Source organism: Lissotriton vulgaris, chromosome 7 (genome assembly GCF_964263255.1).
Source record: "Lissotriton vulgaris chromosome 7, aLisVul1.2, whole genome shotgun sequence".
NCBI lineage: Eukaryota > Metazoa > Chordata > Amphibia > Caudata > Salamandridae > Lissotriton > Lissotriton vulgaris.
The window spans coordinates 442,977,883-443,049,971 of record NC_141695.1 but is presented as its reverse complement, the minus strand read 5'-3'; positions in this window follow the sequence as shown (position 1 = coordinate 443,049,971).

Genomic DNA, 72,089 nt, shown 5'->3' with positions numbered 1-72,089 from the left:
CCCCAGCAACCTGGGAAAGCCCTGCTTGCTTTGTTTTGATTAGTAATAGAACTCCTGCGAGCACTGTAAGAACGACCAGTTCTTAGAGACATCTCTATTGACGTCTTATGTCCAAAAACTTACGTCAAACTCTGCACCTTTCAGGTATAAATATACCAACGTTGCCTTAAGCAAACACACGGTGGTGGTGAATACTGGAGCAGAACAGCTGTCCCCTTGCAGAAAGCCCAGCAGACGCGAGAAGCCCATGGACGCTGCCCCTCCTCTTTGAAGCGCTGAGAAAGACGCTGTCTTTTCTCCTGCCGAGAAAATCCAGCTCCGGCGTTTCCAGCCTACCCTTGCGGGTGACTGGGATATCGGGTCCTGAGAGGGAGATACCAGACCTCCTACATTCTATTCCAGAGGTACGGTGCTGACTAAACCCTTAGAGAAAATTCTTGAGTCAAACTCTTGGCAAAACCAACTTAACTTAAACTGCTACTTACTTACTCCCTCCCACGTAGTAGGCTTAGGTCAGGTAGGCGTACTTGGAAGCACCAGTTGAGGTCGTTAGCCAATGTATATATGAATGTATATATTTTATTCATTTTAACTATCTTATGGCTAAGAAACCATATCAATGCTTTTACAGTATTATTTCGTAATACTCCTTTTACTGTACGCACTTTTCATTATAACAAGTCTTGCAATTGTGGCAATTCATTTCTCTTGCATGAGAAAGAAGACTGCTCAATAAATAATATCTTTTATTGAAAACGCCCGTCTCTCTATTCTCTGCACCCTGGTGAAACTAAGAACGCACGTCTGACTGAGTGAAATAGCTGTCTATTGTTTCACACGACTCTAGAGATTGACTCTTATTCTGGGGAGCAAAGTTGTCATGTTTATGCGGTTGTCGGAAGCTGAATCCCTTCTTGCCTGAGCCAGGGAAGCTGATCACTTCCCATTCAGTCAAGAAAGTTTCCGGTGACCTCTGAGCTAGCTGGCGCAAACCTAAATTAAGTCTAACATAGTCAGTAGAGACCTAGAAGACCACAGTCCTACATCTACACTGCTGTTTATGTTATTCCAATGCGCAGGGCCTATAGGGAAAATAGGAACTACACTACAATACATCAGAACAACTAGAACAGTGACCAGCTGGTCACTACACTGTGAAGGTATGAGATAGTGTGACGTTTGAGTCAAGTCTTTACTTACATGGTATGTCCAAGAAAAGGAGACTGGAATTACATACATTGTCATGCCTTGTGGTTAGCATGCACTGAAATGAGGAAAGGAGTCAAAAAGGACAAAGGTGTCTCGCACTGTATCAATATTGTGTAATGAAACATCCAATCTGTGAACATCTCTTGAATGTCTCTTGGCCAGGGGTCGCCAGGGGTCGTCTTGTGAAGGACCATTGATGTAGGCAGACAATCAGAGGTGTCCATTGTCTGCCAATCAGACATACTTGTAATCCCTAACACTCCCAACACACATACTGGTTTGGCGTGCAGTGTGTTTAGCTGCCATTGCCTGTAAATGTTCCCGCACACGTTATAGGAGTGCACATGTGGAACAAAAAAACATAGCCCTGACTGACATCATCAGCCATCGTCAGCCATGTGGGCATGTATATACAATACATGTGCATTTGTGCCTCATTTAGGTGAACATTGCAATGTCTGTTACGCAAATTCCTCACACACTCACGCAGGACTGACCCCATATTGTCCACGTGTCTGTCCACCGTGCTGTATATCCATGTTGCGTTGTCCAGATGACACCTGCCCTCATCCCGTAATGTTGTTGTGTATTGTGGGACTAAAGCTTGTGGTCGTGCAGTGACAGCAGCTACTTGCAACTTAGCACTGATGCTGGGAAACAAAAATGCTGTGCCATCTAACCACAGGGCAGCTAGTCCTTGATGTAACAGTGTACTATATGCCATACACATCGACCTCTTTGGATGTCGTAGTGTCAGTATGTCGAGTGAGTGAAGAAAAACATCGTCTGAATTCAGGTCACTTGTGCATTTGACTTGACCATGAGTCCTGTCAATGTTGTGGTTGTGTGAGTCTCAGGGTAAGTTGTTCACCACATCTCATTAGTAATGATTAGCGATGTGTATCACCCATCAGGCATTCTGGGACTCGGGTCCGATGATCACCCGCGACTTAATCACCCATTATCAGCCCAGCAGAAACCTCCGCTCTAGCCAGGCCTTTATGGCCTTGACCCCTAGAATAAAAAAAGCTAGGTCTGGCGGAAGGACGTTCGCCTATAATGCCGCCAGGACTTGGAACACCCTCCCCTTTCATCTCAGAGCTGACCCCAACCTTTCATCTTTCCGCAAGCAGTTAAAAACATTCTTATTTCACTCCCCTCAGTAATTTTCCTGTGGACTAGCCTTCCTCTCAGGCTACCCTAGCCTGTTCCTTAGCGCTTGGACGCCCCTGGGCAACAATTCGCGCTCTACAAATCTACCAAATACAAATACAAATACAAATACTCAATCCATGCTTGTGTACCCTGACATACGTAGGAGAAGACCACCGGTCTTTCGCCCTATCTCCGACCTGACGACGATAGAGGACATCAAAATCATCCGTAAATTCTGTTTGGATCGCCACACACTACGGAATCTATGTGCCCAGTTGGAGCCCTATTTGAAGCCCAAAAGAATATATCCGGCAGTAGTATCTGCTACTGCAAAGGATATGGCTACACTGCATTTCTTCACTCCTTGGTATTTCCAGTACACTGTGGCCAGCACCGGTTGGATGTCATAGTCCATGTTCAGCATGGGGTTGTGTGACGTCTTGTCAGCACTGATGCTGTACAAGGACAGACATGTCCACTTACAGAGGAGGGATTAATTGGCAGCTGTGAAGGGGGAGTTCTACGACTTGGGAGGCATTCCAACTGTTGTGGGAGCCATTGATGGCACACACATTGCCCTCGTTCTGCCCAGGCAAGTGAACACATCTATAGGAACCACAAACACTACGTGCAAGTGGTATGCCAGGCGGATCAGATCATCTCACATGTGTTTGCAAAGTATCCTGGGTTGGGACATGACTCCCACATCTTGCGGAACAGCACCATACCCCAATTGATGGCCAATGTGCACCCCGAGCGGGCCAGGCTTGTTGGTGAGTGGGCTGTGTCAATGACTGTGATGTATGTGTGACATGCTGCTCTCCTCACATATTCAGATCACACTGTTTGCCTGTTTGTCTCACAATGAGGTGACTCTGGTTATTCCCAATCGTCCGTGGTTGCTGTCCCCACTGCAGAATCCAACAAAGCCGGGGGAAGTCCAATACAATGATGCACATGGGAGGAAACGTCGTGTGGTGGAGCAAAGTTCTGGACTCCTGAAGTCAAGATTTAGGTGCCTGGACAAGACTGGTGGTGCACTTATGTACTGACCACAGAAGGTATGCCAGATGGTAGTCACCTGCTACATGCTATACAACCTGGCCTTGCGCAGAAGAATCCCCCTGATTCTGGACGACGATGAACAGGAGCAGCTCCCGCTCACAACCCACAAATGCCCAGTGACGATGACAGTGGTGAGGAAGATGGCCTTTACCAGCGTCAACAGCTCATCATAAACTACTTCAGTTGAGCGTAAGTTAACAATGAGCGACTATGACTGTGTCTGTGTGCCTTGCTGTTGTCTCACAGACTTTGAGATTTGTTGCTGGCATTGTGTACACATACAGGACTATGCGCAGAATTAGACAATTTGGGAAGGCAGGGACTGAGCACCCAGAAGCCCCCAGAAACATAGGACCCAACTGTTATAGTGCCTCACTAGCTCTCCTACTCACTCAGACTTTTTCAAGCACGTGTACACAAGTAGATAAGTTGAACACAAGAAACGCTTTGAAATGTGCATTTCTTACTACAGTGTCAGAACATGCAACATACTTGCCACAACAAGTTGAGAATGCATGAATACAAAAACAGTTACTATAGTGACACATCCTTATCACATGAAGTAAGATGTCATATCAATAATCCCTCTGGACGAAGAACCATGAGCATATCCCCCAAACCTTGCTGGGAGGAGTTGTATGAGATGTGTAACAACAATGGAGGAGTACCCCCTAGAAGGAAAGTACAGAAAAGGACTTTTTCTGTATCTAGAGCGCGAGGCTCAGGTTAGCACAGTGTGCCCCAACCCAGTTACCAGACAGTTACCTTGAAGAAGACCCCTCACTCACCAACCTAGTTGGTGACATGCTTCATCATCGGGGTCCCACCCCATAGGCCGAGTGCCCATAGGGTGTGCTGCGACACCTGACTACAGTGGAGCGGGTTTCTTATTTTTTTATATGTGCAAAAAATTACTGTGATACGTGTATTAAAAAGGGCCAAGACTACTCACTTCAAGACTTTATTCTTGAGTGCTTGAACCCTAATAAAATCAGTGTGGCACCTGTGCCTAACTAGGAAGGCTTTGGTGTCTCAAGAAGTGTGATAAGTTAAAAATAGCGAAGTGTGCTATGTGATTAAGGAAAATTAGGTCTACATGTTTCAACCATTTAAAAAAAAATTGGGTTTTCGTCAGGACCGTGAGGATTGAGCGGGGTGGTCCGCACACGCTAAGGTGCGTCCTGCCCTCGTTCAATTAAAGACCACAAATATGGTCTGGTGTAAAAATGTGTCTTTTCCTGGTTCAGGAGAAAACCTGTAAGAAAAAATATGTACAGGGTTGGGATTACGTACTGGGGAAGACAGAACAAGGGTACGCACTTAACAGATATTGTGCTTAGTGGGTTCACCAGAGTAAGGTGACAGGAGAACACCTTATTTATCAGGTCGTACCCGTGGTCTATCTGAGATGATAGACAGCAGTGCTCACGGGGTAATTACCGGAACGTGGATGTGGCTTAATAAAAACAACCCAGCGCCTTGAAAATATGGTAGTTTTGCAAGGAAACTGGAATAGTGAGAGGGAGGAGGAGGTGTAGGAGAGTGATCGCCAATGCAATGCGGCATCAGGCGCGCTCAGGCATTACTGGATGTGATCGGCGGCTAAGCGATCGTGCCACGGTTAAGTGGGTTACTTTGCTGTTGTAATAAAGAAAAACGTGGTGTTTCGCTCTGCTTACACTTGAAGCGGTAACTATCGCTTCATGGGCATCGGATTAACCAAGACGGCAAGTATCCGTCACCTACGGAGTTTGAAAATGAAGGGCAAACATACAATTAATATACCGCCCGTGTTCGATGCATATGGTACAGCACCGGCATGTTTTGTGGCGCAGTCCGCGTCGTGCATCTGTACAAAAAAGCACTTACTTGCGGCTTCTGCTCGTCTTGAGTTCAAACCTACTTGGTTGCTACTCACGAATGCCCCGTGGAGTGTTCTGATGGATCAGCGACGCCGAGAAGTAAACTGTGCGTTACTTCCTGGATGAGCGTGGCGCCGGTCCGGGGCCGTCGGCGGGCCAATCCGAACGTGACAGGGGGGCGGTGCCCGCTGAGGTTCCGATCACGCGGAAGTTGGTGTGGTGGTAACTACAGCAACCGCGTTGGTGGAAACCGGGGCTATTAAAGGAACCGGGTCTAATAATTCATTAGTCACAAATAGGAATACCTTGAACAGAAATGGAACAAATCCGCTATGAGAGGACTTAAAGTCACGGAGATTGGTGATTGTAGACCATTCTAACGTCCGAGTTTGGGCATGGACGTCAACATAAAGTGACCGCTGCTAGATCACGAGTAATGTTATTTCACATAAAAGTTCATTCCACTACAAAGGTGGCAGTTCAATGGCCTCAGAGAAATGTTAGAGAGGGGGGTTATCCCATTGCTGTATTCCACAGAATATTGTCATTTAGGCCAGTTTTATGAGTGGAAAGTCAATAAACCCACCTTTGTTCCTTTTCAAAAAGGCGTTGATTCAGATTGGCTCCTGGTTTGACTTGCTCGATGATGGTCCATTGTATTTCATCAGAATTATGCCCTACCGACAAATAGTGTTCGGTAAGTTTGGTGTTGGCCTTTTTACACCTAATAGTGCTCCTGTGCTCTCCAATACGTGTTTTTATCTTTCTGCTGGTCATACCCACATAGTGTAGGTTACAGGGACATGTCAATCTGTACACGACGTTCTCGCTGTTGCAATTAGTATGTCCTCTGATCATCCAGGTTTTGTTAGATTCCAGTTGTAGAGTCTTGGTATTGTAAGTGAAGGGGCATACACTACAACTGCCGCATTTATAGTGGCCTGTAACCCCCATGTGTTGAGTACTGTTTCATTTTCCACCAAGTTTTTTTTGGGTCTGGTGTTCACTACTGCATCTCGGATACTCCGTGCCCTTCTATATGATTTATTTATTTATACGATTTGTAGAGCGCATACGTTTGCCCTTGGGCGTCTTGGCGCTAAGATTACTAAAAGGATCTCTGAGTAATGGCAGCATTTAGGCGGAAGATTCATTACTGGTTGAATAACCAAGTCTTCACCAGCTTCCTAAACTGGAGGAGAGACTGTGCCGATCTGATAGTCAGCGGAAGCGAATTCCAGAGTCTGGCTGCAGACACTGTAAAGCGCCTGTCTCCCCAAGTAACCGTTCTGGTACGGGGTACTGCTAACTGATGTAACTGCATTGATCTCAGTTGTCTTGATGGGCAGTAGATGGAAAGCTGCTCTTGCAGAAACCTTGGGACTTGGTTGTGAGTAGCTTTGAAAGTTAGACACGGTGATTTGAATTTAATGCGGTTTTTAATTGTTAGCCAGTGGTAACTCTTATTTATGTGACTGACTGATTTGAATTTAGGAGTTCTTGATAATAATCTGGCTGCGACATTTTGGATCACTTGAAGTTTGGAGATTACCCGGGATTGTGCATTGGCAAATAAGCCATTACAGTAGTCCAAGGAGGAGAGCACAAGTGTGCTCACCACTGTTTTACCCGCGCTGTCAGAGAGAAATCGGAGAATTTTCCTTATCAATTTAAGTTTGTGATGAGCATTTGCTACTGTCTGGTTGGCGTGTGGTGCAAAATTAAGTTTCTCATCAAAAACTATACCCAAGTTTCTGACCTTAGCTGACGGTGTTGGTAGAGTTCCCAAAGACGGAGGCCACCACTCAGGAGACCATTGTGGGACAATCTTACCAAAGATAACTACCTCCGTCTTTTCAGAGTTCAACCTCAAGCAGTTGGCCTGCATCCAGTCTTTAATAGCCAGCCTACCCTCTTGAAACAGTGCCGCTACCTGCTCCCCATCATTATTGATAGCGAGCACCAGCTGGGTGTCATCAGCGTAGGAGGTAAGGCTCATATGGTAGGTTTTAATCACTCTCGCCAAGTCCAACACATAGATATTAAACAGTGTTGGACTTAGCGATGAGCCCTGAGGAACTCCACAAGGTAAGACAAGCTCTGGTGATTTGAAAGGACCCAGCGTGACTGCTTGAGTTCTGCTGGAAAGAAACGAGGTGAGTAGTTCTTTAGCGCTGGATCGAATGCCCAAATTTCCGACACGGTCAATCAAGATGGAGTGATTGACCGTGTTGAAGGCGGCCGACAAATACAGCATAATAAGCACTGCTGTCCCTCCATGATCTCTGATTGTTCTAATGTCGTCTGCGGCTTTAATGAGAGCCGTCTCAGTGCCATGGAGCTTTTGAAACCCGAACTACGTATCATCCAGCAGTTTGTTTTGCTCGAGATAATCAGCCAGCTGAGAGTTCATTACCTTTTCAAGCACTTTGGCAAGAAATGGGAGGCTGGCGATAGGTCTATAGTTTTTTAACAGCTCCTTATCTAAAGATGGTTTTTGTAGGAGCGGTTTTAGCAGAGTATTTTTTAGCATGTTCGGGTATATCCCTGACCTGAGGATCATGTTACAAACTTGTGTGATGGTGGTGCTGATGACGTCAATCACAGGTAGGTAGACTTTAGGAGGACATGGGTCTAGAGCCGAACCTGTTTTTATGGACATCATAATGGCCCTAATTTGATCCTCCTCCAATCCTTCAAATTGGGTCAGTACGCAAGTGGGAGGGTTAATTTGAGTAGCTGGAGGAACATGAGTATCTTTAATTGAGAACTCAGAATAGATGTTGTTAACTTTGGTGAAAAAGAAGTTGGCCAAGGAATTACAAAGGGCCTGTGAAGGAAAAGGGGCTGTATCTGTAAGCTTCCCAGCTAGTTGCTTCACTACTTCGAATAGCTGTTTGCTGGAGTTTTTAGAGGAATCAATTTGATTCTCGAAAAACTTCTTCTTAGTTTCAATGATCAGTTTTTTGTAGATAAGTTGGGTATCTTTATATCGTCGTTTACTGTTTTGATCATAAGACTTTCGCCAGAGCCTTTCATGCCTTCGGCATTCTTGTTTTTGTTTTCTGAGTTCTTCTGTGAACCAAGGAGAGGATGGTGTCTTTCTATTGCTGGATATGGTCTTAAGAGGAACTAGTAGATTAGTAGCATTCCCTATCCACTCAGTGAATTGTTTGGCAGCTAGGTTGGGGTCCATAGATATAATAGGGCGGGACTTAATCAGCAACTCAGCAAAGGCTACATTGTCTATATCTTTCCATACTCTAAAAGGCTCTTGAGTCTTATAGGCCTGTTTCATAGGGGGAGTATCAGTGATAGGCAGGGCACACAGAATGACAAAGTGATTGGACCATGTTAAAGGTAAAATGTCCTGAACGGTGATGCCATTTATATTGGAAAAAATACAATCCAACGTGTGGCCAGCCTCATGTGTCGGGGCATTGACGAGCTGAACCAACCCCAAGCTCTCGAGGTCTCCAATTAGTGCTTGGGAGTCAGCATCCTCCTGTTTCTCTAAATGAAAATTCAGATCTCCCAGCACTATAAAGGAATCCTCAGTCACCAAGGATTCGATCAGTGAGTTAAGATTGGCCAGGAAAGCGGAGCGGGGACCAGGAGGTCTGTACATAAGTACTCCTTTAAGGCTGTATGAGGGCGTCATCTTAATGGCGAATTGAAATGCTTCACAGCATTTAGACAGAATAGGGAATATTCTGACTGAGAAGCAGTGTTGTGTAATGACCGCTAATCCTCCTCCTTTCTTTCCCTGTCTATCAAGTCGATGTGTTGTATATCCCTGTGGGATAGCAACTACCAAGTCTGGGTCTGATTCGGCATCCATCCATGTTTCAGTAATGAATAGCGTATCTATATTGTTGTCTACAATCAGATCGTGTATTTCCTGCCTATGCTTTCCCAGAGATCTTGCATTAAAAAGGTTTTTCCCATCTCAGGTTGCCTGTGTTGAGTATGCTTCAATGTTTACCTATTATCTTGGTTACCTCGTAGGAGATGGTATTGTACGTGGTGACACATGTTAAGGGGGTTTCCTCCACAGTTTTTGTCGGGTCCTCCAGAAGAGCAGCTCTATGTTGATTTCGAGCTCGTTTCTGACTTTTGTGTAAAATCTTTTCGGGGTATCCCCGGTTTTTTAGCCTGAGAGTAAGATCTTGGGCCTGTTGTTTGTAGTCGTCAAGCTCAATACAATTTCTGTGAAGCCGTAGATATTGTCCGTACGGTAGATTTTCGCGCAGTGGTCTCGGGTGAAATCTTTCAAACCGAAGTAGATTGTTTTTAGCGGTAGGTTTATAGTGGGTGACCGTTGACAACTTCCCGTTTGCTTTTGTTTTGGTGAGATCCAGAAAGACCAATGAATTCAGGTCCTTCACGTAAGGGAACTTCAAATGGTCGTCAAGTGTGTTGATCCAGTTGAAGAAGGATAATAGGGTGTCTTCAGTGCCTTTCCAAATGGTGAGCACGCCGTCTATATATCTTCTCCAAAGTAAGATATTAGAACTGTAGGGGTTTTCGTTGCGGAGGATATGTTTCTCCTCGAAATCGTGTACATACAGGCCTGCTACACTCGGAGCAAAAGTACTGCCCATAGATGTACCCCCAGTTTGGAGAAAAATCTTGTCCTCGTATTGAAAATAATTCCTTTTGAGGGCCAGTCTTGCACACTCCAAGATGAACTCTCTTGGGGTTCTGGATGTCCATTCTTCTTTATCAAGAGCCCTTTTGAGCACCTCCAAAGTGGCATCCTGAGGGATGCTCGTATATAAGCTCTCAATATCAAAACTCACCAGGATGGTGTCATCATCTATGGTGAGCTGGTCCAGGAGTCGTAGCACACTTTTGGTGTCCTGTAGATAGGTACTTGTTTTCTGTACCATGGTTTTAAAGAATACATCGCAAAAACAGGACAAGGGTTCCAAGAGGGAACCTAACCCAGAAACAATGGGCCTGCCAGGTGGTGGTATTTTGTTTTTATGCATTTTAGGGAGCGTGTAAAAGTAGGGGATCCTCCCCTGACTTTTACATAAGTAATCCGCCTCTTGTTTGGAAAGGTATCCTTCTGCTTCTCCGTGTTCCACAAGTGAAGTGATCTCATTTCTAAGATCTTCTGTAGGATCCACTGGTAGTCTCAGATAGTTCCTGTGATCAGCTAGTAGTCTGAGACATTCAGTCTGGTATGCTGATTTGTCAAGTATGACTATCCCTCCGCCCTTGTCCGCGGGTTTAATAATGATGGTGTCCAAATTCTGTAGATTATCCAGTGCAGTTCTCTCCCGTTTTGTAAGGTTCCTGAACGTTTTTTTTGGGGAGGCGTTTTCCACCTCATTGAAGACCGCTTGCTCGAATGTAGAGATTTCAACTATGACCGTATGCGATGGTGGCATAAATGTGGATTTATTCCGGAATCCTGTCTCATTGGTATCAGCACTGTCTTCCATGTTGGTTCTCTTCTCAAAAAAGGCTTTTAATCTCAATTTCCTGAAGAAGGATGCTAGTTCGCAGTGGAGCTTTAACTTATCCAAGTTTGCTGTTGGCACAAAGCCTAACCCTTTGTTGAGGACTGATTCCTCATCCTTGCTGAGGGGTCTGGTAGATAGATTAGTTATTAGGTTTTCCAATTGCTCGGTCCTGCCTTTTGGGGTTTGTTCTTGTTCTGGTTGGTGCTCGGGTCTTCCGATGCCCAGTGAACTTGGTTGCCATGGTTGACGTTTTTTCTCCTTCCCCGTCCTCTCCCGCACCGGTTTAAAAAAGGGGGCCTGTAGGGATTATGTGGAAAAATAGGTTGTTGAAAGAGTGGTTGCCACCCATACATTGGAAAGTTAGGTGGATGATTGTATACATCCTGGAAGGCTGGCATGGGCATTGGGTTATTGGTCGGCCAGTTACCCTTCCCCCTGCCTCGTCCTCTGCCTCTTTGTTTCATGCTTCCACTGCTAGAGTTACCACTGGAATTGGAGGTATTACTCGATGCATTGCTCGAAGCATCAGAGTTATCATCACCTTTGGATGGCGGTACATATTCCGGATCCGAGTAAGGGTATGCCTTCACCATTGAGAACCTCTTTAAATCTTTCTGAAATTTCTGCACTTTTTGTTGTGTCAAATTGTCTTTATAATCCGTCATTTCTTTGTAAAGCTCGTCTAGCTTTTTTTTAAAACCCGTGATGGTGGTTTTCATATTGCCTTCCGCCACTTGAATTTCCACTTGGATTTTTTCTGATAGTCTTAAGGCGGTCTTTAAAAAAATTAGGACTATCCAATCATGTGTGCAGTGCCACGCTATGGCAGCCCAATTTTTTCGAAAGAGTTCGTCTTCTAGGAAGATGCAGGGAGCATTGGAGACTAGTAGCCCTTTCGGCGCCATGTTGTTGCTCAGATATTGTTTAAGGATCGTCCCATGTAGGATCGTCCTGATTCTGTTCCTTTTAAGTTCTGTCAGGTTTTCCCAGTCTTTTGCCGCAGAAATGCTTTGAGCTCCGGTAATTACCGCCTGAGCACTGCTGTCTATCATCTCAGATAGACCACGGGTACGACCTGATAAATAAGGTGTTCTCCTGTCACCTTACTCTGGTGAACCCACTAAGCACAATATCTGTTAAGTGTGTACCCTTGTTCTGTCTTCCCCAGTATGTAATCCCAACTCTGTGCATATTTTTTCTAACTGGTTTTCTCCTGAACCAGGAAAAGACACATTTTTACACCAGACCATAATTTGTGGTCTTTATTTAAACGAGGGCAGGACGCACCTTAGCGTGTGCGGACCACCCCGCTCAATCCTCACGGTCCTGACGAAAACCACATTTTTTTTAAATGGTTGAAACATGTAGACCTAATTTTCCTTAATCACATAGCACACTTCGCTATTTTTAACTTATCACACTTCTTGAGACACCAAAGCCTTCCTAGTTAGGCACAGGTGCCACACTGATTTTATTAGGGTTCAAGCACTCAAGAATAAAGTCTTGAAGTGAGTAGTCTTGGCCCTTTTTAATACACGTATCACAGTAATTTTTTGCACATATAAAAAAATAAGAAACCCGTTCCACTGTAGTCAGGGGTCGCAGCACACCCTATGGGCACTTGGCCTATGGGGTGGGACCCTGATGATGAAGCATGTCACCAACTAGGTTGGTGAGTGAGGGGTCTTCTTCAAGGACATGCACTATCCGGTAACTGGGTTGGGGCACACTGTGCTAACCTGAGCCTCGCGCTCTAGATACAGAAAAAGTCCTTTTCTGTACTTTCCTTCTAGGGGGTACTCCTCCATTGTTGTTACACTTAATCCCGGGGACCAGGAGTTCCCACCACACATAGTCTGTGCAATTTCCCTTACTCTCTCCTTTGTTATATACACGTTGTATGAGATGTCCCAGGTCTATGGGCTTTGTCAGCAGACCCCATTCCTCAGCCAATACATGGTGAAATGTACATCCCATGTGCCCGGTCGCTCTCATCATTGGATGGATCACTCTCAAAGTGTGGGGCAACTAGCCCGCCTACCCATGCCATCTAAAAGGCACCCATGTCCTCTAGCAGTTGTGACATTTTGGTGAGTCGGGGTGCTAGGGCCTGACCAGAACAGAATGACAAGGGACAATGTCCTCCGACCACGGACAGAATGTTCAGCCAGCACTCCTGGACCGCGCAGAGAACAAGCTCTGCGGACACTTCTCAAGTGACAGACAAATACTAATGTACTTGCAAAACGACTCCGCAAAATAAATTTCATGGGTTACAGCTGCATGATGGAAGCCGGGCTCATGCCAGTTGACAATGTCCATGATGGTCAGATGACAGCCTCCCCTTGCTCAGGTCTGTGGTACCAAGTGAAACAGACCACAGAGGTCAGCAGAGTCAAAGATAATGCAGTCAGAGAGCTGAATGACAATTCCTGTCAGTAGGAGTGAAAAAGGTAAAAGGATATTGAATTAGTCACACACAGTTCCTGTTGCTGTTAAGTAGTTACGAATCCAAGAAGGCACAGGCAGCTTCGAAGGCAATCAGTTCCAAAAGACGATCGAAATCATCTTTAGCAAAAAGCACCACAATCTAATCCAGCAGTATGAAGGAACTGATGTGCTCCTTGCACCACGAGGATGAAAGGAGCATTCCATGGCAACCTGGGAGAGGTATGATTTAGGCATGGCACCGGAGCCATTGTGCAAATGCACAGGCGCAGCTGGCAGCCTGTCTGACACATTGAAAGGCATCCCACAAACCTGTATCACCGAAACAGTCCTGGTCGTGGACCAACAAAGGACTCCCCCACAGCTCATGATCCAGGGCAGCAAGGGATGTTTTGGAAAGGCAGACATCCATGGCCCAGTGAAAGGGGCATCTGCGACAGTAGAACACAGGTTGCACGCAGGTGACATAGGCATAGCGGAAGGTTAGCCTATACCTGATGCATAGCATAGCTAATGGGACACATCCAAAGAGAAGCTGCATGCGGTCACACTACAGTTGAAACTGATCGGTCGGCCTGGACCACAGAACGGTCAGACATGGTGTGAGAGCAATCTCAGAACCAGCTCTCAGCTGTACAGCCAAAGTAATGATCTGAAACCTCTAAATGCAGTATGAAAATTGGAGGAATGACACCCTGTAGTACTCCAAATACAGCATTAAACGAAGGGACAAGGCCAGAGCCCACAAGTCTGAAAAAAGTGTGCAATGGCCTTCAGTATAAGAGGCTTTTGATAATTGTTGTGTGTCAGTCCCCCGGAAAAAATTGGGAGTGACTGAATCACGCGGGACGGTCAAGGCATCTGGAATTCGAAGGTCTCAGTGCTGGTGTGTAAGCGACTACTTGTTGAAACAGAAGCCCATTGTGACCACACACTCATTGAAGTATGCTTTTGCTGTTGGAATGTGAGGCCACAAATTAATATCCACAATCACATATGGGGGATTAAGGAGAACATTGCTATAGCAAGGAACTCGGCGTGCAACAGTTCCTATATATGCAATGCCTGCCCTGTGACCGCAGCAGTTGTGCTCATTCAGGAGAAGATAACTTTGGTTGTAAAATATATTTAGCGTGGGAATGATGTCAGGGACTGGTGTTCATGTGGGTAACATTAATAGATTGTACATGTCACATGAAAGTCCCTGGGCAACAGTACTTGAGTGTGTGAATGCGACAATGTCACCATCGTCCACATGACAGGATGTGTTGTGATGCTGGCTCTTGTGGGCACACTGCTAAGAATTTCATTGTTCTGCGCTGTGTGATCTGTGACAACTTCCATCATGTCCATGATGATGTTATTAGGGGGATGGGAGCACACTGCTTCATCTCCCTGCACAGTTCACCCCTAGGCATTCTGGTAACTGCAGTTCAGTCATGATGCTTACTTGTCAAGTGACTGAGGTGTTTCACCTGAGTTGGGCAGGTAGAGGTACAGAGACCCGAGTAGATTGTGGCAGCTTCCTCAGCAGACACCGATCACCTGGTCCCTACAGATGTGGGAGGTTAACGCGACACACATGTGTCTAGAGATTGACAGCACTGACCTTCACCAACCTTGGTGACACACTACAACAGTAAGTAAGCTTTTCAACTGAACTGCATTTACCAGGATGCCAAGGGCTAACCTGTGTTGAGAAGTGGAAGTGTGTGCTCCAGTCCCCCCATTGTCCATGTTCATGGTGTTGGCCAGTGTTATCTGTAATACATATTGCACAGTGTTGCCTAATGGTGTGCCTTTGCAGTTATTCCATAGTATGTCAACACACTGTTATTTCCTAGTGTCTGCCAGGTTCCCCCACTCTCTTAATTGATTTTCGCTTTTACATGTTCGGATACATTGCAATGTGAGTTAACATGCTACTTACTGTCATAAAAATGCTCTTGACACAAAGGCATACTGTTGTGAGTTGTATTTATTTTGCAATGAATGACAGGTGAGGGGTGAAGCAGAAAGTGATGGTACACGGATAGTTAGGATAGAACACACAATGGTAGAGTACCAAAGTCCAACCAAATACTCCCATACTTGTAACAATGTGGTTTTGAATGTACAACAAAGTCAATGCTCGGTGTTACAGTGGTGACATCAGCAGTTGTTCCGAGAACTGGTACGGCATGGTGCTGTGCCACATGATCCTCCCAGGGTCTTTTTTGGACGCCCCCTCTGCTGTTTGGCCGGGGGTAACTTGCGGCATGCTCAGAGGTGTCTGAGGATTCGCCGTGATGTGACTCATCCCTCCCTGTGGCCGCTGCTGAGGTGTTGTGACTATCATCCGATTGGCCTGGGGAGGGGGAGGCAGCTATTTGTGCTGCATGCATGTCCCTCAGGACACCCACAAGCTGGCCAATATACTCAGCAATTTGTCCCAAGCAAGTGTCCATGGAGCTCTGCAGCCTGCGGAGTTCCCACAGTTCTTCAAAGACCTGGGCCATCTGTCCCTCGTTCTGCTTGTATGCACCAAGGACAGTTAGTACGGTGTCCAGGGCCTTAGTGTCATTGTCCTCCTGTGTCTGTCCCCCAGTTAGCCTCCCACCCGCTCTGCTGCCACGGACCTGTGGCGGTGCCAGGCGCTGCTGCTGCACACCTTCCCCAGCATCCCTGGTCTGCCTGGTGGTATTTACTACTGCTGGCAAAGGGACAGTGCTGGAGGCAGCGGTGGTGATGGTGCAGGTGGTTGCCACACAGGTCATTGCTGCAGGGCTCTGCATTGGCTGTGCAGCTGTTGTGGGAGTCATGGTGTTGGTGGTGGTGGTGGGAACAGTGAAGGCCAGATACTGAGCTGTCCTGAACACGCCGGAGGGGCCAGGTCAGTCCTCCTCATCCGAAAAGACCAGGAAGTCTGCATCTGAGGGTTCACCTTTCTGGGGGGGAGACTGACTGGGCTTGTCCATAGCACGGGCGCCTGCTATTGCTGACGAGTCACCTGTTGAAGAGGTTATATTGTCAGCATGTTCAGTACAGAGCACAACTTTAATGTTTATGTTTAGCACATTTCATTTGAGATGGTCTTACTTTTTACCTTGGAATTACTATGCATTCATAACAGTTTGGTAGCAGTCGAACGTGATGTGGAGGTTAGTGATGTGTCATGCCTGAAGAAACAAAATCAGGACGCCCCTTTGCTGGGGCATCTGTGTGCTCTACAAATCTGGATAACATAACATATGTACAGATATTGTATTTCCAAGGACATGTCCTCTGGTACCAACTTGTTGCTCATCCGATTCAGTTCATGCTTGGACATTTGAGTCTTTTCTATGAGTATCTGATTTCTATGCCACAACTACATGATTTGTGTTATGCTTTTTGTACTTACCTCCTGTGGTTTGTGATGTTTGACAGAGTTTCCATGCATGTGTTGTGTTGACCTGAGTCTTTCTGGTTTAAAGCAATGGGACTTGCACATTAGCTTTTTGTGATCGCAATATTGTATTTTGCTTTGCAGTTACATGTGACTTCAACACTGACACTGTGAATCATGTGGCCTCTCAATGGTCTTAGCTGTATGAGCACTGCCTACAACTTAGAGAGGGTTCCAGAGTCGGCTACCTATTGCGGGATGTCGGGGTCATTTGACTCCATGCTGTCTGTGAGGGAAGACAGAGGGCCTTGTGGGAGTTGTGGTCTTCCTTTCAGGGCTCAACATCCCCCTCCCCAGTGAAATGGCTACCTACCTGTTAGGAGGCACTGTCGACGGAGCTAGCTGACACATAGTTGTGGGGTGGGGAGGGTGGGCCATGTTGTTTGGAAGGGAAGGCAGAGGGCCTAGTGGGAGTTGTGGTCTTGCTGTCAGGGTTCAAAAAAACCTCCCATGTGAGATGGCTACCTACCTGTTAGGAGGCACTGTCGACAGAGTTAGCTGACATGGCTGTGGGGTTTGGAGGGTGGGCCATGCAGTTTGGGAGGGAAGACAGAGGCCCTGTGGGAGTTGTGGTCTCACTGTCAGGGCTCAACATGCCCCTCCCCAGTGAGATGGCTACCTACCGGTTAGGAGGCACTGTCGACTGAGTTAGCTGACACATGACTGTGGGGTGGGGAGGGTGGGACATGCTGTTTGGGAGGGAGGCGAGGGTGCATGAGCTGACTACCTACCTGTGAGGTTGAGCCGAGTAAGGAAATGCTAGTCTTGTGATCCATTCATATTGAAAGCATGCATTCCACATGAGGTTAATGTGGGCTGGAGATTGAGGCTCACTTGTTGAACACAGAAATACATTGCAGTGTGATGGAAGACATTTGTTAGTACTTACCAGCCTCCACTCCCCCCCTCAATTCCTGTGAGATTCTCTGGATGCTGTATGGCAAGCACCTTCCCCTCCCATTGGGTGAAGGTTAGTGGTGGAATGGGAGGCCTGCCTAGTTCTCTGGGCCACCGTGTGGTTCCTCTGGGCCCCATGCTTCACCCGGCCCTTGAGGTCACCACACCGCTTCCTGATGTCACGCACAGTGTGTAGGGTGGTCCCTATGGCATTGACTTTACTGTGGATCCTTGCCCACATCTGATTCTTGCACGCAAGTGGGGTGTGTTGGACCAGGTGCCTAAACAAATGTGGTTCTACCCTGATTATATTGTCTACCATCACTTTAAACTCTGAGTCGGTAAATTAGGGCATTTTTGGGGGGGGGCATGGTGAAAATGAATGAGGGGTGCAGGGTGCAAGGTAGTGGTGGAGATATGTGTAGTGTGTGAGGTGTGTGGGTGAAAGTGGTGTTGTGCGGAGATAGGTGGGTGTGATGTTGTGCAGTGTAAGTCAATGGTGTCCTGTCTGTCTTTCTCGGCTTGTGGTGTGTAAAGGATGTTGGTCCAGGAAGGGGTATGGATTTATACTGTGGTATGTGGGTGTGTCCATATGAGTGATGGCCTCCAGATGTCTCCTTCATGCTGCCCATGGCTTTCCTTACCATGAGCGAGTTGGGGTGTATCATTGTGGCATGTTTCTTGTGATTCAGGGCGGCAGAGTGTACAGGCACACTTCGGGCATTGTTGTGAAGTTGGTTCCGTCCGCCATTCATTTCGCCTATGTGCGTGCACGCCGATCGGACGCAGTGCTCGGTCCGACAGCACCGCATTCTCATCGAAATTAGCTGTGCAGTCATGCTGCGACAGGAGCGGCCTTTTCATGCCATTGAACAGCTTTCCCCGTCCTCGGCGGTCGGATTTGCAGCTTTTCTGACCGTGGTGGACGGTCTTTTGTGACATCCATCCAACGCAGTCTGATTTTGCGTACATTGCATCATAATTTGACCAACGGAAATGCCGCGGGTCATGCGGGGGGATTTGGCAGTCGGAGGGTTTTTCCGTACTCCATCGTAATTGGGCCGTAAGTGTTTAAAAAATGTGTTATTTATAATGTCATGTGCTAATTGTGTTATGCGTTTTACTTGATAAGACGGAGCCTGTGGGCCTATTTTATGTCAACTTTTCTTCATTTGTTGTCAGCCTTGGTTGTTGCTTGCATCCAGGTTGGTCTTTAACTACTCATACTTCTAGTACTGATGAAGACCCACGTTTGAGGCATTAAGTGGCTCCTTCCATTGTGTCGGTATATTTAACATCCGCATGTTGGCATTTGTTACCTATCTGCTGTGCCCTTACAGGATGGATTCAATGCTATATTTATAGAACTGACAGGAATTTAGATGAAGAAATCAAATTAAGAAAAGGGTCAAAAACCCTTCAATTTCCCTTCCTTTCTACAGTCTCACAAGCAACTTCTCTGAGCACCTTCTGTATTCTTTAATTCCCTTTATAACTTGGAGTACAATATTTTCAATTAGAGTGGTTATGTGTGATGTGCATACATTTTTATGATTTCTAGAAATTTCAATGAAAATCAAATGAAGTGCGTATATGTGTATTCATCTCTGGTTTCTTCCTCCGATCAGACCATTGTGTGTTTGTATCATCCATTACCCAGGTTCTTCTGTTTAAATATGGGTCACCCCATTGTTTGTAATTTCAATTGTAAATAACATTATATTTGTTGGTTGTTATAGTTGTGAAAATATGGGATGGTATTTTAAATATACTATTATTATTTGTTTTAATTTAAATATTAATATTTGTTCTTAAAATATTTTATTTTTTAGAAATGAACTACTCTCTCTCTACTGTTGCACAGAGTGGAGTGGGAATTGTAAAGTTTACGACTCATGAGTCCAACCCTTTCCTTACTGTTGCATAGACTGGAGTGAGTATAGTAAATTGTATCCCTTTGCAATCCAAAACTTTCCCTACTCTTGTTCTGACCGGGGTGGGAATAGTAAATTGTTACCCCTCCTGAGTCCAACCCTTTCCCTACTGTTGCGCTGACTGGAGTGGGAATAGTACTTTTTACCCCTCCGCAATCCAACACTTTCCCTACTGTTGCAGTGACTGGGGTGTGAATAGTAATTTGTACCCCTCCTGAGTCCATTGCTTTCCCTACTGTTGCACAAACTGGAGAAGGAATAATACATTTTACCCCTCCAGATTCCAACGATTTCCCTGCTGTTATACAGATTGGAGTTGGAATAGTATATGTATTATTCCTACAATTTTTAAATTTTGTTTAAATTGTTTAAATTCATATTATTACGATGTTTCTGTGTATTTAAAATTATAGTATTTTTATTTATTGCTGTTTGTAATGGGTAATATATTTTTAGTAAAGTTATTTTTTATTTTGCTTGTTTTTTGTGTGTAATGAAATTGGTATGTTTGTTAGATTTTTTCAATTTAATTTGTCACACCTTGTTATTTATTGTGTGTGTATATATATATATATATATATATATATATATATATATATATATATATATATATATATATATATATATATATATATATATATATATATATATATATATATATATATATATTCACTGAAAAAACCATAGGTTATAGGCCATATATAGATAGGAATTAGCATTTACAAAACCTTATTTTACTCACACAAAACCATTGAAATTCGCATATATAGTTAGTTGCACTAACTATATATCGCGCACCCGCAATCCACTGCTGATCATGTCACATATTACATCATTCATGACATGGTCAGTGACATCACTGATGACATCACTGATGACATCTCAAATGACATCACTGATGACATCTCAAATGACATCACTGATGACATCACTGATGACATCTCAAATGACATCACTGATGACATCACTGATGACATCTCATTTGACATTACTGATCACATCACTGATGACATCATTCATGTGATTATACGATGAACCTCTTCAGACTCTAATATAACCTTAGATACACTCAGTGTAAACAGACACTCACAGACTGTCACTCATCCATGGAGTTACTCACACACCTAGTCAGTCATGCAAAGAATCAATCACACCTCCATTTCCTCAACTATACAGTTATACACACCTTACTTATTCAAACATATACTAACACATATTTACTCTCTTATACAATTCCTGATACAAGTTCACAATGATCCATACAGGCACTCACACATTCACTGGCTCTTATGCACAGTTATTTATATATGTCAACTCTCACATGTACTGTGTTTTACATATGTACTTACTTTGACATATAGCACTGAGATATCCATTCACTCACCAATACACTCATGCACACAGTCAACCGCCCATACAGCTGTTTCCACATGCACTTTTAAACCCATACATCTAGTGAATCAACTGCTCACACATCTATGCACAGAGTCATACACCTCCCAGCCACCCACACACACTCAGTCTCCCATACAAATACTTGGGCAACCAATCAATAACCCATAATGTTACTCATATAGCTACTGATCAACACATGCAGCAGTTTACAGAACAACAGACATAATGATGCACAAATTAAGACAGTTTAGTCACTAACCCATGCACTCGGTGAGACACATTTAATCACTCACTCATACAGTCAGTCATGCACCTACTAAATCCTTCATCCAGACACTTATACATCCACTCATTCTTCAATATGTAAGACATATTTTAACTTTACAGAAACATACAGTTACTGGATGTTGTCATCAGTGATGTCATCAGTGATGTCATTTGAGATGTCATCAGTGATGTCATCAGTGATGTCACTGACCATGTCATGAATGATGTAATATGTGACATGATCAGCAGTGGATTGCGGGTGCGCGATATATAGTTAGTGCAACTAACTATATATGCAAATTTCAATGGTTTTGTGTGAGTAAAATAAGGTTTTGTAAATGCTAATTCCTAACTATATATGGTCTATAACCTATGGTTTTTTGAATTTTCAAGGTTTTGTAAATGCTAATTCCTAACTATATATTGTCTATAACCTATGGTTCTTTCAGTGAATTTCAATGGTTTTTTATTAGCAAATATCAAAAGCTGTAAAATGTATTCTTCTTTGAAAGGAAAAATATATTTTATATGTATTTAATATAATTTTTTTATGTATATAAATTTTTTGAGGGAACAAATTTATCAACTATCATGCTGAAGAAGAGTGTGGGGAAAAAAAAACAAAGAGGAGGACTAAGAGGAAAGAACAATCAGTTCAAAAATACAATTGCTTTAAAGCATGAAGTGCTTTTCCACACATTTACATTTAAATAACCCATATTAGAACATACAAAATATCTACAGAGGAGACGGTGTACATTGAATTTTAGACTCTTCATTGGTACCTACATGTTGGTACTTACATCACCCACACAACACAACAGCTCTATTCAGAGCTACCCTACCTCAAAGCACTCTAAAATATTATTTTACTATTTCCCTTGGTTTTACCCTTGTTACGCTTTCCGGAACGCTACCCGGTGCGCGGAACGGGCGCTAACCGTGCGAAAATTTGAAAAAAAAAAGGTTTTTTTTTTTACATATATGGGCCTCCTCAGCCACCCTCAGAAAACCTAGGGGGTCAGGATATGTCTCCTGTGCCCCCTTATACCCATTCCCAACATTGTTTATCCTCCATCTTGTGACTAAATTCGTCCGAAACACAAGATGTCGGACTCCCGTTACGCTACCGGTGAGCTACCCGGTTCGCGTACCGGGTAGCGCTTCCACCGCGAAAAATCGAAAAAAAAATTATTTTATTTTTTTGCCCCGCGGGGCCCTTTAATAGCCCCCACATCAATCCTAGGGGGTCAGGAGGGGTCTACCTTGCCCCCTTTCATTCATTTCCCCCTTCGTTTATTTCCACCTCTTGTCTCTCGATCCTACCGAGAGACAAAATGGCGGCCGCTCCGGACTGTTTAGAATGTTGACAGTCACCGGAGAGCCAATCCGCTTCTCCTCGCGAAGTTCCGTTACGCGTCTGGTACGCGAACCGGGGCGCTAACCGGGACGCTGTCACAGATATATATATTTTTTTGAACGTTAATTTCTCAAAAGTTTCATAGAAATCCATTCAGCTGTTCGAGCTAAAAGTGAGTCCAACCGCCCTATGGAAAACTCAATGTTAAAAACACGTTTTGGGACCCCCCTTTTTTCCCAGCCCCCGCTTGACGCAACCCCCCCCAAACTTCTGAGGGGGCGCTCTGAAACAAAATGTGCCATTTTCCTGAAAATTTCAGCCAATTCCGTCCATCAACGCTAAAGTTATTCAACATAGAATTTTCAGAAATCCCTATTCAAAAAAATCCTAAGTATATATACATACTGGCGTCCGCCAGTAGGTGATATATATATATATATATATATATATTTATATATATATATATATATATATATATATATATATATCCTGTTCACCGTTTGTCTCCAAACTCGCGCGTTCGTGCAACACAGCAAGTAGACTCCGGACACGGACCTCGAGGTGTGTAAAAAAGGTTTTATTTGGCAGAAAGAGTCACCGACGTTTCGGCTCAGCGGAGCCTTGATCACATGACAGCGTTTGCTTAGTTAGGTACACCTTTTAAAGTGAAAGCGAGTGGTTAAATGAAATCACCTGTGCAAACTTCATAATAAACATTGAAAACATACTTTGCATCGCATTCAACATTGTATTGCATTTATATGTTTCTTAATATATGTAAAATACATTTATAACCATATCATATATACAAGGTTCATAATAGGCTTGAATGACTAGAAAAAAGGGGGGGGGGGTATCATTGTAAAATACACATATAAATTGATCAAACCCGTTTTATAAGCCCTATTTACAAAGATAAAAATATATAAATATGTAAAACCCCTAATCATTGTATATACATATCTGTAAACATAATTTTCGATTTTGCATCCTGCCTCAGGAGCCTCGGTACAATAGTTCAATTCCTATAAAGTGCTGTGTGCTTTCTTTTTAAAGTGCAAATGGTGCTTCAAAAAGTGCATCAATATGTGCAAAATTAGCATAGTGCAAATGCGCATAATACAAAATACCAAGTTCCTGATCCAGTTCACTTATGTACAATATATGTTTGCAAATAAAGCCATTGTTCAAGAGGGGAAAAGTAATTACATTTTTTCCTACAATATTTTTTGCATACTGTTTTGTTAAGGCTTCCAATACTTTGCGGGTAAGTTTTCATTTACAAAAAGTCAGACAATTCCATGTTAAAAATTTCCTGTGTGAATGCAACATGTTCCTATGTTTAAAAAGATTGTTTTTCCCCAAGTGTTGGAACGAGTTAAAATAAATAAATCAGGCCCACAGGGGGTCTGAAACCCAAAACCCAAATTAATCCAAAAGTACAAATAAACAAACAACCTAATGGAGAAGAACCTATACATTTCATTATAATTCAATGGTTCTTAACCTGGTTGCAAAAAACGTGCACAGTGAGAAATAATAATAAAAAATGGACAATCATTGTGTTCAAATAGCAGCATTAATTCTTTCAGTGATGGTTCATGAGTACTGTGACTGCTCGCAGCCCCCACGGGATCTGTCCCGGTCGTCTCCCAGCCGGGTGAGTACCATGGACATTATCCACGTGAGGGAGAGCACACAGTCCTAATGTCTTGAATCTACTAGAGCAAGCAAGTGTGGAGATCTTCAGTCACATTCAACCCATGAGGCACCTTAGTATTAAGCAGTAGGATGTATTTTGTCTCAAGCTTTCTGAGCCTGGTCTCCCTGTCTCCACCTCTTTTTGTGTTGATGACAGAATCAATAACCCAGTATTTTAGACCACTGTTGTTGCTTTGGTGGTGGTCCTTGAAATGGCGCGCAACAGGATACGTGCTGTCCATATTTGTAATCGCTCGCAAATGTTGCAAAATGCGTTTATGGACAGCATTCCTGGTGCTGCCCACATACTGCAGGCCACAAGGACAGCGCAAAACATATATAGCGTATTCTGTCTTGCATGTTAGTACTTGGGTTATTACATGTTCCTTCTCTGTGAATCCATCCCTATAGGTTTTGGTGTTTTCACCATGAGTACACGCTTTACAGATTTTACAGTTATAGAACCCCTTATTCCTTTGCCACCACTCAGTTCTTGTAAAGGGATCCGGGTTAGTTTGGACTATATGGTCCCTTAGGGAGGGGGCTTTGCTGTAGGTCAAAGAGATAGTCTTTGGTAGGCTCTCGCCTATAACATTATCCCTCAGCACAATGGGCCAATGTTTATTCACTATTTTCTTTATTTGCTGGTGTTGTCTAGTGAATCCTGTAATTAATCTGAAGCATTTAGGCTCAACTGTATCTGATTTGGTTTCGGCCTGACTAGATAGCTCTCTATCCGCTTTTCTGATTAGGAGCTCCTCTCTACTTATTGATAAGGATTTCTGCACAGCTCTGTCTATCACTTTCGTGGAGTATCCTCTTTCAAGGAATCTCTCCCTGCTTTCCTTTTGGGCCTGTTTCAGTTCCACGGGGTTGCTGCATATGCGTCTTAACCGAAGCATTTCCCCGTATGGGATACTGGAAATGAGGTGAACCGGGTGCGCGCTAGCTGCATGTAAAATGCTGTTGCCCGCTGTCTCTTTCCTATAGACCCTAGATTCCAAATGGCACCCATTGACGTAGAGCTCAGCATCTAAAAAAGTAATTGCTTCCTGACTGAGTGTTGCAGTAAACCTGAGGTTCAGGGGGTTGTCATTGATATCCTCAATGAATTTGAGGGCCTCCTCCTGGCTACCTCTCCAAATGACGAACAGGTCGTCAATGAAGCGGAACCATGCTACTAGGTTGTTCCTAATGATGTGTTGGAAACCAAGCCCCAGGACCAGTTCCTCCCAAGCCCCCATGTGCAGACATGCGTAACTTGGGGAGAAACTGGCCCCCATTGCCACCCCCTGTTTTTGGCGGTACAACTGGAAATTATACAAAAACACATTGTTTGACAAACAGAAATCTAACATGTCTAACAACATTTTACTGTGTTTTTCATTGCTTGGTTCTCTTCTTGCTAGGTAATACCGTATTGCCTCAAGACCATCTTTATGCGTTATGCTTGTATATAAAGCTGTTACATCTAGGGCTATCAGCCAATCCCCTTCCTGAATCTGTACCTCCTTGATTTTAACTAGGAAGTCCCCTGTGTCACGTATGTAGGACCCCAATTTTTGAACATAACCTTGTAAAAAATGATCTATATATATTGAGGTATGCTCAAGAAGGCTCCCCCTTGCTGATATTATTGGCCTTCCCGGTGGATGGATGGGGTCTTTATGTATTTTGGGTAAAAAATACAATATCGGTGTTACAGGGTGCTCAACCTTCAGATAATCAAATTCATTGTCAGTAATGAGTTTGGCTGACCGCCACTTACATAGTCTTCGATGATATTCTTCCTTGATGGTCAGGAGCTCACGGTTATTGATTTTTTCATAGCAATCACAGTCATTTAGTTGGCTGTAGGCCTCTTTATCATAATTGACTTTAGTCATGAGGACCACGTTACCCCCTTTGTCACTACTCCTGATTACCACATTTTTTTCTTTCTTAAGTTTCTCAGTCAATGCTTTGTATTGTTGTTGCTGGGCTGAATATCTGTGTTTTTTACTCCCCATTTTAACCTGCAACTTTTTCAGATCCATAACCACATTTTCTTGGAAAATATCTATGTTGTCTCGTAGAAGGATGGGATAGAAGGTAGATGGTGCTCTGAAATCTGTAATTGTGGATATTCTATTTCCGCTCTCATCCATCCCTTTGTTGGCTCCATTAGTACCATGGGTTGATTCATAACCCATTCCTTCTGTTTCCCAAAGTTCACTCACAATGCGTGTTCCTTGTGATGCTTCAGGTTGTTGAGTTTCCCCATCTAATGTTGTTCCATCTTTATTTTTTAAGGCATAGAATTTACGCAATTTCAATTTTCTGACTGCCTTATAGACATTGCATCTGGTATCGGTATAATCAAAGTCACAGGGGGGTGCATATGACAAGCCAAGTTTGAGTATGTTCTCCTCCTTTTCTGTAAGTTTTAATTCAGTAAGGTTGACAATAGTGCGATTAGAGGCTGGTTTTACTCCAGTTGTGGGGCATTGCTCCGTCCGGATCCCCCACCTCTTTTCTTTTGTGTTCCTCTTTTTTGCCATCCTCGACCTCTGGCGGCGCCTGTAGTTTGCCCTGCATTTTCTTGACTGCTTTTTGTGTAGGATCTCAGGGTATTCCGCCTGTCCTGTCCTAAAAAAACAATCTCCTGGCCAGGCGTAAGTTTCGGTAGCGTTGCCGCTTCCGCCTGTCTACGGCGGTCTGCTTCCAAATCAGAGTCTGGATCTGAACTAACTGTGGCATTGGATGAATCGCTTGCTTCACCTACTTCTTTCCTTGCGGGGTTGAGGTGGCTCGGGGGGTTCCTTTTGTTAGACTGCTGTTGCTGTTTGGCACCACCCCTGCGAAGAGTGTCAAATTTTCTCGCAAAAGTAAAAATCTGGCCCAACTCGTAGTCATTCCTGTCCCTTTGGAATTTATACGATTTCCTTGCCACGATTTTAGCCTCCTCTTTCTTCAGACGTTCTTGCATGATTTTTAATAGTCTGTTCTTTTCCTCCTCTTCCCCAAGGCCATCAATTTCTTCATACAAAGCAGCTATTTCCGTGAGGAGTTTGGCTCTGTCAATATCTGCATATTTAATAAGCACCTGCACTTGGCGTCGCGATGCTTCTAAATTTATTTCTGCCCACTCCTTCATCAAATCGGCGTTTGGGTTTTCATAAGTGGGGGCTGTTAATATTCTCAAGCCCCGTGGGATGCGGTTTACCTCAATATAACGTTGCAGTGACTTGGACTCCCACCACTTAGCTTGTTCCTGAAATGACTTTTTTTCTAATGATTTAAACAGTTCCTTAATTTTGGTTGTGTTGCTGCTGCCACTGGCTTTTTGAAAAAGTATATACCCAGGCAGACTTATACTACAAGGAACTGGCTAATTCTTAACACATCATGATCACAACATATAATAACCACATGAATGGTAAAAAACAATTAATACAACAGACTGTTAAGATATAAAAAATATATTTTTAATCTCGATACGTATTTTTAAAAATTAGCATAGTAAAACAATTCAGAAAATGTTGCTATATAAATATGATGAATATGATACAATGATTATGAAATGACAAATCTGATACATTTTTTTAAAAAATGACAAAAAAATATAAAAAATATAATTTCCAGATTATTCCTTCAGATTTTGTTAGACTTGGGCTGTGTCAACGCGTTTCGACAATCTTTTGTCTTCATCAGGACTTTAAAATATGCAGCCACTTTTTTTCTAAAAAGGGGGTTTAGTAGTATCCTTCCACTGTGCTCTATTGTAGAAAACTGTACAAGAAAGATTTTGGGGGGGACTGTGCGACACCTTTTCTGTATTAATTGTGCAGTATGTGATATCTGTAAATATAGTAGTAAATGCGCACTTGTTAATCCTGCCCTTATAATCTTCTCAGCACTCTTTCATCAGAGAGTATAGTCAACAGATGGTTTCATTTAGGCAACAGATGCAGAGCGGTCCATTAAGATATTTTTAGGTAGCACGCTCCTTAATCAAAGAGCATAATTGTCCAGAATTAGATCGAGCACGATGAGGAGGCCAGCAGAAAGACGTATGCTGTCGTCTTTAAGATATGTCTTTCAGATGCCACCGCTCCCTCTATTTTCACGAGTGACCGTGGTTAAAACTTGTAATGATACTGAAATTTGAAAATACACCACATCCTTTCGGAATCAAGTCAACGGACTCGCTTGTACAGCTTTAAATTTTCTGGCGGGTAAATCAAAAGCGGATCCTTCGTGTGGATACCGATAGCCCGGACCAGGGTAACCAAAGCGGCGCAACAGTGACCCAGAGTCGTTTACTGTGCGCAGCAGCGTCGTACGTCTCCTTCCGTCGGGATTCCAAGTAAGAAAATGGATCGTCCATTTTCTTACTTGGAATCCCGACGGAAGGAGACGTACGACGCTGCTGCGCACAGTAAACGACTCTGGGTCACTGTTGCGCCGCTTTGGTTACCCTGGTCCGGGCTATCGGTATCCACACGAAGGATCCGCTTTTGATTTACCCGCCAGAAAATTTAAAGCTGTACAAGCGAGTCCGTTGACTTGATTCCGAAAGGATGTGGTGTATTTTCAAATTTCAGTATCATTACAAGTTTTAACCACGGTCACTCGTGAAAATAGAGGGAGCGGTGGCATCTGAAAGACATATCTTAAAGACGACAGCATACGTCTTTCTGCTGGCCTCCTCATCGTGCTCGATCTAATTCTGGACAATTATGCTCTTTGATTAAGGAGCGTGCTACCTAAAAATATCTTAATGGACCGCTCTGCATCTGTTGCCTAAATGAAACCATCTGTTGACTATACTCTCTGATGAAAGAGTGCTGAGAAGATTATAAGGGCAGGATTAACAAGTGCGCATTTACTACTATATTTACAGATATCACATACTGCACAATTAATACAGAAAAGGTGTCGCACAGTCCCCCCCAAAATCTTTCTTGTACAGTTTTCTACAATAGAGCACAGTGGAAGGATACTACTAAACCCCCTTTTTAGAAAAAAAGTGGCTGCATATTTTAAAGTCCTGATGAAGACAAAAGATTGTCGAAACGCGTTGACACAGCCCAAGTCTAACAAAATCTGAAGGAATAATCTGGAAATTATATTTTTTATATTTTTTTGTCATTTTTTAAAAAAATGTATCAGATTTGTCATTTCATAATCATTGTATCATATTCATCATATTTATATAGCAACATTTTCTGAATTGTTTTACTATGCTAATTTTTAAAAATACGTATCGAGATTAAAAATATATTTTTTATATCTTAACAGTCTGTTGTATTAATTGTTTTTTACCATTCATGTGGTTATTATATGTTGTGATCATGATGTGTTAAGAATTAGCCAGTTCCTTGTAGTATAAGTCTGCCTGGGTATATACTTTTTCAAAAATTATTGTTTCCCTGACCCAGGAGCTAGATCCTAACAGGGGGTCCCTGATACTTACCCGGCTGCTGCCACTGGCTTCTGCATTCTTCCTCCCTTGTATATTGTCAGGGATTGGGGTGTCATCGGAAAACATCGTTGCAGCTAATGTTTCCCGCGCCCTTACGCTGTCACCCGACATCTTTCTGCAATGTTCTTGTGTATTTTTCCGGTACCGTTTAAGCTGGCCGTTTTCCAAATTGCCGGCAAGCAAACCGAGGTTCCGGTCTTGCCCTCTTCCCTTTCCCAGCTAAAGCACTTGCAGGTGAGCTTACTTGATTGAGCGTCCTCGCCTTGCCTGTCTGTATTCTTCCGTCAGACTCGAGCCCGAGCCGCATACAGTTCAGGACGCCCAAATCCTTCGCTCTGTAATCCGGTCAAATTACCGGAAGCTGGGGGTCCGACGCTGTTCTCCTACCGGAGCCTGTAACCTCCCTGAACGCCGTTCAGAGAAAGGATTCGATTCCAAAGCGTCGACCAATTCTCAAGGGGGGTCCCGTGTAAAGCCAGGACGAATCCCACTGGCTATATCTCCTGTTCACCGTTTGTCTCCAAACTCGCGCGTTCGTGCAACACAGCAAGTAGACTCCGGACACGGACCTCGAGGTGTGTAAAAAAGGTTTTATTTGGCAGAAAGAGTCACCGACGTTTCGGCTCAGCGGAGCCTTGATCACATGACAGCGTTTGCTTAGTTGCTTCACCTTTTAAAGTGAAAGCGAGTGGTTAAATGAAATCACCTGTGCAAACTTCATAATAAACATAGAAAACATACTTTGCATCGCATTCAACATTGTATTGCATTTATATGTTTCTTAATAAATGTAAAATACATTTATAACCATATCATATATACAAGGTTCATAATAGGCTTGAATGACTAGAAAAAAGGGGGGGACATAGCAAAGGCACATTGGGCTACCAGTCCCTACAATTTTGCCAAGTTTTGTGGAAATCCATTCAGCCGTTCGAGCTAAAAGTGAGTTCAACCGCCCCTATGGAAAACTCAATGTTAAAAACACGTTTTGGGACCCCCCTTTTTTCTCGGCCCCCGCTTGACGAAACCCCCCCAAACCTTCAGGGGACGCTCAGAAACAAAATGTGCAATTTTCCTGAACATTTCAGCCAATTCCGTCCATCAACGTCAAAGTTATTCAACATAGAATTTTCAGAAATCCCTATTCAAAAAAATCCTAACTATATATACCTACTGGCGACGGCCAGTAGGTAATATATAACATTTCTATGGCAAAATGAAACCCCTGATTTTGTTCCTTTTCAAATTAAATGTATTAAGTGTTACCACTTTATTCCAATCAAGATGACTTCAGGTGTGCCATACTTTTGTCATAAGTAAGACTGTTAGCATTCTAGTTGTTCTTTAGAACACTCTGGGACATTCTGTCATTGGGCTATAGTTGGGCTACATCTGGCTGATATTTGGGCTACATTTGGGCTCTTTTGTCTCTGGTGGCCATCTTGGGAGACTGCATATCAGAATTTTTTTAATGAAATATAAGAGGATTTGAGAAGTCACTCAAAATGTGCCCTAATTTTTCTTTCTTCAGCACTAATCATAATTTCTATGGCAAAATGAACCCCCTCATTTTGTTCCTTTGCAAATTAAATGTTTTAAGTGTGAACACTTTATTCCAATCAAGATGACTTCAGGTGTGCCATACTTTTGTCATAAGTAAGACTGTTAGCGCTCTAGTTGTTCTTTAGAACACTCTGGGACATTCTGTCACTGGGCTATAGTTGGGCTACAACTGGCTGATATTTGGGCTACATTTGTTTTTTTTTGTCTCTGGTGGCCATCTTTGGGCTACATTGGGCTACATTTGGGCTCTAACATATATATAGCCCAATGTAGCCCAATATATATTTTTCAAAGTTAATTTTCGTAAAAACCACTGGAGCATATATCTTGAGACATAGCAAAGGCACATCGGGCTACCAGTCCCTACAATTTTGCCAAGTTTTGTGGAAATCCATTCAGACGTTCGAGCTAAAAGTGAGTCCAACCGCCCTATGGAAAACTCAATGTTAAAAACATGTTTTGGGACCCCCCTTGTTTCTCGGCCCCCGCTTGACGAAACTTCCCCAAACTTTCAGGGGACGCTCAGAAACAAAATGTCCCATTTTCCTGAAAATGTCAGCCAATTCCGTCCATCAACGCCAAAGTTATTCAACATAGAATTTTCAAAAAATCCCTATTCAAAAAAATCCTAACTATATATACCTACTGGCGACCGCCAGTAGGTAATATATATACATATATATATATATATATATATATATATATATATATATATATATATATATATATATATCTTCAGCTGTGTTTAAGTAGCAGAATGCAGCTCCCGCCCTGCCGCCAAAAAACTCTCGGACACGGACGATTAATGTTAGTGCTTATTTATTTATATTCTGTAGCAGAATCTTGCCCCATGACGTTTCGGCTCCGTGGAGCCTTGCTCAAATGACAACGTTTGTCTAGTATATATATATATATATATATATATATATATATATATATATATATATATATATATATATATATATATGATTCCATTTTTGTCCTGAAGTGTCCTGAAGTGTCCAGCAAGTTTCTAATATTGTAGCAAAACCGCCAAATTCTTCTGCAATATTTCTTGCCCTACGCGTTTTGAACAGCCAATGTCCTTGAGCACGGGCTAATTTGCGGCATTCAATTACTACAGACCACTCAAACATTTCGCCAATGTCAGTCATTTATTGCACCCTGATGGATTTTGCCAATACAAAGCATGCTGGTATGAGTAGTTCCCGCGGTATTCATTTTTCTCTCCAGTCGGTAAGTATTTTCTAAAAAATGATAACCGAAATACTCATTGCCGTTTTTTACAATTACAGTTCTAGACCTTTCCACTATGGAAGAATGGTATATAAAGCAAAACATCAGATTCAATAGACAAACTATTATTGATTTATGTCATCATCTGGAGCAATATCTTCTGCCTCACAATAGGAATCCAATATCAATAACACCAATAGTCAAAATCATGGCCACAGGATCATTCTAATGCACTGTTGCAGTATCTGGTGCAATGTCACAACAAACTTCAAGTGGTGTCCTACAAGAACGTCTTACTACAATGATGAGTCACATCAATAGCTTCATAAACTTACCACAAAATGTGAATTTTGTCAATGTGAAGGGAGATTAGTATGCTTTGGTTCCACTACTACATGAGGTTACAGCAATTTAAGCAGCACACATTGGCTTGGTAGCAACATACAACAGAAAACAAGTCTAACGCAATCTTAAAAACTGCAATTCAATCAGTGTGCAAGTTGTCTTCCTACAAGATGTGTACACTCAAAGTCTATGTGTGTCTTTCACAGGCTCAACCCATGTTCCCTTTGTCCTTTGCAACAGCAGCATTTAACCACAAATGTTACAACTTTGAATTGTCCAAATGAAGATGACATGGTGAAGGAACCTAAAACAGATTAAAACAAAACGTATGTTTTAATAACAATACAGAATAGAGACATAAATAATGAATATTTTGAGACCACATTCCCTAAGAAAAATAAAAGATAAACAATGTAAATGTACACAGTAGTCAATGTGTCAAAACTCTGATCAACAGTCATCATTGCCCTGGATTTTCCTTAACATGTCCTGCCTAAAAAATGGCCTGCACAGATTTTATCCTCATTAGATGGAAACTTGGTTTAACATGTAATGTTATATTATGTAAAAATATACTTACACTAGTGTAGAAGTTGTCAATAACATCCTGACTTAAGTGCATATTTTCCTCTTTGCTACTATCATCTTCATTTGACATTTCAACATCCTCACCTGTTGGCTCTTTAATGTCTCCATCTTCTGCGATGTATGGGATGTTCCGTCACAGGGCTATGCTGGCAGTATGCAGCAGGCCATGGTGATTTGACACCCCTTATTGGGTGAGTAGATGAGGGCTCCACCAGTCGTATTCAGACATTGAAATCTGGTCTTTAAAAGCCCAAAAGCCCTCTCCACTGGCCTCCCAGTTCTTCCAGGGGCCTCATTGAAGCAAACTTCAGCTGCTGTTGTTGGATTCCTCAGCAGTGCTTACAACCATGGATGGTTAGGATAAGTTGAGTCTCCTATATAAAAAAAAATACAATTAGCCCAAAGAATATAACAGTATTTTAGATCATGCAACTTGAGATTAACCTTACAATATATTGACAGTTGTATTTACCAACAAGCCAGGCCCTCTCAGGTCCAAGTTGTGACATTTGCAGGGATATGCTGCTGTTACATCGTACAAAGGAGTCATGGATTGATCCTGATAAACGAGCACAGACATTTGTGATGCACAAATCTGGTTAGCAGACTACTTGCACATTGATTGAATGGAAGCTTTTTCAATTGCCGTAGACCTGTTCTCTGGCTTGTGGTGGCACTAAGGCAATAATCAATTGCTCCAAGCGCATGTGGTAGGCGACCAATGCATAAAAATCTCCTTTTACATTGACAAAATCCTTTTTTTGTGGAAACTGGATGAAGCTGGATAAAGCTGTTGATGTTTCTCGCTATTGAAAAAATTAATCTTTTGTAGCACACCACAGAAAGTTGTTGTGACATTCAGGCAGATACTGCCACAGTGTTTTAGAATTATCCTGTGGCCACAAAATGTAGTATTGCCATGATTTTCACTATTGGTGTATTGCTGTGGGATTGTGAGTGTGAGGCAGAAGATCTGGCTCCAACTGATGACATAAATCAAGTATTGTTGCCTTTTCAATATGAATTATTTTTGCATTATCATGTGCTTCCATGATGGCAAGGTCTGCAAAAGGCCCGAACACACACCCACTGGTTCAAATGTCTGCATTTCAACAGAAAGAAATGTTGGAAATGGCTTCAAAATATTTTTAAATTAAACACATATTTCATCCTGTTTTCTAACTAAATAAATTTGTGTTATCACATAATAATACAGAACATTATTATATTTTTTATTATTTTAAATAAGAATTTTTACAAATGTTATTATTTAATGTATTATTTGCCCAGTTTAAAAAAAGAAAATTCCCATCAAAACTTGTTTCTACTTCCGTCAACAGAAGTATAAACAAAACCTCACAACTATCTCATTTAACCACAGTAACATACTACGTTATACAGTTTTGTGTTAAAAAATGAATAACATTAGCCTTTTGTATAAGTAAACAAACTAGCCACCATTTTGGGTGGTGGTGACGCACTTAACATTGAGAGCCCCGGGGACCACCACCTCCGCAGGGATTTCTTCAAATTAGGGACGAGGGCCTCGCGGTCCCCCCAAACCCTGGGGACCGCCACCTTCCTGGGGCTTTGAAAGTGTAATTAGTGTGGGGGAGCTTGTGCCACCCCCACACTGCCCCGGGGACCACCACCTCCCCCGGCATTGATTATAATATTATGGGGGTCCGTTACGGACCGATGGGGACCACCACCTCCCCGGGGCTATGTAAATGAAGGGAGGGGGCATGCTGCCCCCCTTCTTGACTCCTTAATGGTCCTGGGGACCGCCACCCCTCAGGGTCGGCTCCTGCAATGTCCCAGGCTGCCCACCCCCGGGACTTTGCTGTTTGCTATGGCAGAGTGGGAGCCCGCCTCTTGCCCTGCCATAGCAAACACTGCTTTGTTTTTCCTAAATGAGAGCAGGAAACATGCTCTTGTTTTCAAAAAACAAAGCAGATTGCTTTTGCACGAGGGGAGTTGTAATGTCAGCAGCTACCCTTGTGCAAAAGCAATGCCAGCTCCCGCAGGAGGTGGGAAGCCAGCGGGACTGTGGGGCATTGGGGAGCCATGAGGCCCCCATCCCCCTCCAAAAAATACATTTGAAAAAAACAGGAAAGGCTGGCCCGGGGGATGGGGTCCCCGGACCATAATTGGCCTAAGGTGGGGGCCCCACGGCCCCCCTCCAAAGTATTAAATAAATAATAATAAAAAAAAGACTGGCCATGCCCCGAGGATGGGGTCTCCGGGGCAGAAATTGGCCTCGGGAGGGGTGCCACGCGACCCCCTCCCCGATAAAAAAAAAAAGATTTTAAGAAAAAGGGGTCATGTCCTGGGGGATTGGGTCCCCAGGGCCCCAAAAAAGTTTTAAAAAGCGGGGCCACACAGCACCCCTTGTAAAAAAAAAATAATCAAACCTCAGGACACAAGTGGACTTTAACCCTCAAGCAGCAGTTCACCAAGAGGCAAGTTTGCAAAGTGATGTTAAAAGGGGGTGTGGCCTCGGACCACCTCACTGCAATTCAGCTGTGTGGTACTTACCGGAGGTACCTGGTGGGCTAGTTGGCCCCCCGGGACCCTCAGAATTCAAGAGGAATTAATTCTCCAACTAACAACGTGCCAGGGGGCTCATTGGCAGAGTGGTGGAGAAAGGGGGCATGGTCTTTGTCTACCTCTCAGCAATCCCTCTGTGTGGGGTTCACTGGAGGTAAGAGGTAGACTAGTTGGCCTTAAAGGACCCCCAGCAGCGAAGGGGACTTGAATCCCCACCCAAAAGCGCCAGGGAGCCGTTTGGAGAGTGTTGGGCAAAAGGAGCGTGGCCTGCTCTTCGAACTTGCTAATGTTGCTGTGTGGGACTTACTGGAGGTAATAGGAGGGGTAGTTGGCCCCCAAGGATGCCCTTGGGGGCCAACAACTCCTCTTGTTACCTCCAGTAAGTCCGACACAGTGTGATTGCTAAGACGTCTTTGGAGGCCATGCCCCCCTTTCTCTACCATTCTGTTAACCTGCCTCCTGGCAAACTTTGGGATGGGGGGTGAAGTCCAATTTACACCCTAAGGGACTTTGGGGGCCAAGATGCCCTACTGGTACCTCTTGTAAGCCCTACGCACCGGAAGTCATGAGCGCTGGTCGGAGACCAGCACCCTTTCTCCACCACTCTGCAAAAGCGACTACTAGTTTAAGAAGTGTTTGCAATGTGATAGATTTCGCATTTGCGAGAATTAGAGCTATTGGCGTTGTAAATGCAAACTTTTTGTACAATGTTTTTTGGAGTGGAGTGGCTGTACGTTGTGTGTAGTGGAATTATGTGGTATGTTTTGCAGTGAAATTATGTGAATAGAAACTATGTGGTATCTAGTGCATAGGAACTATGTAGAGTGGGTTTATGTGTTATGGAGAGTTATTATGTGGTACGTAGTTTGTGTTATGGAGTTGTAACCTCAGGTTTAGTCTTCCTCGTTTCCACAGATGTTCAACTATGAACTCAGTGAGATAAAAAAAGATGGAATCACTGAGGAGCACTTGTGGACCTAGTCAGAGGTATGAGCAGGGCCACTGGAATTATGTGACTGCTTGGCTGCACTGACTTTCGCACAATTATACATTTTCTTCATTAGCCACATAATTCATCATCTGCACCCTAATCTGCAGATTTGAACAAAAAAGCCTTGTTTCTAGCTGAAATGGGTCAAAAATGCAGCGACATGTTGTACAGCTTGTTGAAAGCCCCTTTGCAAACCTAGAATGGTCACCTGTTACTTATTGCTAAATGTGGGTGTTAAATTGGTACTAATGGTGTGGAAGCCACCTTTGCTTCCCTCTGTGCCTCTCTTGCCTCTTTCTGCATTTCTGTTGCTTCTTAATGCACATTTCTTTCTTTTTCTGCACTTCTCTTGACCTAATTCTGCAAATCTCTTCTACTTTCTGCACCTCTCTTCCCTCTTTCTGCACGTCTGTTGCCTCTTTCTGCACCTCATTTGCTTCTTTCTGCACACCTGTTGTCTCTTTCTGCACTCAACTTCCCTCTTTCTGTACCTTTCCTGCCTGTTTTTGCATCTCACTTGCCTCTTTCTGCACTTTTCTTGCTTCTTTCTACACCTCTGTTGCTTCTTTCAGCAATTCTCTTGCTTCTTTGTGCATTTCTCTTGCCTGTTTCTGCACCTCTCTTGTCCCTTTTTGCATATCTGTTGGCCCTTTCTGTACCTCACTTGCTCATTTCTATACTTCTTTTGCTTATTTCTGCACCCCTGTTGCTTCATTCGGCATTTTCTGCACCTGTCTTGCTTCCTTCTGTACCCCTGCTGTCTCATTATGTACCTCTTTTGCCTCTTACTGCACTTTTCTTACCTTTTTCTGCAGTTCTCTTCCCTATTTCTGCACGTTTGTTGCCTCTTTCTGCACCTCATTTGCTTCTTTCTGCACCCCTGTTGTCTCTTTCTGCACACGTCTTCCCTCTTTCCGTAACTTTCCTGCCTGTTTTTGCATCTCACTTGCCTCTTCATGCACTTTTCTTGCTTCTTTCTACACCTCTGTTGCTTCTTTCAACAATTCTCTTGCCTCTTTGTGCACTTCTCTTGCCTTTTTTGTGCACCCCTCTTGTCTCTTTTTGCACCTCTGTTGGCTCTTTTCGCACCTCACTTTCTCCTTTTTGCACTTCTCTTGCTGCTTTCTGCACCACTGTTGCTTCATTCTGCTTCTTTCTGTGCCTGCCTTGCTTCTTTCTGCACCCATGTTGTCTCTTTATGTACCTCTTTTGCCTCTTTTGCAAATTTCTTGCCATTTTCTGCAGTTCTCTTGCCTCTTTCTGCACCTCTTTTGCTCCTTTCTGCACTCCTCCTGCCTCTTTCTGCACCCCTGTTGATTCATTCTGCCCTTTGTGTGCCTCGTTCTGCATGTCTTGCTTTTTTCTGCAACCCTGGAGTCTCTTTCTGCACTCGTCTTCCCTCTTTCTGTACCTTTCTTGCCTGTTTCTTCATCTCACTTGCCTCTTTCTGCACTTTTCTTGCTTCTTTATACACCTCTGTTGCTTGTTTCTGCACCCGTCTTCCCTCTTTGTGCAACTCCCTAGCCTCTCTCTACCCCTCTCTTTCCTCTTCCTGCTACACTCTAGCCTCTTTTTGTACCTCTGTTGCTTCTTTCTGCTCTTCTCTTGACTCTTTTGTACCCTCCTTCCTATGGAAGCCAAACAAGCTGCGGTACAAGGCCTGATCCAATCCCGTCTCGACTTCAATAACGTCCTCTACCTTGGAGCCCCAGAATCCACCCTGAGGAGGTTGCAGATAGTGCAAAACTGCGCTGCACGTCTGCTACTGGACATCCCTCGTAGACAGTCAGTCAGGTCCGGGCTACTCTCTCTCCACTGGCTACCTGTACGCCTAAGGGTTTTGTTCAAAGCCATGTGCATAGCCCACCAGTCCTTTTGGAACTCTGGCCCCAGGATTACACAGGACCTAGTCCATCACTACAGGCCCAACAGGAACCTAAGATCAGACCAGTCCTTCCTAGCAGTCACTCCGAGAGTAAGGAGATCCAGATCTGGAGGTAGGTCCTTCTCCTACAATGCGGCGAGGGCTTGGAACGCCCTCCCATTACATTTAAGATCCAACTCCAATCTCACGACCTTCCGCAAACAACTAAAAACTTTCCTATTTCATCCAGTCTAACTCCCCCCCCCCTCCCTCTGTGTATTTCTCTCCTCGGGTCGGATCTGGTATTCTCAGCGCTTGGACGCCTCCGGGCAACAATTCGCGCTATACAAATCCACATCCTATCCTATCCTATCCTATCCTTCGTGCCTCTTTCAGCACCTCTGTTGCTTCTTTCTTCACTGCTCTTCCTTCTTTCTGGACTCCTCGTGCCTTCTTCTGCACCTCTGTTGCTTTAACTACAGATCTCTTGCCTCTTTCTGCAACTCACTTGCCTCTTTCTGCACCACTCTTTTCTCTTTCTGCACCTCTCTTGCTTCCTTCTGCACTCATGTTCCCTCTTTCTGCACCTGTCATGCCTGTTTCTGCATCTCTCTTGCCTCTTTCTGTACCTTTGTTGCCTCTTTCTGCACTTTTCTTGCCTCTTTATGCACCCCTTTTGCCTCTTTCTGCTCCTCTGCTGCTTCTTTCTGTACTTCCATTGCATCTTTCTGCACCTCTCTTGCTTCTTTCTGCACCTCGCTTGCCTCTTTCAGCACCTCTGTTGCCTTATTCTGCAGATTTCTTGCCACTTTCTGTATCCCTCTTTTCTCTTTCTGCATCTCTCTTGCCACTTTCTGTAACTCTGTTCCCTCTTTCTGCACTTCTCTTGCTCTTTCTGCACCCTTTGCGCCTCTTTCAGCACCTCTGTTACTTCTTTGTGCACTTTTCTTCCTTCTTTCTGCACCCCTCCTGCCTCTTTCTGTACCTCTCTTGCCTCTTTGTGTATCCCTCCTAACTTTTTCTGTACCCCTCTTTCCTCTCTCTCCACCCCTCCTCCCTCTTTCTGCACCTCTGTTGGTTCTTTCTGCACTTCTCTTGCTTCTTTCTGCACCTTCCTTGCCTCTTTCTGCATTTCTCTTGCTTCTTGCTATACCTCTGTTGCTTCTTTCAGCAATTCTCTTGCCTCTTTCTGCACTTCTCTTCCTTCTTTCTGCACCCCTCCTGCCTCTTTCTGTACCTCTCTTGGGCCTTTGAACGCCTCTCCTACGCCTTTCTGCACCCAGTTTGCCTCTTTTTACACCTCTGTTGGTTCTTTCTGCACTGCTCATGCTGCTTTTTGCACTGCACATGCCTCTTTCTGCACTTCACTTGCTTTTCTCTAAACCTCTCTTGCCTCTTTCGGCATCTCTGTTGCTTCTTTATGCACTTCTCTTGCCTCCTGCTGCACCTCTTAGTTAGAGGTATTTGTAATCCCTCTGCCCTATTATGCACTAGGACCATACAGGGGAGGCCATGCCGATCACAGGGGTACTCCAATGCATAGTGTACCCTAGTGTATGTAGGTGTTTTTACTGTATTATAAGTGTCTTTCAGCATAGCACTGGCTCCGGGCCTGGTTAGTCAGAGTCAGTTACCACCAGTACCAGTCAGCAAAAAGTTGGGGGCACAAGATGACTTTGTAACAAGGCCTCTTTCTGCTCCTCTGTTGGTTCTTTGTGCACATCCCTTGCTTCTTTCTGCACCTTTCTTCCTCTTTCTGCACATGTCCTACCTCTGTCGGCATAGTTAGAAATTAGCATTTAAAAAACCTGTGAAATTCACTAAAGAAACACAGGTTTCAGGGACGTTATAGTTAGAAAATAGCATTTAAAAAAACCTTTGAAATTCACTGAAAAAAACATAGGTTTGAGGGACGTTGGAGTTAGAAATGAGCATTTAAAAAACCTTAGAAATTCACTGAAAAAATGACAGGTTTAAGGGACGTTCTAGTTAGTTCGACATTTCACCCGTACAAAACCAGAGAAAATCAGCCGTTATAGTTTGCTCAGCTAACTATAACTCACACTCCCGCAATGCACTGCTGATGACATCACATATTACATCATTCATGACATGGTCAGTGACATCACTGATGACATCTCCAATGACATCCCTTTTGACATCACTGATGACATCACAGAAATGATAATCTGATGCACCTCCTCACACCCAAATATAACCTTTGATACACCCACTCTAAAATACAAACTACCATTTTCGAAACCATAGACACACCAACACCAGTTACTACATACTCACTCACTGATTCCTAGGTCTACACACACATCTACTCATTCACCCATACAGTCACTCATACGTTGAGTCACTCATCACTACAGCACTATCATATGCACTCATACACCTTTACAGACACTCACACACCGCCACTCACCCATAGAATTACTCACACACCTAGTCAGTCATGTGAAGAATCAATCACAATCCTATTTAGTCATCTATACAGTTATACACATACCACCTCGCCTATTCATACAGATACTAACACATACTTACTCTCTTATGCAATCACTGACACAAGCACACACTCATTCATACAGCCACTCTCACAATCACCAGCTCTCGCATATAGTCATTTTTATACTCCAACACTCACATATGCTGCCTTTCACATATGTAATTACTCACACATATACCACTGAGACATCCATTCACTCACCAACATAGCCATAAGCACACTCACTCACCCATAAAGCCCTTCACAGACACATTATTGAACTCATACACCCAGTGAATCACCCACTCACACATCTATGCACAAACACCCCCCCCCACCCACCCACACATACACCAATACAAATACTCAAGCAACCAATAAATAACCCATATAGACACTCATGTAGCAACACACCAACTCATGCAGCAGCTTATACAACAACAGACAGACTGATACAGACATTCACACTGTTTAGTCACTTACCCATGCATTCTGTAAGACACATTAAATCACTCACTTATACAGTTAGTCACACACCTACTAAATCCTCTATCCAGACACTAATACACCCACTCATTATTCAATACACCATGGCATATATATAAAACATATTTAAACTTTAAAGAAACACCCAGTCACTGGATGATGTCATCAGTGATGTCATTTGAGATATCATCAGTTATGTCGCTGACCATATAATGAATGATGTAATATGTGATGTCATCAGCAGTGCATTGCAGGGGTGTGAGTTATAGTTAGCTGAACTAACTATAACGGCCAAATTGCTCTGGTTTTGTACGAGTGAAATGTCCAACTAGCTATAACGTCCCTGAAACATGTCATTTTTTCAGTGAATTTCTAAAGTTTTTAAAATGCTAATTTCTAACTATAACGACCCTGAAACCTATGATTTTTTCAGTGAATTTCAAAGGTTTTATCAATGCCAATTTCTAACTATTCCGTATGGCGAATTTATTCGCATACATAGGGCATGTAGCACACCAGAAGCCCGAGTGTACCACCAATTGGAGGCTAAAAAGACACTGGAAGCTAGGGGATATAAATCAACCAAATTGGATATTGCCATGAGGAAGGCCAACACCATAGATCGAGCATCCTTACTTGACCCCAATAGGCATGAAGCACCAGTCAGTAAGGTTCCATGCAATACCCAAGACAGTGGTAATGTAGGTTTGAGGCGTATCAAAGGCTACAGTAGACAAGCCAAAAGCATTAAGACCATCCTCAAAATGGAATGGCATATTGTCCTGAATGATCAAACTTTGAAAAGGGTCCTCCCGACTGCCCCCACAGTTACTTTTAGAAGAGCACATTCTATGCACAATGACTTAGTGAGGAATAGTCCAGAAACCAACAAACCAGAAAATTGGCTGTCCCCCAGAAAGGGTTTCTTCAGGTGCATTTCATGCAGGGCCTGTAAGTTTGGCACCAATACTGCCACATATTTGACACCTTTCTCTTGTAGTGTAGTTCCTAGTTTTCCACTAGGCCCTGCGCATTGGAATAACATAAACAGTAGTATTGACGTGGAACTGCGGATATTCCAGGCCTCCACTGACTATGCTAAACTTAATTGGGTGTGTTACCAACTAGCTCAGAGGTCACTGGAAACTTTCTTCTCTGCATAGGAAGTGATCAGCTTCCTTGGCACAGACAAGAAGGGATTCAGCTTTCCAACAACCGTGCAACATGACAACTTTGCTCCTCAGATCAAGAGTCAATCTCTAGGGTCGTGTGAAACAATAGACATGTATTTCACCCAGTCAGTCTAGTGCAGTTTACTTTCACGAGATGTAGAGAATAGAGAGACGGGCGTTTGTCAATAAAGGGTTAACATTTATTGAACAGTCTTTCTTCTCGTACAAGAGAAATGTATTGCCACAATTGCAAGACTTGTTATTATAAAAAGTACGTACAGTAAGATAAGTATTGCGAAATAGAACTGTAAAAGCATTGATATGGTTTCTTAGCCATACAATGGTATAAAGGTAATAAAACATATATACAGTCATATATACATTAGGCTAACATACTCAACTGGCGCTTCTAACTAAGCCTACCCCAGTGTGCCTGACCTAAGCCTAACACGTGGAAGGGGAGTAAGTAAGTAGCTTTAAGTTAAGTTGGTTTTGCCAAGGTTTGTTTCAAGAATTCTCGTCTAAGGGTCTAGTCAACACCATACCTCTGAATAGAATGATGGAGGATTGGTATCTCCTTCAGGGGTCACTCTCGATATCCCAGTCACCCGCGAGGGTAGACCGGAAACGCCGGGGCTGGATTTCTCTGCAGGAGAAAGGCAGCGGCTTCTTCAGCGCGTCGAGGAAGGAGGGGGGACAGCGTCCGCGGGCAGCTGGAATCTGCTGGATGTCTTCGCAGAGGGACGGCTGTTCAGCTCCTAAGCGTACTGCACCATCGTTCGCGCTTTAGCAGCGATAATGGTATCAGTAGCTTCACCACCACAGGGACAGCAGGCTGCAGCGACAGAGTGCTAGATTCACCAACACGGGGTCTTGCAGGCAGCTAGCATCAGCAACAGTAGCTCATTGCTTAAGGCAGCGTTGGTAATATTTATACCTGACAGGTGCCGGGTTTGACGCAAGTTTGCTGGACATAAGACGTCAATTAAAGATGTCACTAGGAAGTGATAGTTATCAGTTGCTCATTAGAGTTCCATTACTAATCAAAACACAGCAAGCGGGGATTTCCAGGTTTGCTGAGTTTTTATCTTGTTGAAGAACTCGGAGTGTTAATCTAGGAATATCAGATAGTGACTTCTGCTCTGTCATTGCACTAATTGGTCGCAAAGGAAGTGACAGAGAACTATGCTGGAATGTGGCTCTGTTCGTGTGAGGCCAGAGATGACTTTTCTGAAAATCGCACTTGAACGGTTATGCCAATATAGGGAATAAATGGATTTATAGCTGAATAGGGGCATAAGGTCACAGTATCGATCAGGAACCTAGATAAACACGCAACACCCACTCCACGTATTCATGTCCATCAAATTACTAAAACTAAAGCAATTAGATGCATGTGTAACATTGCCCACCCCAAAATACATAAATGCATTCGAAATAGGCGTACTTGAAATACATGAAATTTAGATACTGTACGTTTTTTAAAGCATAGAATCATTCAAAAACTATTGCATATGAAATCAATGAACGATTATGCAAAAGGAATTACACATGAAGTATCTCTGACAGAAGAAGGGCGAGATAAATCATCACATATAAATGCATTGTAATAACATGTGCTAGAAACTGGTGTAATATTGTTATGTCTCTAGATGTGTTTAGAAATAGAAGTGGGAAGCTTCTGTTCTCTAAGAATAGTTTTTACGCTAAGCAAAGAATTGTTCGTGCCAAAAAAAGATCAATATTAAAAATGTCCAATTCAAAAGAATTATGGCTTGAACGGGGAAATAGAGTTCCAAAGCTTTTAGCAGTTTTTGTTGATCAAAACTGAAGGCCGAATTCAGAGTTCATGGGAACGCTGTGTGTCGGAAAAGCTTCTAAAAGTTATTGTTTCTGTACGGGTGAGAACATCGTATCAGACAGGCTCTCAAAGAATTGGTCTACAAATTCAGGTGATAGTTCAACCAAATTAGATAACGCTGTAACTTGGCAGGTGTGAGAATGATTGCTGTCATCATAGTCGGGACCAGCAATGCTCACAGAACGTTGTACCTGGATGATGTTGCTTTTGTCACTCGCTCCACTGTTACCACTTGGCTGTAGCACAGGAGTCTCCACGAATGCCGTCATCAGGATTGGTAGCCGCTGGGGACAACACAATGCGTGAGCCGTTATTGGACTGAGCAAAGTATCGACGTCCATTGGTACTGCTGATGGAAGTGAAAGACAGATGTCCAACACGCATTCATCGCCGCAAAGCATACACCGTAGCACAGGTAAAATGCAATTTTGCCATATCGGTCTGAATGAAAGGAACCAGGTCATGTTTAGATCTCTCAGCCTGGCCAATCCAAGGACGTTAGTTATCCTGTCCCGGTAGCGCATTGCTAGGATTCCCATGGGAGCTATGTCTGAGCCGAGGCTTGCCATAACGAAGCAGGAGGGTCAAAAATAGAATCCCTGCGACGAGTCCCAAAAATAATGGTATGCCGCCAAAAACAGAGTGTACAAAATTAGGAACGATTCCCAAAATTGCCTGGAAGGGTGTTAGCAGTCCCGTAAAGACTGTCTTAAATATGCCTGGGATGCTTGTTGCACTAGACATGTTAAGGAGTTGGCTGAACATTTCTACGAAATGCACGGGGCAATTTGTTGATAAAAGGTCATGAACTTCAGTAGCTGTCCTTGCAACTAGAAGATCATACGTCTCTTTAGATGACGTTATAGGCACTGTTGTCTGTAAAAGTACAGATTTCATTTTGCTTAATGTATCAATTCGTATAGAATAGAGATTCAGACGAGGCCAGATGGGAGTCACTGTGTCTGCAGGCCCACTCGGAAACAATGCTTGCATACAGCATTTGACCATGGATGTTACTTCTACTAGATAACTTTTCCCTGGCACGAGGCCACAACATCTGTGATCCGTTCTAAGAATGTAACTCCCGTTCGAAAGTTGCATAAAGAAGGGCTCTATCTGAGTTGCAGGTGTGACTAGCTGGTGGCATGAAAGGTTGTTAGAATTTCCATCACATGCTCCGTGTAAATTAATACCCTGACACAAAAGTATACCGCTTAGTGAATGTTTACAGTTCTCACCACTAAGAAATACATTTTTGTCGCTGTCACTATAGCAAGAATGAGTGTATGGTAATTTCCATTCAGATTTTACATATCCTTTACCCAATTGTTCATATTGGCCAGCAGGTATGTACTCAAGGCACTTTTTAAATCGGAAAGTTGTTATCGGAATTGTGATAATTCTGTGTATTATCCATTCAATGACAGGACTCCCTGACATTGTCAATGGTAATCTCTCGAGTTTTTCGATGCTCAGGATTGTATAGTCTGCTCCTTTCTGTGCCAAACTGATCTGTTTATCAGTAAGGTTAAAACTGGAAAATAATGACGTCGTGTTGATTAAACGCCAAGGCACATAGCCTGAACGAAGATTTTGCAGCGTCCAGCCTAGTTCTATAATAGAGCGTAATTGAGACTGGCCATGTTGTAACATTAGCAAGTCTCTGTCTATCACATCAAAGGCAGAGGATACAATATTGTCCAACGAATATATTCTGGAAGACAGAGTCATTAACCCATTGTCTACTACAGAAAGTGATTTCTCCAAATTAATACGATCAATTTCTCGTATTTTTTCAGCAGTTTCAATTTGCTTTACTTTCCAAGCCTCGTTGTAAGCAGCATAGATACTGGTCGCTATGAAACGCTTTTGACGCTGTTTGCGTGGTCCAAGGATGAAATTGCGCAAATCAGCACCATCTTTTAGTAAAGACAAGTGTTGCTTAATTTCAGCCAGTGTGGATGTTGTTAGCCATTCAAGGCAGAGTTTCCCTACACTGTATGTTGTTATAATCCCTGGATGTTGTCTCTGGGAATATCTCGAGTCTAATCTGGTCATTTTTAACCCCTGTGTTTTATTCAGGAATCTATCTTGACAGCTATTTGTGTCTGTAGGCCAGATTAACCACTTTTTCCAATCAGGATGTGTTCTGTTGAAATTTACAATTTGTGACACGTCTAACTCAATATCTGTGGTTGTATTCTCAGGTATTGGCTTTGGTATAGACGGTGTTTTAAGGTCTTTGATCTTAGCTAGGCCAAGACAAGATGTTTGGTGTATTGTGTCATTTAAAAATAACATTTGTTCTGGTATCATGCAGGTTCTAAATAGTGCTTTAATGCCTTGCACCTGCCAATCTTTTGTACCCCAAATTGTTTTCGTTTCAATATTATTTTTCCAATAATCAAAACCAAATGTCATCATTTTGTCATAAAATGCTTCTGAATATATCAATTTAGAATTTGTCAGCATTGTTTTCATTCCTGTTTTATCTAACAGTTTGTAATGAAACGTTTCTGCATCACTGGTGTTAAACCCTGAGAAGTATTTGAATTTCTCAAAAAATGCTTTAGAACTGCTTTTAGGTGGTGTAGAACAATGTTCCCATTGATTATACATAAAAACATTTCTAGGCTGTGCAGATTTATGCAGGTAATGATCCCCATAGTGGGTGTAACAGAATAACTGCTCATAACTAGATGAACCTTGTAAATAATCATGATCTGTGAATCTAGCTGACATTACTAAATCAGACATCATGTCATTAATACTGTTAAAGTCCCAATCATCAGAGAATGTACTAGGTGTCACAAAGTCACTTAAGGAAACCTTTAGTTGATGAGGATATTTCAGGATTTCGACCGGACCATAGATCTCATAGTCTGTTTTCCCCCATACTACCCCACCAGGTATTGGAATTGCTGTGACATTTACTGTTGACAGTTCTCTTTTCTTCACGTGGGATGATCTGTGTGGTTTCAGGACTAGGTTGATGTTATGACTTGCTGTGTCCATTCAATTGTAATAAACTTTCCTAAAATTAAAACTAAAATTAGGCATAGTAGGCGTATGAATACCCCTGAGATAATCCAATGCTCAATCAACGGTGAATCCAGATATAGTTCTTTGATTTGTTGAAGGAGTCCTGTTGTATTTTCTTTAGAATACTTTTTTGTTTCTGGCATCACTTCGGGGTCGTTTTGATCTTCAGAGAAGTTGTCGAAGTTGATGAAATAACCAGAGGCAGTTCTGTCAATTGATGGGATTGTTCTTTCAATCTGTCTCTCGGTAGCACTTTCTGACGCCACATCATTGTAGACTGGTGTTGTTTCTTGACTAACTGTTTCACTCTGTGTTTCAAGAGGCACGAGTTCCATGGCATTATTGCATAGTCCTTCATTGTGCACTGCAGGCTGATCGAATGTGATTAGTCTTTTAATTTGAACCTCTTGAATTGTTGCAAGTTTGGGTATTCTGTTGTTTCTTGGGAGTCCACCGGGCCTACTGTTGATTATAGGCCACATGCTTGTGGTTTTACCAGATCGATAGACACGACTCTGTTCTCCTTTTTACCAGCAAGGGGCGGTAGCACAACTGATCTTGTTCCGGTGACTGCCAAGACAGGTACTGCTTTTCTGTAAGAAGGCCCAAATTCCTTCTTAACCGCGATCTTTTCTCTGACTAGATCCCCAATCTTTGGAATCCAGACAGGCCTTGCTGGGGCTGTTGCTGGTGGTGCCTCGTCACTGGTACTTGGCTGTTGCTTTAACTTCATGTTGCTTAATGATTTTCTTGTTTCATTCAGTTCCTGTAAAACAGCCAAACGATCCTTTACATCAAAGTGCGTTGTTTCTTCTTGTACCACTGACATCTGACTATCGAGGTCCTGAACACGCATTCTAATTCCGAACAATAGTTTGTATGGGCTGAAACCTTTTAGAGAATTTCTTGGCATGTTGTTAAGACTAGTCTGGACACTTATTAAATGTTTGACCCACCCAGCGCCTGAACCTAATACCTTTGGTGTTATAGATTGCTTTATGTCCCGGTTTTTTCTTTCTACCACACTGTTCCCTTCCGGGGTATGACGGACAAGAATACCGCAACCCAATTCCCATGCTGGCCATGGCCTCCTTATAGGCTCGAGACCTGAAAGCAGGACCCTGATCAGAATGGAACGTGGTAATTGCGTATGTGCCGATAAAGACTCGCAAATCTTTTATAACCGTTCTAGCGTCAGCCGAGCGCTGGGGGCCTCATTTTTTAAGTGAGTTTAGCCTTAACTATTTAATAGGACGCAGGATGGGGTGTAGGCAGCGTTACGCTCTTTCTGATTGGTAGCCGGTAGCAAGGTTCGCTACTGCGATCCCTATTGCAGTATTCACAGTTGTTTGCATATATTTGGTGTTCTACACTCATTCCCGGCCACCAGAATACTGATTGTAATTCAGTCAGTGATTCCTTGATCTCTCTGTGCCTAGGACCCAAACCCATATGTGCGTCTGCTATTAAAAATATTCTCCTGTTCGTGTTTGGAATTACTCTGTCCCCCACTCCAGGGATTCGAGCAAAAGGAACAGAGTTTGCATCGATTATGTATGCATAATTGAGTGGATAGTTTACGGGTAGTGCTGCACAGTCGCCTTTTACGGTCGTTTTTACTGCCAGCATGGTTTCCCCGTCTATGTATTTATCTGTACGCTTTTTTGTGGCTACGGAAGCCGGTTCAGTTGCTTCCGCTGTGGCTGTATTAGCCAATGAATTCCCTGCAACGTGAACGCCATCACGTTGAAGACTCTGTGCGTGAATCACGTGAGTCTTTTGTAGTTCTTTGTGCAAAAGAGCTACCTTGTTCCAGAGCAATTTATGCTTTATTGTGGCACCTGTGTCATCTTTGTAGTCGTTTTCGATCCAACTCTGCAGTTTATTGTTGTAAGAGTTGACGCAAAAATGAGAATCGCACACTATAAGTGTCGGGAATTCACGTTCTGCATTTTCGAGCGCCATCTTTAAAGATCTGATTTCAGTTCTTTGAACCGAACAGTTTCTTACAGATTCGGTTTTTGTTACTTTCGGTCTGAATTTACCGCACAGCCAACGACCTTTAATGATCGCACACGCTGCATTGTTGGATTTGCTCTCTACGTTGAAATGCTGTACAAAGCTATCTCTATAGATTATACAGGCGTATTGTGGGAGAGGCAGAATTTCGATTGGCAGAGGATATTCTTCTTCATATTCTAAATCATTCAGTTCTTCAAATTGCGGGGCGAAATAGTATTTCACGTCTTCCGCTCCTAGAGAATCTATGCACTGTATCCATTTCGGATCCAGTGACACTGTAGGCACGTTTACTGGGCTGAATAGCGCCTCGAAGGCGGATTCCGCTGTAAGGATATTAATCCGTTTGCCGTGTGCTAGTTCTCGTTCATTTGCTAATGCGATTTGCACTGCTTTCACAGTTCTTTCTGTGGGACTGAATGCTTTTTCTGCTTGTGTGTACAAGTGAGATTTAATTGAAATAGGTACCTTTTCTCCCTCATTAGAGGTTAGGTACGTGAATCCGCATCTTCCTGGGATGACTCGGATTACAAGATCGATCGTGTTGTCACGTGTATCTAATTTTGTTTTTGCTAACATGTCTGTTTGCAGTGATCTCAAAATTTCTGTGTGTTTTTGAGTCCAATTGATTTGTTTAAAATCAGGTTTAATTAGTTCGTAGAGAGGTTTAACCCTCTCTGCGTAATTTACAATGTAAGTTCTCCCGAAATTCAGAAAACCTAGTATGGATTGTAAATTCTTCAGCGTTTTTGGAGCTTGGAGTACAGCGCACTTCTCTAAGAAGTTGTCCGCTAGGCTTTTCCCTTCACTTGATAATTCGTACCCTAAAAACAGTACTGTCAGATGGGCAATTCGGGACTTTTTAAAGTTGAATTTGTAACCCTCTGCTGCGAACCCAAGTATAATGGTGTTCACTCTTTTCAAGTGAGTATCCAAGTCGTCGTCTGTGAGATAGATATCATCTACGTAAGATAATGCTTCATCATCATAGATTTGTAGTAACTCTGTTACCCTAGCTGAGAATAGTCCTGGGCTGTTCTTGAACCCCTGTGGGAGTCGACAGAATTTTTTCTGTGACCCAAATGCAGAGAAAGCGGTCAAATATCTGCTTTCTGGTGCAATGTTTTGACAAAAGAAACCATTAGAAATGTCTAATGTCGTTTTATATTTTTTCCTAACAATGTTATTCATTAGGGCTGCACTATGTGAGTTTTGTACTGCAAAAGTTTTGCAACATGTATTAAGGTGTCTGTAGTCCAAAACTAGACGATATGAATTGTCTGGCTTGGAGACAGGAAACAAAGGATTGTTCATTTGAGAGGTGCATGTTTCAATCACCCCCTGGTATTCAAGTTGATCTAAGATCTCCCTGACTTGTTTTTTAGCTTCTTGCTTTATGGGATACTGCTGTTGGGCAGTTGGTTCACTTTGTAATTGGATTTTGTAAGGAGGTGAGTCCTCATCCCATCCTACATGATTTTTATATAATGCAGGTGCCTGGGCCACTGCCCATTTCCTTGCATATGTATATTTTTTGTGAATCGGAATGTGATTCGAGAAGGCAGGCATAATCACTTCTTCGCCACGAGGGCACTCCCTGACAAACTCTGGGGGCCAATCTTTTTCAGCTAACAGAATATCATAGCCTTTTGAGAGCTTATCCCAAAATAGACCCTTAATTTTCCTAGTCTTATCACCCTCTATACGCAATGTTATTTCGTATATTTTATGGGGCTTGCTAAGTCTGGCGTCGGCAGTTTCAACCTGAATGTATTCATTCGTGTCCACTGTCTCCAGATGACTCATCAAGATCTTGTGCGCTATACTGATTTCTGCTGCACTGTCCAACATTGTCAATGCCCACTCCCCATTTTTCAACTGTGTCCTCAGTATTCTCGGCATGGTTGATTACTCTAATACTGGCTACCTTCTTTTTCTGAAATTGAGATTTCTTATTTTGAGCAGGTTCCTTGTCTTTGGACTTGGTGTGCTCTCCTGGGTCTGACCGTCCTCTTCTTTCCCAATTCTGTGGAAAAGATCGAGAGGGACGTGTATCAATACTTTGATATCTATCAGGTTTTTTCAGATTATCCCTATTTCTAAGGTTATATCTTTTCTCAGAGGGCTCCCTCTGGGGAGACTGGCGTTCTCGAGTCAGAGTTTTTTCCCTCCATCGAGGAGACCTTCCTCTGGACTGGAAAACTTTTTCCTTGGGAGTGGATTGTTTATTTCCATCCCAGCTCTTTTTAGGAGTGTTTAAATTATTTTTAATAAATAATTTTTCAGGATTTTCGAGCAGTTGGGGCTTTACCGGTTTCCCACCCAAGCTGTCTCTACCTAATTCTTCATAGCATTTTTCTATGATTTTGGCAAGCTCAACAGGATCTGTTTCCTTCAACTTCTGGCGAATCGCCACAGATGCTGCTTCTCCTTTAATGTTGGCTAATAATATAGCCGAGACCTGCTTGAAGTCTTTCAGTAATTTCATACCTAGATTTAAAGCGGGCTCTGGACCGAATTCATTTTGAATCTGTTTTAGCACTTCTGGTACTACCGCCATAGACGGAACACCGTGTGTTTTTGTGTAAATGGAAGCAAAGACTGTACCCCAAGTGTCGCAGTCCTCCACGTGTGGTGGGATTCCCATAGGAAGGCAGATGGTCAAGATTCTGTGTTTCTCAATAGGGGTAGTATCAGGAAATACTGCCTCTATTTGAGTGATTTTCTGTGCTAACCAGAAAGGAATTTGTTCCCGTTTTACGGGTGTTTTACCAAGACATGACTGTATGTTCTGTGGTGTAATTTTATTTGTGTTCCCCTGATGAGGGGTCAGCTGTGGTGTATTAACAGCTGGCTGGACTGTTGCAGTCCGCATTACATATTGGACTAATTGCCTATGTATTTTTATTAATGTGTTTAGCTGTACTAACAGCTCTTCTCTAGACATTTTTACAATGTCAGGATGTGGTGTGTAGCTGGCTAGAACCGGCCACGTGGCTCCTGGTCTACCTAGTGGACCGAGCCTGGTAATGTGATCATTATGTTTTAGGGCGCCATTAAACCAGAGCAGGTGCTCTTGAAATTTAAGTGGAATTTCAATCTCCTCGAAAGGAGCGTACTCTTCCGGAGGTTTCTCTATTTTGTAATAGTGAAACTCTTTTGTTCTAGCGTTTACCGCTGGAAAGTTTATCCATGAATAGAATACCTCTGTCTGCCGATACTCGTGAGCCTCTATCACGAAAATTACTGTACCACCTTGAGGTGTCAGTCCGTTTTCTATAAGTTTTAAAGTTATAGATCTTCTTAAGTGGACCGGGATGATTATAGCATCCGGGTCTGTGTATTCGGGACCTTGCTGAGTCGCATCTGCTGCGGCCCCAGGGGTTCCGTTATTTTCTGGCATTGTAAAAATGCAAGGTTTGCAGAGTAGGTCTCCAAGGAGACAAAGATTAGGTGCACAATATTTTGGAACACTGTATCCTTCAACGTTGAATAAACCAGAGCTTTACATAGGAATCTCTTCCTACTGAGTTCGGGCGGATTTTAACCTTTCACCCACTCCAGACGTCTATTGGAGTATTTACGGGAGAAAGGGATCTGTGTGAAATATGCACGACTGAGTTACTCTACCGTCTTGCGTTAGTTTATCGCCTTACCAAACGTTGGGCGCCATGTAGTGTAGTTCCTAGTTTCCCACTAGGCCCTGTGCATTGGAATAACATAAACAGTAGTATCGACGTGGAACTGCGGATATTCCAGGCCTCCACTGACTATGCTAAACTTAATTGGGTGTGTTACCAACTAGCTCAGAGGTCACTGGAAACTTTCTTCTCTGCATAGGAAGTGATCATCTTCCTTGGCACAGACAAGAAGGGATTCAGCTTTCCAACAACCGTGCAACATGACAACTTTGCTCCTCAGATCAAGAGTCAATCTCTAGGGTCGTGTGAAACAATAGACATGTATTTCACTCAGTCAGTCTAGTGCAGTTTACTTTCACGAGATGTAGAGAATAGAGAGACGGGCGTTTGTCAATAAAGGGTTAACATTTATTGAACAGTCTTTCTTCTCGTACAAGAGAAATGTATTGCCACAATTGCAAGACTTGTTATTATAAAAAGTACGTACAGTAAGATAAGTATTGCGAAATAGAACTGTAAAAGTAACACTGCCCCACCTGCACTTTTGCCCCTGTCACCAATCAGATCTTGCCCAATAACATCAATACACTTAAGGCAGCTCTGCTTAATTGCAGATCTCTTCGCAAACACAGCTTAGAAATTTTCCATCTGCTCGAGGAAGACAATATTCAAATCCTGTTTCTGACTGAAACATGGTTGGATGAACATTCAGAGCCCGATATCGTACAGGCTCTTCCACCTGGTTTTAATCTTACCAGGTTGGATAGGAAAGATGGTAGAGGGGGAGGCATTGCGATAGCCACGAAGACTCCATTAGAATGCACCCTCTCCTCTATCTTGATTGATCACAGTGAGGCGGCCACTTTTACAATCACCACTGGTCCGAATCATTCTTTTTCTGGCATCCTGGTGTATCGGCCCCCTGGACAATTGTATGACTTCACCCCTACTCTGGTTGAAGCCATAACTCATCTGGCGATTAAAAAATCACGTATCCTAGTACTCGGTGACCTAAACGTCCATTTTGACGATTCGCTTAATAAAGAGGCGGCGGACATCAAATCTGAGTTACGCACCTTAGAACTAGAGTTAAAAAATACTGCCCCCACACACCAACATGGACACTTATTAGATCCTGTTTTTGGAAATTGGAAGGGAATTGAGACCTTAGATCCTCAGCCAATCCCCTGGTCTGATCATTACATAGTGGCGATAGTCATCCAACTAGGAAAGGCGGAGCTATATAACCAAAGCTCTCAACGCTTCAAGCGTAGAAGCTGGAAATTTTTTTCCATAGACTCCTTCTCTCACATAATCCAGGCTGCCGGCCCCCCAAAAGGATATGATAGTGAGACTGTATATGCTCATTTACAAAACAATATCGCTAAAGCACTGGATACGACCGCCCCCAACCGCACTATTACCAATGCCACTAGAACCAAAAAAACTGCCCCTTGGTATAGTCAAGAGCTCCAGATCGCTAAAACAGCATGCAAAAAACTCGTAAGAGATTGGCGTGTAAATTTCTGTCCCGAAACAAAAATCAGATATAAAACAGCTCAAAAAAACTACTACAAATTGGTGCGCATGTCCAAAGCCTCCTACTATAACACACGCATTTTGGAAGCTGAGAACTCCTCTAAAGAGCTCTTTCAAATTTATAAAGAGATCTCCACAGTCGAGTCCAACCCCACCTCTCAGAAAGACTCAGTGAATACCTGTAATAAAATTGCAAAATACTTTTCTGACAAAATCACCAACATATACGCTAATTTTTCTGGCAATATAAAATCTGGCAATGATTTTTCAGAGAATGAAGATTACATCAGTACTTCTATCCACCTGTGTGCCTTCTCTGTACCTCCAACTGAAATCTTGAAAAAAATCTGTAAGGGGATTAAATCTGGATCACCCCGCGACCCCGCACCTCCGAAAATACTAAATGCTAGCCTCCCGGTTCTGGAGCCGCACTTTAGATTTATGTTGGAAACATCTTTCTCCACAGCCACCCTCCCTGCTGACTGGAAACAAGCCATAGTGTTTCCCATTAAGAAAAAACCGAATCTAAGTCAAGACATACTGGAGAATCTCCGCCCAATTTCCCTACTCCCCTACCTTGCCAAACTGGCCGAGAAAGTGGTCAACGCCCAACTAATGACCCATCTCGAAACCCAAAAAACCTTTCACCCATCACAATCGGGTTTCAGAACAGGCTTCTCCACAGAGACTGCACTTCTAAGAGCTACTGAAACTCTGCGGGAGGGAGCCGACAAAGGCAAAACTATGGCCTTGATCATGCTGGACCTCAGTGCCGCGTTTGACACTGTAGCTCATTCCATACTGCTACAGTGTCTAAACAGAGCGGGAGTCACTAAAGAGGCTCTAGGCTGGCTGAAGGCTTTTTTAACCAACAGAAGCTTTCAGGTCCAAAGAGGGATCTATCTCTCTGACAGTTTGATCTTAGAACAGGGGGTACCTCAGGGCTCTGCCCTGAGTCCCACCCTGTTCAACTTATATATGTCTCCTTTGGCAGAGGTGGTCCAATCGTTCGGCGTAGAGCTTGTCTCGTACGCCGACGACACTCAACTTTTGATCTCCTTGTCTCAATCCCCCTTCTCTGAGGCAGATAACTTCAACTCATGTATGTGCAAGTTGGCTACATGGATGAACGAGCATTGCCTCAAATTAAACGGAACAAAAACAGAGGTACTCGTCATAGGTGGGAACAACACCAACTGGACCAAGGATTGGTGGCCCTCATGTCTGGGATCCTTACCCACCCCCAGTCAGGAGGCCAAGAACTTGGGTGTCTGGATTGACACCAAACTTTCATTTGACAGTCATGTAAAAAAAAAACAGTTGGAAAATGCTTCGGAGTGATGAAGACGCTCCGTCGCACCCTGGATCTTTTTCCTCTGAGTTCCAGGCGCACCATGACGCAGGCTCTCATCACATCCCGTATTGATTATGGGAATGTGCTTCTATTGGGCACCTCAGAAAAAAACATTAGGAAGTTACAGGTCCTACAAAATTCAGCAGCACGCCTTGTGCTACGACTCCCGCGAAGAGCTCCTTCTAAACCTTCCTTGGATACTCTGCATTGGCTGCCCATAAAAAAGAGAATAACATTCAAGGCCCTTCTCTGGTGCCACAGAATCATTCACCATAGAGCCCCCTCCTATCTGTCTGACTTAGCCTCACCCTATGAACCTTCCAGATCCCTACGCTCGAAGGGAACAGGTTTGCTTAAGATCATGCGCCCAAAAAAAGCCAGACTTGGAGGCAGATCTTTCCGCACTCTCGCAGCTAAGGAGTGGAATACCCTTCCTATGAATATCAGACAGGAAAAAAGTGAAACATCCTTTAGGAAACATCTAAAAACATATCTTTTCACCCTCTAAACTGTCTGATGCTTGCTCCATCTAAGCAACACTCTTCTCCATAGCGCGGGGACACGTTGAGAGACGTCACCAGGCGCTTTATAAGCTCCTATAATAAAAGCATTGATATGGTTTCTTAGCCATACAATGGTTTAAAAGTAATAAAACATATATACAGTCATATATACATTAGGCTAACATACTCAACTGGTGCTTCTAACTAAGCCTACCCCAGTGTGCCTGACCTAAGCCTAACACGTGGAAGGGGAGTAAGTAAGTAGCTTTAAGTTAAGTTGGTTTTGCCAAGGTTTGTTTCAAGAATTCTCGTCTAAGGATCTAGTCAACACCATACCTCTGAATAGAATGATGGAGGATTGGTATCTCCTTCAGGGGTCACTCTCGATATCCCAGTCACCCGCGAGGGTAGACCGGAAACGCCGGGGCTGGATTTCTCTGCAGGAGAAAGGCAGCGGCTTCTTCAGCGCGTCGAGGAAGGAGGGGGGGACAGCATCCGCGGGCAGCTGGAATCTGGTGGATGTCTTCGCAGAGGGACGGCTGTTCAGCTCCTAAGCGTACTGCACCATCGTTCGTGCTTTAGCAGCGATAATGGTATCAGTAGCTTCACCACCACAGGGACAGCAGGCTGCAGCGACAGAGTGCTAGATTCACCAACACCGGGTCTTGCAGGCAGCTAGCATCAGCAACAGTAGCTCATTGCTTAAGGCAGCGTTGGTAATATTTATACCTGACAGGTGCCGGGTTTGACGCAAGTTTGCTGGACATAAGACGTCAATTAAAGATGTCACTAGGAAGTGATAGTTATCAGTTGCTCATTAGAGTTCCATTACTAATCAAAACACAGCAAGCGGGGATTTCCAGGTTTGCTGAGTTTTTATCTTGTTGAAGAACTCGGAGTGTTAATCTAGGAATATCAGATAGTGACTTCTGCTCTGTCATTGCACTAATTGGTCGCAAAGGAAGTGACAGAGAACTATGCTGGAATGTGGCTCTGTTCGTGTGAGGCCAGAGATGACTTTTCTGAAAATCGCACTTGAACGGTTATGCCAATATAGGGAATAAATGGATTTATAGCCGAATAGGGGCATAAGGTCACAGTATCGATCAGGAACCTAGATAAACACGCAACACTCTGACAGCCCTATCACACTGAAAGCACACTACACTTGCAGAACAGAGTACGCTGTCTATGTACTAAAATGTAGCTGTAATTTGTGTTACGCGGGCAGCACGAAACTGCGAATGTATGTGCGGATTTTACAACATGTTGTGCGATAGTGAACTCCAACCCAGCTTACCCGGTGGTCAGTCATTTAAAGCAATACACAATAATAACTTGAACTGTTTGCAGTATTTTGTAATTGATGCCGTGGCACATAAAAAACAGGGAGGCAAAAGGGAGAGAATGTTGTGCCAGCTCGAATCACGATATATTGTCGAGCTGGACACCAAGATCCCTATGGGTTTGAATATCGGAGAAGATCTGTACAATTTCCTGTGAGAGAGGGAATCGATATAGGTTCTTGGTTAATGATGTATCTGGGGAGTAGCCTGAAGGAGATGACTATATATTAGGGTCGCAAGTAAACAAAATGCCTGGGAGGTGTCCAAAGAAGATGAGATATGGATCCTATGAACACTCCCATTTTCAATACAGTATGGTGAATTGATCTTTAAACTACACATATTAGAGAGTACATTAACTTTACTGCCATATATTTTAGTAAGGGCAGGGGCCTCCCTGTACACTAACTTCCTTGTGGACATGTAGTTCTTTATTGTGATCCAAAGTCTAGCTGATGAGTATATATTGCAAGTATTTGTACCGATTATATATAGATATAATCTCCAGCTGACTGAGGACGAGAATAGGAATTAAGTTTATCTTTTACAGAAAGAACTGCCGCCAGAATACCTCGATTTTTATTTTTATTCTTTTGCTCTCTTGCACACATATTGCACAATCTAGCACTTGAGGCGGTTTTTGTAACTATGACAAGCACTGGCACTTTCTATTATTAAAGAGCTGTTATGGTATTTGTACTGAGATTCACAGTGACTTGGTTAGCATATTTGCATGTTTAATACCTCTTTTGCACATATAAATATATTTGCACAGTGTATAACAACAGAATACCCGTTTTGTACATTTGCGTCCTTTGCACATATTTTAATGTTTTTTAGAAAAATAAGTTGCATATTTATTGGTTTTACCTATCGCTAATATAATTCGATGTATGTATTTGATGAAATTAATATTACACTCTGCACTTTCATTAATATGGCCTTGAACCAAAAGGTAACAGCGTGGAGATAAACCTATGTATAGCATGGCAACATGTGTAAACATAAATCAAAAGCAAGGGAGAAACTTAACGGGAGAAATAACATATGAACAGAATGTACCTAAATATACCATATGATGTGCGTTATGTGTATTTGTACATAGATAGGAATGCATTAATTTGCAATATGCTTATGGTAATACGGATGTATTCTGTAAACACAATACATACATACATAGTATTTTTTCTATGTTTACCTGTGCCTCATTACGTCATTGCAAGCGCCAATGCTTTTCCTTTAAATTTCCGTTTCTGATACTTGTTTGTCATGTGATCAATGACATCATCTTGTGCCTGAAACGCATCAGAGACAGCACTGTTTTTTTTATTCACTGTAATAAAAGAACCTGGCACCAGCTATACACCCAGTTCGTGCTCCTGTTTGTGCACGATTGCACTTAGGAGTTTTGTTGTGGATACATATATATATATATATACATATATATATATGCGGTATGAATCGTCCTCAACTTCTTAACCACAGAGCATGCAGTCAAATCGAAGTAGAGACGAGACGAGACCCAAATCTTGGTGTTAAAGTTTTATTGCGCCCAACACCAGTCTGCCATGACGCGTTTCGGCTACCAAAAGCCTTGATCACATGACACAGTCATGGGGCCTGGCCACCATTTTTAAAGTGCAAAGTGCGTGATGGACATAGTAAACATTTTACGACAAATGCATTGCAATATTGGCAAAATCATTTACACCAACAAGATATACTAACAGTAAAATACATTAAAGTGCCGTTTTGCTGTATGAATACACAGAGTTGAGTTTGTTAGCACTGAACTTAGAATAACAGATCTTAGTTATGCACGGAATGTGTACAGCTCATTTTACGATAAAATTGGCTGAAGTTGTAAACATGTTAAAATTGTAAACCGTATGTTTTATAAATAAAAACAACAATAAAATCAATTAACCTCTTAAGTGCTGCTGATGACCAACGGTCGTCACGAGCGCTACCTCCCCAGTGCTGCGCACGACCATTGGACGTCCATTCAGCACTAGTTCCAATGGACAGCGCAGCACTGGGGAGGGATATTTGCGAAGCAGCTAAGGTGTTAAAAACATGTTAATCAAATACAATGCTTTCTAAAATGAATTCATAATGATAAAAATACATGTTATTGATAATGCCCATGTGGGCAATTCATTCACTTGTGCAAAAATCGCTAGAGGTTCAGTGCATGTTGGTTGTACGTGCTACATCACGCATATATAATCATAAAGTGCTACCAGTGTGGAAAAAAAAAGTGTGCCCAGTGAGATAAAAAAGTGATAAAATGTTTCATAGTTCAAGAATAGTCTGTGTGGTGGCGGCCGCCAGTAGGTAGTTATAGTTAGGATTGTTTTCTATAGGGAATATGCAACATTCTATTGGGAATAACTTTGGCGTCAATTGAGGGATCTGCCTGTAATTTTCCTTAAATTTGCCTCGCTGCGCTCCGCTCCTTCCCTGAAAGTTTGGCAGGGATTCGTCAATTCCGGGCCGAGATAAAAGGGGGGTCCCAAATTTCCATAGGGCGGTTGGACTCACTTTTAGCCCGAACGGCTGAATGGATTTCCACCAAACTTGGCAAAATTGTAGGGACTGGTAGCCCGATGTGCCTTTGCTATGTCTCAAGATATGTGCTCCAGTGGATTTTGAGTAATTTAGGTTCAAAAAAATATATATATCTATAAGTGCGCCCCGGTACGTTCCAGCGCGCTACGCGAGTTCGCGAGCAGAAAGCTGATTGGCTCTCGGGTGTCTGTCAACATTCCAAACAGTTCGGAGCGGCCGCCATCTTGTGTCTCGGTAGGATCGAGACACAAGAGGTGGCAAAAACAAAGAGGAAAATGACCAAAAGGGGGCAGTGATGTCACTGACCATGCCATGAGTGATGTAATATGTGACGTCATCAGCAGTGCATTGCAGGCGCGCAAGTTATAGTGAGTCCAACTAACTATAGCGTGGGAATTTCAATGGTTTTATGTCAGTAAAATTTCCAGCTAACTATAACTGGTGTCAAACCTATGGTTTTTTCAGTGAATTTAATAGGTTTTTTGAATGCTAATTCCTAACTATAACTGGAGTGAAACATATGTTTTTTTCAGTGAATATTTATACATATATATATATATATATATATATATATATATATATATATATATATATATATATATATATATATATATATATATAGATATATATAGATATATATATATATATATATTACCTACTGGCGGTCGCCAGTAGGTAGTTATAGTTAGGATTTTTTTCAATGTTAAATCTCAAAATTCTATTTGGAATAACTTTGGCACCGGTTGACGAATCTGCCTGAAAATTTCCTGAAAATGGCCTCGTCGAGCTCCGGTCCTTCCCTGAAAGTTTGGGGGGGATACGTCAAGCGGGGGCCTAGATAAAAGGGGGGTCCCAAAACGCATTTTCCCCATGTTAATTTCCATAGGGCGGTCAATTTCACTTTTAGCCCGAACGGCTGAATGGATTTACACCAAACTTGGCAAAATTGTAGGGACTGGTAGCCCGATGTGCCTTTGCTATGTCTCAAGATATGTGCTCCAGTGGATTTTGAGTAATTTAGGTGCCAAAAAATATATATATCTATAGGCGCTCTCCGGTGCGCGCACCGGAGTGCGCTCCTGGCGCGACACGCGACTTGCGCGCAGAAAGCTGATTGGCTCTTGGGTGTCTGTAAACATTCTAAACAGTCTGGAGCGGCCGCCATCTTGTGTCTCGGTAAAATCGAGACACAAGGGGTTTGAAAAAAAAAGGGGCAAATGACCATAAGGGGGAAGAGTAGACCCCCTCTGATCCCCTAGGTTTGATGTAGGGACTAAAATAGGGTCCTGCAGGGCATTACATTTTTTTTTTCGTTTTGCGCGGGGGAAGCGCATGGTACGCGCACCGGCGAAGCACGGGGAAAATCCAGGACCATATTTATGAAGGCCTTGCGCTGTTAGTTTTGCGCCTCCTGTGCGTCAATTTTTGTGACGCACCAGCGGTGTGAAAAAATGCGCATTGTTATGCAATATTTAAAAAGTGACGCATCTATCTAGATGCGTCACTTTTTAAATATAGTGCAACGAGGCACATTTTATTACACTGCTGGTGTTATGCGTCACTTTTCTGTGCGCACTCCTTATGACATTCCAGATGTGTCATATTTAATGTATGACGAATCATGTTGCAAGGAGTTACAGATACGTCAGTATTTCTGACATATCTGTAAACATAAAAGTGATGCGAGGCAGGTGCAAGATTTTGACGCAACAGCATCCTAAAAGTGACGCAGAGAAATCTTATAGATTTCAGTACGTCGTTATTACCAAGCTTTTTGCGGGGGAATGCCCCCTTTGCATACATTATACCTGACGCAGATATAATGTGGCGCAGAGTTTTAAAAAGTGACCCATGTACCTAGATGCGTCACTTTTTAAAAATAGCGTCAGGTATAATGCATGCAGAGGGGGTGTTCTCCCGCAAAAAGCTTTGTAATAGCGACGCAGTGAAATCTTTGAGATTTCACTGCGTCAGTTTTAGGATGCTGTTGCGTCAAAATCTTGTGCCTGCTTTACAGCAGGTGTTAGACTGAGGCAAGACCTTTCACATGCTGCTTTCCCCATTTGAAAGGACGCATTACTGGAGTTGCGTCACTTTTGTGACGCACTCCAGCAATGCGTTACTTGGAATGTCATAAGGAGTGCGCACAGAAAAGTGACGCATCGCACCAGTGGTGTAAAAAAATGTGCCTCATTGCGTTATATTTAAAAAGTGACGTATCTAGGTAGATGGGTCACTTTTTAAAATCAAGCGCCACATTATATCTGCGTGAGGTATAATGCATGCAGAGGGGGTGTTCCCCCACAAAAAGCTTTGTAATAGCGACGCAGTGAAATGTTTGAGATTTCACTGCGTCACTTTTAGGATGCTGTTGCATCCTTTAAATATAGTGCAACGAGGCACATTTTATTACACTGCTGGTGTGATGCGTCACTTTTCTGTCCACAGTCCTTATGACATTCCAGATGTGTCATATTTAATGTATGACGAATCATGTTGCAAGGAGTTACAGATACGTCAGTATTTCTCACATATCTGTAAACATGAAAGTGACGCGAGGCAGGCGCAAGATTTTGACGCAACAGCATCCTAAAAGTGACGCAGAGAAATCTCATAGATTTCAGTACGTCGTTATTACCAAGCTTTTTGCGAGGGATTGCCCCCTCTGCATACATTATACCTGATGCAGATACAATGTGGCGCAGAGTTTTAAAAAGTGACCCATGTACCTAGATGCGTCACTTTTAAAAAAATAGTGTCAGGTATAATGCATGCAGAGGGGGTGTTCCTTGCAAAAAGCTTGGTAATAATGACGCAGTGCGTCACTTTTAGGATGCTGTTGCGCCAAAATCTTGCGCCTGCTTCACAGCAAACCTTTCACATGGTGCTTTTTCCATGTGAAAGGACACATTACTGGAGTTGCGTCACTTTTGTGACGCACTCCTGCAATGCGTTACTTTTGTGTTTACAGATATGTCAGACATACTGACATATCTGTAACTCCTTGCGAATTGATTAGTCATATATTAAATATGACATATCTGGAATGTCATAAGGAGTGCGTCCAGAAAAGTGACGCATCGCTGTTTTCACGTAGCGATGCGTCACTTTTCAGAAATGAGGCCTCCAGTTTATTCACTGTGTCATAACTTTCTTTTCTAACACTCACCTTCTTTCATTCCTCCTACTTCACTTCCTTTCACCTCTCATACCTTTCTGTTCTTTCTTACTCATTCTCCTTTCAATTATCAATGCATTATATTTCACTTACTCTTCATTTTTTAAGAATATAGCTCTTTGATGAGAATTGGAGGTAGTTCTGAAAAGAACTTTTGGTTTTCTTCTTTTAACTGAACAGGAACAAAAACAGGGAATGGAAACTGCTCAACAGGAGCAAAAAGAAAAGAAAAAAATTAGGGGTGGGAAGGGCAGCGATGGTTCTCCAATGCTCGAACCATGAGCAGGACACTTTGCTCCCCATAGGTGAGGAGTTGATTGCAGTATCTGCATTTGACGACCCCATGGTTAAATGCAGGTTGTGTGTTTGCTACCTGCTCCTGTGATTGTTCTCTTCCAGAAGAAGTTGCTCCTCCTGTTGATGTAGAGGCCCCATCTCTGGGAACCTCTTGTGCCAGAGCCCTGACACTTTCCCGGGCAAAATTCTGGGGGTGCCTCCTCTCCACATGGCGAATCATGGTGAAGTTGCCAAAAGAGTATTTTTTTGGGGGGTTACCCCGTGACAGGACCTGTTTGCAGATCCTGCACTCTACTTTTGGTGCATTCACCTTCTTCTGGTCTGCTGGAAACTTAAAAAATTTCCAGATGAAATGTTCTTTGACCTTCGGCTGAGGAGGCTCTTCATCAATGAAATCATTGGAGTCATCTTCACTGCTGGATGGTCTGGCAGCCATGATTAATCAAGGAATATGGAACAGCAAAAAAGGCAGGTCTTTCAGTCACAAAAGTGAAAGAAGAAGTGAAGGAAATGGGTGGGGATTTCATTCATTGTAAAAAAAAACTGTTAGCAACCAATGAAAAGTGTTATTTTAGGGTCACATGACCCGACGCGTTTACGCTGCGCGCTCCGGAGCACTTCCGGTGCGTTTACGCAGCGCGATCGTAGGCGCTTCCGGGGCGCAAACGTGGCGCGATCGTAGGCGCTTTTGCGTGCGTTTATGCGCCGCGAACGTAGGCGCTTCCGAGGGCACTTACGTTGCGCGCCGAAGTGACGTCATCAATCTTTTATAGAAATGCATAATCATTTTCCTTATTAAAAAAAACTAATTTTATTTGTATGGTACGAAATGTTTTGCATTATTATTAACTTTTCATTCATATTTTTTTTCACGAACGACAGTTGCGCTCTGGGTGCGCTTTCAGATGAGCTCTCGGAAAAGCTTACCGGAGAGCTTAGCTGAAAGCTTCCCGGAGCGCGCACCCAGAGCGCAAAAGAAAAAAATTATATAAAAAAAATGAATACTTAAAAAAAAACAGCAAATTGTAAAAAAAAAAAAAGGTTAGAAACTCGATATACAAAGGAATTAGCATTTAAAAAACCTATGAAATTCACTGAAAAAACCATAGGTTTCACACCAGTTATAGTTAGGAATTAGCATTTAAAAAACCTATTAAATTCACTGAAAAAACCATAGGTTTCACACCAGTTATAGTTAGCTGGAAATTTTACTGATATAAAACCATTGAAATTCCCACGTTATAGTTAGATGGACTCACTATAACTTGCGCGTGCAATGCACTGCTGATGATGTCTTATTAAGCCAGTTAACCAATCAATTTTTAAAAACCATCCATTTAGACACTTATTTAAACATTTATTCTTCCATCAACTTTTACATATACATATATAAAATATATTTATTTTTCAGAAAGACACACATTCACTGGATGGTGTCATCAGTGATGTCATGAGTGATGTCACTGACCATGTCATGAGTGATGTAATATGTGATGTCATCAGCAGTGCATTGCACGCGCAAGTTATAGTGAGTCCATCTAACTATAACGTGGGAATTTCAATGGTTTTATATCAGTAAAATTTCCAGCTAACTATAACTGGTGTGAAACCTATGGTTTTTTCAGTGAATTTAATAGGTTTTTTAAATGCTAATTCCTAACTATAACTGGTGTGAAACCTATGGTTTTTTTAGTGAATATATATATATATATATATATATATATATATATATATATATATATATATATATATATATATATATATATATATATATATATATACCCACTCCACTTTTCCTTAGTGCCTCCTTGCACAAACAGGATCTCGGACACAGAATATGCTGGTGCCAGATTTTAATTTTATTCAATTTACTGTGCTGGAACGGTGCATGCCTCAAGATATGTTTCGGACACGGGGATGTGTCCTTTTTCACACACACACGCACAAAAGACGCTCCAAAAATGATCCCTGGCCCTAGGTGCGGGGCCCGGCAAAGTTGGCGTAGCCAGTCAACAATATTACCACACTGGAAAAGACAGATATCTGTGCTCTCACGAAGTGCCAAGTGAACTTCATTGCACCAGGTAACGCGTTTCGACAGGCAAGCTGTCTTGGTCACACAAAGGTTCAACAGGAAATAATCTGATACATACTCTCATGTGGCCACAAAAAACGGACTACAGCACATGTTAAACTACACAGTGTGAACCACACAATATCAACTCAGGTCTAATCAATGCACCTTCAGCCTATAGGCTATATATCCAGCCTTTTTTCGGCCTCTCTCAATAAAGATCAAACAGATACTGATAGAAAAATGAAAAAGCAATAAGGGGAATTCATCCCTTAAGGATTAGAACCCTCACTCACCCAAGGGTGACATGCTTCATCATATGGGTTCTCCTTACCAGTAGGGAAAAACCTAGTTACTACTGAGAGCTAGGACTTCTTGTTTTTTATCTTAAAGGATAGATACTAAATCCCATATGTGAGTCTTAAGGGGTAGTAAGGGTGCAGTGCAAAAAGGGAAAGAAAATTATATATCAAAAAGCGTGATAACGATTGTTGTTTGCCCATTTTGTCCCACATATATTGAGGACCGTGAAGCTGTCACTTTTAGTACTTCGGTCTTGATACAAAATGCCTTTCAAACCTGGAGAGAGCCTTTCGCATTAATTATACGAGCGCGCATGCGCTCGAAGGCAATGGTAGTGTCTCAATACATCGCATGTCGTCAATCCAGCGCGTACTGGCTACTGCACCGGCGCAGTAGTTTATAAACGGTACAGATTCTTTTCAAGGCCACCCGAACACCCGCAGGCCCATTTTCGCACCAACGCGTTTTTTTATCATATAAAAAAGCAAGCGACCGTCTTGTCGGTACCTCCCGGGGCAAGCCATTGCTGCACAGAGGTACCGACGGACAGGTAAGCAAGAGGGTTTTTAAAGCGCTTTAAAGCACTTTGGACTATGATGGCAGATAGTTTATCTCCCTGTAAGAGCACTGATTGGGCATAGTTACTGTTGCAGTTTTTTTACAAGTATGTATTACTTTCAAGATTATTGTAATCATTCAGCCCAACACTCTTCAATATCTACATGAGCCCCCTCGCAACCATCGTACGAAAGTACAACATCAACATCATCTCCTACGCCGACGACACAGAACTGATACTCTCCCTCACCAAGGACCCAGCCACAGCCAAAGCAAACTTCCAGGAAGGGATGAAAGAAGTAGCAGACTGGATGAAGCACAGCCACCTCAAACTCAACTCGGACAAGACGGAGGTTCTTATCCTCAGACAATCCTCCCCCTCGGCATGGGACAACTCCTGGTAGCCCCAGACGCTGGGTTCCGCACCAACACCGACTGATCACGCACGCAACCTAGGCTTCATCCTCGACTCATCGCTCACAATGACCAAACAAGTCAACGCCGTCTCCTCATCTTGCTTCAACACCCTACGCATGCGCCGAAATATCTTCCGCTGGATCCCCACCGAAACCAGAAGATCAGTAACCCAGGCCCTCGTCACCAGCCGACTTGACTACGGGAACGCCCTCTACGCCGAAACAACCGCCAAACTCCAGAACAGTCTCCAACGCATACAAAACGCCTCCGCACGACTCATCCTCAACATCCCCAGACGCGACCACATCTCTCCCCACCCGAGAAACCTCCACTGGCTCCCTGTCAGCAAGAGAATCACGTTCAGACTACTCACCCACGCACACAAAGCACTCCACAACATGGCCCCAGTATACCTCAACAACCGACTCAAGTTCTACGTCCCCACCCGCCGGCTCCGCTCCACCAACCTCGCCCTCGCTGTCGTCCCGTGGTTCCGCAGAACAACCACAGGAGGAAGATCGTTCTCCTAACTTGCAGCAAAGCCCTGGAACTCCCTCCCCACGCACCTACGACTGACCTAGGACCACCACAGCTTCAGGAGGCACCTCAAGACCTGGCTCTTCGAGCAGTAGCAGCACCCCGCCCCCTAGCACCTTGAGACCCTAACGGGTGAGTAGCGCGCTCTATAAATTCCTTGATTGATTGATTGATTGATTAATCATGACTCTAAGTAATGGCCATTCTGGGTTACACCATCAATAATAGGTCAAGCACTGATTCTCTTGCTATGCAGTTTTGCACTGCAGTGGTTCACAAACTGGATTAAACACTATCCACAGTGAACCAAGCATTAATAAATATTGTTCGCCTCTCGTAATGGGCCCCTAAAAATTTGGGCTGTATTTTTTGAGAGGATATAATAGAAGTTGTAGAAAATCAATGATAATAATTAGCTTTTCTGCTGGAATCAAACTTCATATAGAGATGTTTTGATATGATGCTCAATGTATTCTGTGATGCGATAATTTTTTTCCGCCTTTGAAGTGCGCAGGAGCTTACAAGTCACCCATTGAACTGCTTAAAGTTCTGGAAATGTAATGGTGACTGTTTTGATATATATAATCTATTCCCCATAGCGCAGGGCCTCCTTTCCTGAGCAGCCTGCCAGGTTGAGGTGAGGTTTGAATATCCTACAATAGAGGGTAGGTGTATTATTACTGACTATTGATAAGTAAGGCTATTGATATTTTTGAAAATGACAAATTCAATAGTAAGCACCAAAAATGATTGGCCATTCTTCTGCTTGTCTCTCTTTCTTGATTTTTTCAGATACTTCAAGTATTACCTGATAAAAAGGACGCAGGAATACTGGTTTTGTATTTTACTATTTCTTTATTCACATTATATCAGCAGCTGCAAAATTTAGTCATCACAGTTGGTCCTGAAGAAAGCCACCGATACAGGAAACTGATCATTTGGCTGAAACATGTCGACCCTGGCCTAACAGTAGTTTTAAATCTATACTACTGATTTGCCTTGCTTTTTAACACTATCAAGTAGAGCACGAGAATAAATCCAAGGTTGTGCATCTATCCTAGACAGTTTTATTTTTTCACAATTTTTGGATATATACTTTTCTTTCCCTTTTTGCGCTGCACCCTTACTACCCGTTAAGACTCTTATATAGGATTTAGTATCCATCCTTTATGATAAAAAAACATCTCTGAGCTCCTTCATTACAGCAAAGAAGTCGTAGCTCCCAGTAGTGACTAGGTTTTCCCTACTGGTAAGGAGGAACCCATATGATGAAGCATGTCACCCTCGGGTGAGTGAGGGTTCTAATCCTTAAGGAATAAATTGCCCTTATTGCTTTTTCATTTTTCTATCAGTATCTGTTTGATCTTTGTTGAGAGAGGCAGAAAAAAAGGCTGGATATATAGCCTATAGGCTGAAGGTGCATTGATAAGACCCGAGGTGATATTGTGTGGTTCATGATATTTCAAAGGGGAGATTTTGCCTCGCAGGTCTATAAACTCTTTCTCTAGGACCCTAAATCCACTGTTGTTGTTATAAACTTCACAGTGTGACTTTGGTGTCACAGTCCAACGGCTCCTCAGGATCGGGAAGATGCTATATGGGGTCCACCTCCAGCTTCCTCCGTGCTCTAGGAATAAATACCACCGAGCACGATAGTAAGCAGGCGAGGGAAAAAAGGTCCGGGACTGGAAACGGTTGCAGAAGAGATCTCTGTAATGACACAAAAGATACACTGTAAGTGGAGAGCCCTGCTCTTCATACACTCCACTAGATCCCCCGCTACTTCCTTTCCTACCTGATTCGTCTCAGGACCTCTCCCTTCTACATATGAGATAACTTCTCTCACCACCCGGGATTATTACCTGGAAATACAAGAAACATTCAAGGGGTTAAATCACTTCCTTCCCTATACGCTGACTAGATGCCTTGATACGGGTTTCCATACATACCCGATATTTCCCAATCCCTTATCTTTAAAAGGTTCTACTTCGGCTCAATATTTACAGTTGATAAGTCACTGGTTTTCAGGAAATAACAAGAACTGTAAAAGAGAAGACTGTTCTGGTTCGATATCAAGTACCTTCTTCACCAGATAACAAGGCTGTAACTAAATGGAACAATTCTCAATCAGTTACGCTGCTCTTACCGGTCACAGGAAAAAGAAGAAGAGATTAAATGTCATTCCCGAAATACCTCTTCCTTCTTGATTTCGGATTCTCCCATTAAACCAACTTCTTTACCACACCAACGCCACACCGCACGAGTGCGACCGCTACTGTACCAGTTTAATGAAAGATCACACCGACCATGAGAGGGGGCAAATCCAGCGTCTCTCACGTCGGAAGAACTCAGTCCGTTTTCCGAAATAAACCAAACTCGGAGTCGACACACGAGAGGGTGCAAATCCAGCGTCAGCCGACACCACCAGTACTCGTACACAAACACTACTCAACACCACACTCGAGAGGGTGAAATCCGGCGTCTCTCCGAGTGCCACAAGAAGTGTTCTTACAAAGTTCCCGAATCACGAGAGGGTGCAATCCTCGCGTCTCTCGTGTCGGGTAGACTCGATCTGAAGGACAAGGTAACCCCGCAGCCGTGGGTTACGGAAACACAAGGTCAAACACTAGAAATCCAGAAGACAGTCACGGAAGACTTCCTCTTCCAATCTCCATTCTTCGCAAAGACAAAATTACGTGCATCGCACTCGAGATCTTGCGGAGTTTTATGTTCTCATTCCTTGCCGATGCACGCTGAGCTTTCTGGGATCTGTAGTTTCAGGGCTATCATTGGGCAGGCACAGGTTGGATCCTGACAGTATGTCCCCCTCCCCCGTGCCTCCTAGCGCCCGGCTTCCCTGGATGCCGGCGATAGAATTCCCGAACAGCTCGGGGAGCATGAACGGCAGTACTCAGCTCCCAGGAATCGTCCTCAGGTTGGTACCCTTTCCACGAAATGAGGAACCACAGTGTACCCTGGAGGAATCTCGAGTCCAGAATTCTCCGGACTTCGAACTCCAACTGGCCCTCCCTCAAAATAGGAGGAACCGCAGCCAGTTTCGCCCTTCCTGCTGGCTTCAACAAGCTACAATGGAATACAGGATGTATCCTCATATGTACCGGCAACTTCAGTTTATATGCCACAGGGTTGATCTTCCGGAGTATGGTATAGGGTCCAACAAAACGCGGATGAAACACGCTATGATAGCGAAATCGGATATTCCTGGTGGAGAGCCATACTCTGTTACCTGCCTTATACTCCGGCCCTTCCTGTCGATGTTTGTCAGCCCATGTTTTGTAACTTGCTTTAGACTGACACAAAGTCTTCCGAATGATCTTGTGGATCCTTGTCAATTCCTCCACATGAGCTGCAACAGATGGATGGTTTTGCACTTCACCCGGTATTACAATGGGTAGAGTCTTTGCATGGTATCCGTTGTTGGCCCTGAATGGCGTTTCTTTGATGGAACTATGCCAGGTGTTATTATACGAGAGCTCCGCCAACCACAACATAGAGACCCATGATTGTTCTGCCTCTTTCGCATAACACCTCAGATATTTCTTAAGGGTTTGGTTCATCCTCTCGGTTTGGCCATCCGATTGAGGATGAAAGCTGGTGGACAAGGCATCCTCTACTTGTAGGGCTTTGCAGCACATGTGCCAGAGTCAGGCTATAAACTGGGGCCCTCTGTCAGACACAATGACTCGTGGGATTCCATGCAGTCGCACCACATGGGTTAACAACAGTTGGGCAGTTTGTTTGGCCATTGGAAGGTTATGGCAGGGTATAAAATGAGCCATTTTGGTAAGGCTATCCACCACCACTAATATTGCGCTGCTGTTCTGATCCTTTGGCAGCCCCACAATGAAGTCAACGCTAATGGTATGCCAGGGATG